The sequence below is a fragment of the Stegostoma tigrinum genome, chromosome 38 (assembly GCF_030684315.1).
Source record: "Stegostoma tigrinum isolate sSteTig4 chromosome 38, sSteTig4.hap1, whole genome shotgun sequence".
Lineage (NCBI taxonomy): Eukaryota > Metazoa > Chordata > Chondrichthyes > Orectolobiformes > Stegostomatidae > Stegostoma > Stegostoma tigrinum.
Genome location: NC_081391.1, coordinates 18,113,557 through 18,185,251, shown reverse-complemented (window position 1 = coordinate 18,185,251; position 71,695 = coordinate 18,113,557). Strand labels below are relative to the sequence as shown.

At 45.0% G+C, this 71,695-nt stretch overlaps 1 protein-coding gene across 6 annotated transcripts; it reads left to right on the top strand.

Annotated features, from left to right (window-relative positions):
• Positions 1–26,625: 26,625 nt before the first annotated feature.
• LOC125447133 (uncharacterized) lies at positions 26,626–65,331 on the top strand. 6 transcript variants are annotated; one of them, XM_048521272.2, is made up of 11 exons: positions 26,626–26,795; positions 27,613–27,720; positions 30,278–30,565; positions 36,263–36,379; positions 39,270–39,374; positions 43,064–43,123; positions 50,931–51,074; positions 53,529–53,670; positions 54,221–54,675; positions 58,941–59,037; positions 63,336–65,331. In XM_048521272.2, the coding sequence occupies exons 4-10, from the start codon at positions 36,311–36,313 to the stop codon at positions 59,004–59,006; spliced, it is 1,041 nt and encodes a 346-aa protein (XP_048377229.1). In that variant the 5' UTR covers positions 26,626–26,795; positions 27,613–27,720; positions 30,278–30,565; positions 36,263–36,310; the 3' UTR covers positions 59,007–59,037; positions 63,336–65,331. The 6 variants fall into 6 exon arrangements, with proteins under 6 accessions (XP_048377229.1, XP_048377228.1, XP_048377227.1 ...); XM_048521271.2 differs by having other exon boundaries at positions 27,613–27,758; XM_048521270.2 differs by lacking the exon at positions 30,278–30,565.
• The last annotated feature ends 6,364 nt before the right edge of the window (positions 65,332–71,695 follow it).

Here is a 71,695-nt window from a genome sequence, read left to right as displayed (position 1 = left end):
TGTGCACTCAAGTACAAGCGACTAGAGGCGACAGTATTGTAATGGATTCGGAACATATCACATTTCTATCGGATGTGTTGTAACTGCTGGAACATTAAGATGTTTCACAGTAGCAAAGTAGTTTTGTAGTGTACCATGTAGACAGGGCAGCAGATTCTTACACAGCAAGGTCCCACAAGTAACAATAACGGCGCCATCTTAGATACAAGGTGCCAGATATAAAAACTCAGGTACATGGTAGTAAAAGAAACAAAGCTTAAGCATTATAGACCTTCAAGGAATTGGTAGAAACATAATTAAGGTAATCATTGACATTAAAGCCCTTCTTTGTACAAACCAGAAAAATAAAAGAATAAAATATTTGGTTGAACTAACAAATTTTGCTGGGAAGTTGGTCCAAGAGGGATTTGACTGAATTTCTTATTCTTTTCTGGGATCTGGGCAGCAATGGCAAGACCAGCATTTATTGCCTGTCCTAACTGTCCTTGAACCGAGCAACTTTCTACAGCCACTTCAGAGGGCCGTTAAGGTTCAACAACATCGCTGTGGGTCTGGAGTGACATGTAGGCCAGACTGAGTAAGGATGGCAGATTTCCCTCCCTAAAGGACATTAGTGAAGCCAATGGCTGCTCAATGGAGATTTAGTAGGGATTTGAGGAAAAGATTTTTTATCCAGAGGGTGGTAGGGACCTGGAATGCCTGCATGGTAGGCTTGTTGAGGCAGGTAACGTCGCAACCTTTAAAATGTTATTTGGATGAACACTTGAAATGTTATAACAGGCCATGGGCCTAGCACTGGAAGGTGGTACTAGTATAGATCTAGTGTAGTTTTAGTGATACAGACTCAATGGGCTGAAGTGCTCTTCTGTACTGTATGATTCCATGATATAAAAGAGTTGACAACGCAAGAGGCTGATTTCAAAATGAGAATGAAGAGATTTGGAATAATGTAAGGGTGTTTGGAAGAAGAATCATATTAGAGTCAAAACATTAACTCCGTGTCTGTCTCCACAGATGTTGCCAGACTTGCTGAGTTTCTCCACCTTCCCTTTGCATTTTGGAAAAAGAAATCAAGGTAAAATAAAATAAACGGAACTGTACTGTGCTGTAATGTTCTATGTTCTATGTTCTATTCACAGGTAACTCACATTTAAAGATTTTGAAATATGTGGCAAATTACAGTCCCATTCATGCCAATGGAACTCCTTCACGATAATCAAACTGAGATTTCCCTTCTCTATCACACAAACAGTCTGACTTAATTCGAGACAGTGAGAACAGCTGATGCTGCAGTCAGAGATAACACAGTGTGGAGCTGGAGGACTCCAGCAGGCCAGGCAGCATCAGAGGAGAAGGAAAGCTGACGTTTTGGGCCGGGGCCCTCCTTCAGAAAATCTTAGTTGAGACCTCAATTCCCCAGTCCTGAGAATCTGATCGCCTGCTCCTTGAGCCTTCGTACAAGCAAGCTCAGACATTTTCCACTTCACATAACACATTTAAATTTTAACAAACACTTCTGGCCTGGAACCTTAAAACTAAACTTTGTACGGAGAAGTTATATGTTTGTTAACCGTTCTAAACTGCCTCCCTTTCTCAGGAGCAAGTGGTTTATACATTCAGCTTCAGCCAAGGTTTCTTCGAATCCAAACAGAAACCCAAAAGGTTTTTTTTTCTAGGTGCTTCCCCTAAGCAAAATTCCAGAACCTTCTATAGCCTAATGTGATACATTGTTTACTTTGTTCAAACATACTTGCAGCGTTAACAAAATCTCGTTGCCAATCAGGAACTCTTTCTTTTATATTGTTTCTAAAATACCTTACCATGGCTACAGAAATACTTACAAATTAATCATTAGACCTGTTCAGATACTGTCCAAAACACTCATACCACAAGCTCAAATCCAAACTCTAAACTAAATGACACCAAAATATATGTAAATTGTACATCTCACATCACAGTAATGAGACTAGAAAGAGGAAATTGTTCTAAAAAAAATGAAAGGAAGTTTTCCATTGATGTACCACATGATATCCAAAGGGCATGTGCTGTCATTTGATGTACACTTCTGAAGTGTAAGGTAGAGCCACCACAGTCCTAGAGAGCCACTCTGCCATGAGAAAGAGTGGTGAGTTTAACGGGAAGGTCGCTGTGTCTTAGGCAAGGGATGAGGGAGAGTGACAACTCAGCCACTCACACAGTTAGTGAAGGGGGGAGGCAGGCGCCCAGTGAGATACAAACAGTCAAGGGCCCTCAGCCTCAACTTAGCCAGTCAGTGCATCCGAGATGAAGATTCCTCTTTGCGGTTAAAAACATTACGTTAAGTCGCAAGCAAAAACAAATCTCACAGCTCAATCTTGACAAGTTTGTTCAAGTTTAAAAACTTAAACTTCAAGCACTTTGCCTTAACAAAATACAAACAAAGTATCAATTTACCAATGCGCACGGTGGCTCAGTGGCTAGCACTGCTGCCTCACAGCGCCAGGGATCCAGGTTCAATTCCAGCCCCTGGCAACTGTCTGTGCGGAGTTTGCACATTCTCTCTGTCAGTGTGAGTTTCCTCCGGGTGCTCCAGTTTCCTCCCACAATCTAAAGATGTGCAGGTTAGGTGGTTGGCCATGGGAGATACAGGGATAGGGTAGGGGGGAGGATGCTGTTCAGAGATTTGGTGTGGATTTGATTAGCTAAATACACAGTAGGGATTCTATAACCCTACAGGGTGTTGAATAAGCAGATAGATCCAGTTCATTCACACCAATTGATATCATAATTTGTGCCAGCAGATCTGAGTTGGTGGGAAATTGTCTTGCCCCTCAGTTGGGGAAAAGTACAAGCACAATTATGAGGTGCTTGGTTTGCTCCTTGGTGCTGAGAAGCCTGCAGTTACATACAGTTTCCTGATGTGACAAAGCTCTTTACAGTCAAGGAAGTACATTTGAGGTCTGGACACTGTTGGGTTTCAGGATCGATGTGGTGTGTGAAATATGCTCAAACTGCCTGGGGATGTCACTAGACCCAAATCGCTCCACACTGTACTTCTAGTTGTCAAGGGCTTTCCCATACAAGCAGGAGATGGACCCTTCTGTCCTCAGAAGCTCAGAATTATCTCATGTTTCAACCCAACATGCTCGAGCTTCACTGAGTGTATTTCTTTTCGCTCTCCATGGGAACAATTGATTGATATATCAAGAGATAGATAATGGGATCTGGAGTTGGCCATTCGGTCCTTAGATCCTGCTGTGCCATTCAAGATGACTATAGCTGATTTAACTCAGTTCCCTTTTCCACCTCCCACTCCCCGCAATACCCTTTGGCTCTAAGAACTGTATCTAACTCCTTCTTGGAAACACTCAATGTTTTGACCTCAACTGCTTTCTGTAGCAGAGAATTCCACAAGCTCCCCACTCTCTGGGTGAAGACATTTCTCCTCATCTCAATCTATCCCATACCTTTAGTCTGTGAGCTGTAGCTGTGTACTCCCTGGTCATTGGGAACATCCCTCTTGCATTTACCTTGACTAGCCCTGATTGAATTTTATCGATTTCTGGCACTTCTGTTCCACCCCTTTCCCTAATTTGTCTAAACTCCATTGAATATAGCCCTCACCGATCCAGTCTCTCATCATACATCCCTTCGCTATCTCAGCAATCAGTCTCGTGACTGCTTGTTGTTGTCCGGCCTCTGAGAGTACTTAATGTGACAGCCAGATATACTTTCATGCTACAATTAGTTCCTTGCTCTTTATGAACAATATGTAGCAGACCTATTAGCCGAAACCAGTGTTCTCCAAACCTTTTCCCACTGTGACCCCCATTCCAAGGCCTGGAGATTGACACCTGTCTCAGCTCTTAATCCCACTTCAGGACCTGCCCCCACTTTGGGAAGACCTGCACTGTGCACACTGTTGCCCCAATGTTGGAGTCACACTGTTCTCCATGTCCCCGGTCACCTGGGATGTAAATTGTCCGGCTTGGGCTTTCCTTATTTGGCCGTGGGACTGTGGGAGAGAGATAAGTAGCAAACATTAGAGAGTGGAACATGAGCCACGAGGAGCAGAACCCTGAGATTGGCACCTTCATTCTGGATTCCCCCCCCCCCCATTTCTTTCCACATATGGGTGGTATGGTGGCTCCGTGGTTAACATTGCTGCCTCACAGCACCAGGGGCCTGGTTTGATTCCACCCTCGGGCAACTGTCTGTGTAGAGTTTGCACATTCTCCCCGTGTCTGCGTGGGTTTCCTCTGGGTGCTCCAGTTTCCTTTCACAGTCCAAACATGTGCAGGTTAAGGTGGATTGACCACTGGTGCAGTGAGCCAACATGCTTTTGTGCTGTAGGGTGTGGTTCTAGGGTGCCACACTCCCTCCCTTGTTCGGATGGGCTGGAACCTATTCCACTTCAAGGAGATCCCTTTCAGGGTTCTTCACAACAGGAAGGTTACTAACATCAGAAGCAAGGAAAGCTAACCCTTAGGGATTACATAAGCCTCTGAATTAGAACTAGGTCAATGGGTAGAGGAAAAGGTGAACCAAGCAATGACAGAATCAGTAATTATACACTCACATTTACAAACTTGTAAAGCTGTTAGCGTACACAAAGTGTTCACTTGTTCATTGTTCTTTTCATTTAAGCATTCTACTGATTACACTACTTCGGGCTGGAGCAACAAATTCCCGTGATGGTTAATGAATGAGTCTTCAAACATTTTTTACAACATAAGTTTCAGCTGGAGCCTCATACGATAGTTCCCTCCTTCTGCTGTTTGCAGTGTCTCCCTCCCTCCCTCTCTCTCACACTTTCTGCAGCATCGGCCCAGGTTTTTATGTTTACAGCCCCGGAGTGGGCCACACATTCTGCACTTGGGCAGGAGACTCTGACCAGCTAACTTCTACAAATCAAAGGAATCTTGAGTGAGAGTACAGAAAGAAACTCCAAGAACCCAAGATGAGAGGACATTCTGTGGTCAGTAATGAATTGTAAGTGGCTTTAGATTTTAAATAGAGATCTCTGATGACCTTTATGAGTTGGCTTCAGATGAAAAAGGAAGAATGGAAAGCCTTGCTTACTTTTGTCGATGAAGGACATTCTTCCATGCTGGTTCACATTTGGTCTTGTGCATCCAGCAAAAGGAGAGAAAATGTTACAATTGAAAATGCAATATCATCATCCAGGTTGATCAGAAAAATAACTGCTCACACAACAGTACGGTTTGATACTCATCCCTAACTCCACATTTCTAGCAAGCTGCATTTGATATATTGCCCCAACAATGCTTGATAGGCGGCACGGTGGCTCAGTGGTTAGTACTGCTGTCTCACAGTGTCAGGGACCTGAGTTCAATTCCACCCTTGGGCTGCTATATATGTGGTGTTTGCATGTTCTCCTTGTGTGTGCCTGTCCAGCTTCCAGGTATCCTGTGTCCTCCCATGGTCCAAAGGTGTGTAGGTTAGGTGGATTACCCACGCTAAATTGTCTGTAGTGTTGAGAGATGTGCATGCTAAATGGATTAGCCATGGGAAATGTAGGTTTATTGGGATGGGGTGGGTCTGGATGGGCTGCACTTTAGAGGGTTGATGTGCTCCTACAGCACAGGGATTCTATAATTCTTTTTACAAAATAGCCCATTTTGTGCTTTGAGATGGTATGAACTGCCGATGCTGAAGTCTGAGATAACAAGGTGTAGAGCTGGATGATCACGGCAGGCCAAGCAGCATCAGAGGAGCAGGAAAGCTAACGTTTTGGGTCTGGACCCTTCTTCAGAAATGGGGGAGGGGAAGGGGGCTCTGAAATAAGTAGAGAAAGGGGGGGAAGTGATGGAAGGTGGTTAGAGGAGCAGATAGCTGGCGGGAAGACGGACAGGTCAAGGAGGCGGGGATGAAGCCCGTACAGGTGAGTATAGGTAGGGAATTGCGTTGGGGATTGGTCAATGAGGAGGGAGGGTCGGGTAGGTGGGAGTGAAGATGGACAGGTCAAGGAGGCAGGGATGAGGCTAGTAGGTAAGAAGTGGGGGTGGGGTTGGTCAGTGAGGTGAGAGGAGCAGATAGGTGGACCATGTCAAGGAGACAGCGACTAGTCTTGGGATGAGGTTGGGGGTGGGGGAGCTTGTGAAGTCCACATTGGGCTGCAGGGCTCCCAGGCGGAATATGAGGAGCTGTTCTTCCAGCCTTCGGGTGGCATCATTGTGGCAATGGAGGAGGCCCAGGATAGACATATCGTCCTAGGAGTGGGAGGGGGAGTTGAAGTGGTTTGCAACTGGGAGGTGCAGTCATTTGTCACAAACCAAGGGTAGGTGCTCCACCAATGTGGTATATTGTATCCACTGTTCCCAGTGTGGCCTCCTCAGGGAGACCAAGCGGAGGCTCGGAGATAGCATTGTGGAGCACCTAGGCTCGGTTTGCAGGGCACCACTGGAGTTACTTCTCCAATACTTTGAGGTGCCTGCTGAAGGTTTTCCAAGTCCGTGAAACAGATCGGAGTCAGGAAATCATTGTGCTGGGTAGTCCATGGTCTAATTTACCTGTGGCACTACGGCTAACAGCAGCGCTGCCTATAATGAAGCATGTTTCTCTTTCGTTGACTCAATACACTCTTCTTATCCTGTTGTTTGTTACATTTGAACTGCTCTTCAGTGACATTCAAACTGCTCTGAATGACTTATTCAAAATCTTATAACAAGTTATTTGGGGCGGCACGGTGGCTCAATGGTTAGCACTGCAGTCTCACAGACCCAGGGACCCAGGTTTGATTCCAGCCTCGGGCGACTGTCTGTGCGGAGTTTGCACATTCTCCCCCTGTCTGCGTGGGTTTCCTCCAGGTGCTCCGGTTTCCTCCCACAGTCCAAAGATGTGCAGGCTAGGTGGATCGGCCATGTTAAATTGCCCGTAGTGTTCAGGGGTGTGTGGGTTATAGGGGAATGGGTCTGGGTGGGATGCTCCAAGGGCAGTGTGGACTTGTTGGGCCGAAGGGCTGTTTCCACACTGTAGGGAATCTAATATGAAGTTCAGAAAAGATTCACCAGGATGTTGCCAGGGTTAGGGAGAGAGGTTGAATAGGCTGGGGCAATTTTTCCCAGACCATCGGAGGCTGAGGGGTGACCTTACAGAGGTTTATAAAATCATGAAGACCAATCGATTGGGTGAATAGCCAAGGTCCTTTCCCCAGGGTGGGGGAGTCCAGAAGTAAAGGGGCACAGGTTTAAGGTGAAAGGGGAAAGATATAAAAGAGATCCAAGGGACAACTTTTTCACACAGAGGGATTGTGTGTGTATGGAATGAGCTGCCAGAAAGTGGTGGAGGCTGGTACAATTACAACATTTAAAAAGCATCTGGATGGGTATATGAAAAGAAAGGGTTTAGAGGGATATGGGCCAAATGGTGGCGAATTGGACTAGATTCATTTAGGATATCTGGTTGGCACGGACAAGTTGGACCGGAGGGTCCGTTTCTGCGCTGACTCTCTCTATGACTCGATGATTGTAAGTCCTGCCCTATTGCTAAGCAGAGTAAATGTAGCTAATATTTTGGAACAGTCACCCTTGAAACTGCCTGGTCCCCTGAATGTTACAATTTTTTACCCAGTGCTACCTCCTGTGGCAAAATTAAGCTAACAGAAAAGGACTTAATCATAAATTAATTAACAACAAAAATGCATCCTTGAACTCAATTGTACCAGGCTGAGGTTGGATTTTCCCCAAATTAAACTGTTTGTTTTTCTTCAGGGTAGTTTTTAATGACCTTCTGAATGCAGTTTTTCAATTCAGTTGTTCTGCGCAATGAACTCCCAGGGGATTTCTAAGGCTCCTTCAATGTCCTTCCCCAGGTTGCTTCCACAAATTGCATCGTCATATCGTTTATCTATTTATTATCTGCTGGTCATTCGTGACAATGTATACGCAGACACAAAAAAAACTACACGCTCTCCTCATGTGACATAGGGCCAATCCTGAAGTTTTACTTTGGGTTAATCACACACAGGAAGCTGACGTGATTCATCAGCTTGGTTGTCAGGGAGATACAAGGCAAATCAAAATAGAAATTAACAGAAGATTTATTTTTACGCAGAGGGTCGGAAGTGCCAGGAACGCCCAGCCAGGGGAGGTGCTGGAGGCCGATACAATGGCAATGTTTAAGAGGCATTTTGACAGCTCCATGAACAGCCGGGGAAGCAAGGGATACAGGTCATGTGCAGGCGGATGGGATTAGTTTAGAATGGCATCATGGTCAGCACAGACGTGGTGGGCCAAACAGCCTGTTCCTGTGCTGGACTCTTATACGTTCTATAGAACATTTGTAGAACATTACAGCACAGTACAGGCCCTTCGGGCCTCGATGTTGTGCTGACCTGTCATACCGATCTGAGGCCCGTCTAACCTACACTATTCCATGTACGTCCATATGCTTGTCCAATGACGACTTAAATGTACTTAAAGTTGGCGAATCTACTACCGTTGCAGGCAAAGCATTCCATTCCCTTACTACTCTCTGAGTAAAGAAACTACCTCTGACATCTGTCCTGTATCTTTCACCCCTCAATTTAAAGCTATGCCCCCTTGTGCTCGCCGTCACCAACACATTCTTTGTTCTAACAAACTTTCATGACTACAGTCAGTAGAGTCAGTAGCAACCTAGGTTCTGAGTCCAAAGATGGTCCATTCCTTAAAGAAACATCAGTGAACCAGGGTCTGAAGAAGGGTCTAGACCCGAAACATCAGCTTTCTTGCCCCTCTGATGCTCTGTTCATCCAGCGCTATGCCTTGTTATCTCGGATTCTCCAGTATCTGCAAATCCTACTATCTCAGTGAACCAGATGGAGTCTTCTTCACCAGTATAGAGAAATTTTACATTCCACATTTATAAATTGAATTTAAATTGTACCAGCTGCCCATGGAGGTATTTTAAGCACTATCTTTGGAGCATCACCCTCTGATTGTTAGTCCAGCAACATTGTCACCATACCAGAATCTCTGCTGCAGTAGATTATAAAGAACAGTGTATAACATATCTAATCTTACTTCCTGTGGTTCCTTTATGACAGTGTAATGGAATAAAAAGCTTCATTAATCCTGCGGGGCTCTCATAGCCATAGAGTCATACAGCATGGAAACAAACCCTTCAGTCCAACCAGTCCATGCCATCCATAATCCCAAACTAAACTAATCCCACCTGCCCACTGCTGGCCCATATCCCTCCAAACCTTCCCTTTTCATGACCTTATCTAAATATTGTAACTGTACCTGCATCCCTCACTTCCTCTGGCAGTTCATTCCACATACAAACTACTCTCTGTGTTAAAAAAAAGTTGCCTCATGTCTTTTTTTAAATCTTTCTCCTCTCACCTTAAAAATATGCCCCTTAGTTTTGAACTCTCCCCACCCTTGGGAAAGATCCTTGTCATTTACTTTATTAATCTCAATAAGGTTCCCCCCAACACCCTGCAATCTCGTGAAAATGTCCCAGCCTGTCCAATCAATCTTTATAATTCAAACCCTCCACTCCCAGCAACATCCTGGCAAATCTTTTCTGAGCCCTCTCCAGTTATAATATTCTTCCACTCACAGTCTTTGTAATTTTAAATCTGTAAGCTCTGGTATATCATTCTAGTAAATCTGGAATGTGCGAGGCTTAAAAAACTGGAGTTAGGTACATAACAGTCACCCTCTCGTAGAAACATCTTGAAGATCTCATTCTTGAATGCTTTACTGAAAGTGTGGTAACTGGCATGGCAAAATGTGAAAGAAAAGGAAAACTTGCATTTACATAATTTCTTTAATTTTTATTTCTTTATTCATTCACGGGTTGAGGGTGTCACTGGCTGGGCCAGCAGTTATTGAACATTCCTAATTGCCCAGAGGGCAGTTGAGAGTCAACCACATTGCTATGGGTCTGGAGTCACATGTAGGCCAGGCCAGGTAGGCAGTTTCCTTCCCTAAAGGACATCAGTATTTATGTATTTGTAATATCGCGCTTCCCAAAGTCCTTCACCTTCAGCAGAGTGCTTTAGAGATGTCCTTACTGAACTGCAATTGTATGCTCACAATTTGCCCACTATTAAGTCAGAAGTCACAAGCTTTTGGAGCATTCCTCCTTCGTCAGCTGAAGACTTGACTTCTGATTTTGTCCACCCCTATCCAAAAGGGGCATCCCCACGTCATGGCTGACACAATTAAAGCACAGCACAATCTCACATGCAGCAATGAGATAAAATAATCACACATTAATGATGTCCTTGTACTCTGATACTCTCTGTACTTTGATATCTCCTACTCCACCACAAACTTCCCTGCACTGACACAAAAAAATTCCACAAATCTTTAATGCTCATTTATAAGGGGAGTTGTCTACTTTTAAAGTGAAAGGCAGGAGGTTTGGAGGAGTCTTGAGGAAAGTCCTTTTCACCCAGAGGCTGGTGAGCGTCGGGAATGTACTGCTTGGGAGGGTAGTTAAGACAGGAATCCTCAATAACCTTCAAAAAAGACTTGGATAAGCACTTGCAGTGTCGTAACATTCAATAATAGTGCAGGTAGTGGGGCAAATGTAGGTAGTAATATATCCTTGACAGTACAGAATTGATGGGCGAAAGGGCCTCCTCTATACTGTTTGATTCTATGATGGGGCCACATATTATACCAGTACTAGTCGCTTGGTGGATCAGACACTGTTTAATCTCCTTGTTGAGCACTGCATGACAGAAGAATCTCTCTTGCCATGCTGTCAACCGTCCTTATCCTCCCTACTCCTGAAGGTGCCAGACCTCACTTAGTAACTAGGTACCTCAGCTGAGCATTGGGTCGTCATTTGGGAAGCTGGATGGAGAGGGCTGGGGCAATTGTGTCATAGAGTCATTGAATCCTTGCAGTGTGGAAGCAGGCCATTCGGCCTGTCAAGTCCAGACTGACCCTCTGAAAAGCATTTCACCCTCCCCCCTACCCTGTTGCTGTTAACCCTGCTCTTTGCCTGGCTAATCCACCTAGCCTGCACCCCCCTAGACACTACGGGGCAATTTAGCCTGGCCAAGGTCCCCCAACCCGCGCGTCTTTGAACTGTGAGAGGAAACCAGAGGCCCCGGAAGAAACCCATGCAGACACAGAGAGAATGTGCAAACTCCACACACACAGTCGCCCGAGGCTGGATTCGAACTTTCGGTCCCTGTCGCAGTGCTAACCACTCCTATTGAAACCCAGCATTGCATACTCCAAGTAGGGAATGTCAAAGACCCAAGCCAACATGACCTTGGTTCAACAATTTAGCACAACAAGGAGGGAATTTTCCACATAACAAGTTAACTTGTGCTGTTCAGGACAACAGTAGATCAACTTCTTTTGAAATAAACTATAGATTAAAATTGGCTCTGGAAAAAATAACAGCAGCATGTTTTGACATAGATGAATATGCAAATCAGTGGCATTGTTGTTGTTCTTGAGCCATAATGATTGACTCTGGGGAAACACTACATTCTTTACACTGTTTTGAGCACACCCATGTATTAATGTCCTATTCCAGCCACACCTCTATAAAGTACATTGGGTGAGACGGAGAGAACAGGTGATATTGAGTAGGCAGCCCATTGGCCACTTGTCTGATTCGGTTTGTTTGTTATGGCCATACTTCTAGTCTTCATAATATCTTCTCTCTATATACACTCTATGAAACAATTGATTAACGAGAATCCTAAGGACATTTTTAAATTCACTCACAGGATGAGCGCATTGCTTGCTAAGACAGCATTTATACCCCATCCCAGAGGGAAGTTAAGGGTCAACCATAATGCTCTGTGTCTGGAGTCACTTATAGGTTAGACCAGGTAATGATGGCAACTTCCTTCCCTAACGGACCTTAGTGAACTAGATGGGCTTTTCCTGACATGGTCATCATTAGACTTCTATTGAATTCAAATTTCACCATCTGCCATAATGGGATTCGAACTCAGGTCCCCAGGAAAATTACCTGGGTCTCTGAATTAACAGTCCAGTGATAATACCAGTAGGCCTTCAATCCCAGCTTCTACCACCCTTTTCTTGAACAAACAGCTTGAGCTTTCAATGTTTCCTGCTCTATAGGGTAAATCATCTTTTGTGCTTATCAGTAAACCTTATTGCCGGTCGCAGTTGAGAGAGCTAAAAAAGTGATATAATCCCACTCTTTTGTTTGAGAGAGACAGGTTTAACCTGAGGATCGTCGTGACCCAGATAAGGGGCAAGTTTCAAAAAGGCAGGACTTTCATGGTGACCTCAGCCAGAGTGGGAGCTGTTGGTATCACAAACCATCCAGGCCACTGAGCCAACTGACTCTATTGTATTGGGAGGACCGCCTGGTGTTCAATCCTCCAAACTCTTGGCAGGATTTGGCTTTGATTTTCTCAAAACAGGTTTTAAATAGCTGTTTCTACATTCAGCCAGTGGCAAACTGAAAAACCTGAGAACAAGAGGTGGTTACATCTGGGATGTGACTGGGTCAATCGTTAATATGCTTTCGAAAAGGAAATATTGACATCAGATTTTCCTGTTGACTAATGACTCATCCTTAATGCTTTCATGGTCATTTTCAAAATAGTTGACATGCATTTCCTCTGTATTTTATCCAAAAGCAAAAGTTTTGAACATTTTATTGCTTTGTATGATTCTTTTGAAAAGTTTAAACATTAATGGTGTTTAAATAACCTTCAAGCTTTAAGCCAAATGTATAATCTCACCAGATACTCCCAAGAAAGCCATCATTCCATCTATTGTATTTGTGCAGATGCTAACTCCACATGAAACAGATCTATTTTAATTCCATTTTCCCTGCTCTTGATAACCTTTCTCATGTTAGTTGTCAAATTCCTTCTTCTGCATGTTTGACTTTGCTTTAATAGCCAGTTGTCATGAAATAATATATATCTTAATGTGCTTGTACCTGAATGAATGCTTCTTAACTTATGGCTTTCTGCTCCATGTACTTTGGATCCTTTGTTACAGATTCAACAGATAGTGAAAATAAGCGCTCACTATTCATGTCCGAAAAACAATGTCACCATTTAGTAATAATATAGTGATGCAACTTTCTCCTTTTTCTATCTTTAGAAATGAGATTGGAATTGATAAAGCATCTGCTGTAGAGGAGAGGAGACCAAATATGCATAACCAGTCCAGGCATGTGGATTTATATGTTGTGTTGAATTTGCAATATATCAAAACAGTGGGATGATGGGAAGATTGAGAATCAAATTTTATCAGCTTCATCTCATTCTGCAACGTTACTGTCGACAACACACTCAAGAGACAGCTGTTCTGTTCTAAATAAAGAGTGGTAGCATTACTGATCACAGTTATGACAAGACACACAGCAATCAATGGTTATATCTTCCGCTGAGATTATAACAAGTGATATCTAACTCTCTCCTACTGTAACCAATACTGTCATTTTTATCATTACTGCCCGCTTGACTGGCTAAGTACCTCAGTTATTGCTCGGCCAATTTCCCAATCAGAAGATGATGGAATCAGAATGTAAATGGAAGCCAAACCAATACATTCAAGGTCCTTTTGGGTTGGGAGGTGTGGAATTTTCTTGAATAAGAGCAAAGGTGAGTTTTCCCTGGTGTTCCAGCCAAAATTAATCCCTCATTAACCAACATCACTGAAGCAGAAGATCTGGACAGTAACAGATTGCTGCTTGTGGGAGATTGCTGTGTGCAAATTGGCAGCCATGTTTCCTAAATTGCAACAACCAATGTTCTTCGGGGAAGGAGATCTGCTCTCTTTACCTGGGCTGATCTACATGGGACTCCAGACCCTTAGCAGTGTGTTTGACTCTTAATTGCCCTCTGAAATGGGCCACTTAAGGGCAGTTAGGGATGCCAGCAACACCTGCAACCAGCAGAAGAATATTTTAAAAATTTGACTACGCTTGATTTGTATTTCATTGGGTCATGACTGCCGTTTCCTCTTTAAGCATTGTCAAATTACAATCGTGATACTACAAATACAAGAAGAATTCATTGTTGGAGTTATTTTTAAGAGCTTTGATAAATTGATATTTAACATACTCTGTTTTGGGCACTGAATCTGGGGATCAACAAACTAAAAATTGGTTCACAACGTTCAAAATCTCCCCTCCCACTACCGTATCCCAAACCAGCCCAGCTCGTTCCTGCCTCCCTAATCTGGCCTTCCTCCCACCTATCCTCTCCTCCAACCTCAAGCCTCACACACACCTCCTACCTACTAACCTCATCCTGCACCCTAGATGTGTCCGTCCTCTCTGGACTGACTATCTCCTCCCTCCCTCCCCACCTACTCTCACCTTTACTGGCTCCATCCCCGCCTCTTTGACCGGTCTGTCTCCTCTCCACCTATCTTCTCCTCTATCCATCTTCTATCCGCCTCCCCCTCTCTCCCTATTTATTTCAGATCCCCCTTCCCTTCCCCCATTTCTGAAGAAGGGTCTAGGCCCGAAACGTCAGCTTTCCTGCTCCTATGATGCTGCTTGGCCTGCTGTGTTCATCCAGCTCTACACCTTGTTATCTCAGACTAAAAATCGGAATGGACATGGCACAGTTTCACCATTATTGATACCTGAACTTAAAGGGTTAAATTGTGAGACTAGATTGAGTAAACCCGGCTGGGATTTGGTGTGAGAGATAGTAGGAACTGCTGATACTGGAGAATCTGAGATAACAAGGTGTAGAGCTGGATGAACACAGCAGGCCAAGCAGCATCAGAGGAGCAGGAAGGCTGATGTGTGGTTCCTCTAGCACAGTGACTACCTGATGTGGCTATGAGCAAAGGACAATACAGCACAGAAGAGGCCCTTCGGTCCTCTAAGCCTGCACCAACATATGATGCTTTTATAAACTAAAAGCTTTTCACCTCTATGTGATCCATATCTCTCTATTTCCTGCCTGTTTATATATCTGTCAACGTGCCTTTTGAATGTTGCTATTCTATCAGCTTTCAACACATCTTCTCGCAGTGCATTCCGGACACTTACCAGCCTCTATATAAAAAAACCTGTCACTCACATCTCATTTAAGTGTAAGATAACAAGCTTTTCTGATGAAGGGTCTGGGCCCGAAACGTCAGCTTTTGTGCTCCTTAGATGCTGCTTGGCCTGCTGTGTTCGTCCAGCTTCACACTTTGTTATCTTGGATTCTCCAGCATCTGCAGATGCCAATATCTCATTTAAATGTAGCTCCTTTTACCCTAAACCTATCAATTGGCATTTCTACCCTGGGAAAAAGGTTCTCATAGTTTGTAAACTTTACTCGCCCTTCATCCTTTGAAGTGAAAACAAACCCGATTTGCCCAAGAGACAGTAGGAACTGCTGATGCTGGAGTCAGAGATAACACAGTGTGGAGCTGGAGGAACACAGCAGGCCAGGCAACATAAGAGGAGCAGGAAAACTGATTTTTCAGGTCAGGACTCTTCTCCAGAAATGAGGGAGTGGAACGGGCCTCTGAAATTAATAGTGGGGGAGGGCTAGTGATAGCAGATAGATAGTGGAGTGGATGGGTGGAAGAGAAGAAGGACAAGTCAAGGAGGCGGGGATGAAGCTAGTAAAGGTGAGTGTAGCTAGGTGGTCGTGGGGGTTGGCCAGTGAGGTGGGAGGAGCAGATAGGTGGGAGAGAAGATGGACAGGTCAATGAGGCTGGGATGAGAGAGGGAGCTGGTCTTGGGATGAGGTTGGGGCGTGGGGAGATTTTGAAACTAGTGAAGTCCACATTAAGACCATTGGGTTGTCGGCTCCCAAGGCAGAATATGAGGTGTTGTTCTTCTAGTTTCCGGCTGGCATCGTTTTGACACTGGAGGAGGCCCAGGATGGACATATCGCCCGGGGAGTGGGAGGGGGAGTTGAAGTGGTTCGCAACTGGGAGGTGTTATCGTTTGTCACGAACCTAGCGTAGGTGTTCTACAAAGCGGTCTCTGAGTCTCCGAGATACCTACCAACCTGCCCTCAACAAGCATCTTTGTCACTTCCACAAAAAACTCAACCAAGTTTGTGAGACTTGACCTCCCCTGCACAAAGCCATGCTGCCTATCACTAATAAGTTGATATTTTTCCAAATGTGAGTAATTCCTATCCCTAAGGATCTTCTCCAATAATTTCCCTCCCACTAACATAAGGCTCACCGTCCTGATATTTCTCAGGTTGTTCCTGTTGCCCTTCTTAAACAAAGGAACAATGTTGGCTATTCTCCAATTGTCTGGGACCTCTCCTGTGACTAAAATGAACACAAAGATTTTGTTCTAGGCCTCAACAATTTCCTCATCTGCCTCCCTCAGCATTCTGGGATAGATCCCATCAGCTCCTAGGGATTTGTCCAACTCAATACTTTTCAAAATATGCAACACCTCCTCCTTTTTCATATTCACATGTCCCAGATTTTGAACACACCCCTGTCGAGACTCACCATTTATCATGTCATCCTCCTTTGTGAATACTGTTGCAAAGTTTTCGTTAAAGACCTCATCCGCTTCCTCTGGCTCCAAGAATAAATATCCCTCCATTATCCTGAATGGACCTACCCTTTCCCAGTTTACCCTCTTGGTCCTTATATATGTATAAAACACATGGGATTTTCCTTAATCTTGTTTGCCAAAAATGTTTCATGGCCATTTTGGCCCATCTAATTCCTTGTCTGAGTTCTTGCCTGCTATCTTTCTATTCTTTGGGGGCTTTGTCTTCAGTTTCCTGAACCTTACATATGCCTCCTTTCTCCTTCTGGCTAAGTTCTTAATTCCTCATGTCATCCAAGGTTCTCGAATCTTATCATCCTTATTCTTCATTTTCACAAGAACATGCTGATCCTGAATTCTAATCAGATGGTCTTTAAAAGATTTCCACATGCCAGATGTGGGGTTTACCCTCAAGCTGCTGCACCCCCCATCTACATTCCTCAGTTTCTGCCTAATATTGTGGTAGCTAGTATTTCCCCAGTTTAGTACTTCCACCCAAGGACTGCTCTTGTTCTTATCCATTAGAAACTTAAAACTTACAGAATTATGGTCACTGTTCCCGAAATGCTCCCCCACTGAAACTCCAATCACCTGGCCGTGTTTATTCCAAAGCCAGGTCTGGTATGGTCCAATCCCTAGCTGGACTATTTACATATTATTTCAAAAAACTGTCTTGAATACACCTGACAAATTCTCCCTCATTCAAGCTCCTGTTACTAAGTGAGCCCCAGTCAATATCAAGGAAGTTAAAGTCACCAGCTATATTGTTTTTAAATTTTTGCATCATCTGCCCATATTATCACCCACTGGTCATTGGGTGGCCTGTAGTACAACCCAATCAAAATGCTTGCACCCTTCCTATTCCTTAACTCTACCCATATGGCGTTGCTGGATGAGCCCTCCAATGTGTCCTCCCACAATGTAGCTGTGACTTTTCCCCTAATCAGTAATGTAACTCTCCCTCCCCTTTTACATCCCTTTCTATTGTGCCTGAAACATCTACATCCCAGAAAGTTAAGCCACTAGTCTTGTTCTTCTCTCAACCCAAGTCTTGGTAATTGCTACAACATTAGAGTTAGATGTAATAAATCAATCTATAAGTTCATCTGCTTTATAATAAAGTGTGAAGCTGGATGAACACAGCAGGCCAAGAAGCATCTCAGGAGCATAAAAGCTGACGTTTCGGGCCTAGACCCTTCATCAGAGAGGGGGATGGGGTGTGGGTTCTGGAATAAATAGGGAGAGAGGGGGAGGTGGACCGAAGATGGAGAGAAAAGAAGATAGGTGGAGAGGAGAGTATAGGTGGGGAGGTAGGGAGGGGATAGGTCAGTCCAGGGAAGACGGACAGGTCAAGGAGGCGGGATGAGGTTAGTAGGTAGGAAATGGAGGTGCGGCTTGGGGTGGGAGGAATGGATGGATGAAAGGAAGAACAGGTTAGGGAGGCACAGACAGGCTGGGCCAGTTTTGGGATGCAGTGGGGGAAGGGAAGAGCTGGGCTGGTTGTGTGATGCATTGGGGGGAGGGGACGAACTGGGCTGGTTTTGGGATGCAGTGGGGGAAGGGGAGATTTTGAAGCTGGTGAAGTCCACATTGATACCATTGGACTGCAGGGTTCCCAAGCGGAATATGAGTTGCTGTTCCTGCAACCTTCGGGTGGCATCATTGTGGCACTGCAGGAGGCCCATGATGGACATGTCATCTAAAGAATGGGAGGGGGAGTTGAAATGGTTCGCGACTGGGAGGTGCAGTTGTTTGCTGCGAACTGAGCGGAGGTGTTCTGCAAAGCGGTCCCCAAGCCTCCGCTTGGTTTCCCCAATGTAGAGGAAGCCACACCGGGTACAATGGATACAGTATACCACATTGGCAGATGTGCAGGTGAACCTCTGCTTAATGTGGAAAATCATCTTGGGCCTGGGATAGGGGTGAGGGAGGAGGTGTGGGGGCAAGGGTAGCACTTCCTGCGGTTGCAGGGGAAGGTGCCGGGTGTGGTGGGGTTGGAGGGCAGTGTGGAGCGAACAAGGGAGTCACAGAGAGAGTGGTCTCTCCGGAAAGCAGACAGGGGAGGGGATGGAAAAATGTCTTGGGTGGTGGGGTCGGATTGTAGATGGCAGAAGTGTTGGAGGATGATGTGTTGTATCCGGAGGTTGGTGGGGTAGTGTGTGAGAACGAGGGGGATCCTCTTTGGGCGGTTATTGTGGGGGCGGGTTGTGAGGGAGGTGTTGCAGGAAATGCGGGAGACGCGGTCAAGGGCGTTCTTGACCACTGTGGGGGGAAAGTTGCGGTCCTTGAAGAACTTGGACATCTCCACTCCCGCACATCCCGACTTCTGTGATGTCTTATGACACTGCCTGTGAAGCCTGGTTTAGATTCAACAGACCTTGAAATCCCAGGTCAAGTCCAATCTAGGTTTTGAAAAAATGCAGTGGTCTCAGTGGTAGCACAACTGAGATGGGGAGAGAATCTCGGGGTAAAAGGAAATGTCAAAGTTACCAACAGCCGGGGTTTGCTGGTTGTGGGGCGAGTATGGGTCCAGCATAGGACCTGACATTGGTATGAGCATTGGCATCAGCGAGGTGGGCCCAGCAGTGAAGAGTGGCAACATTTTTGGTGGTGGGTCGAGCACAGGACCTGACATTGCCATAAGCATTGGCATGAGCAGTGAAGAGATGGTCCCTGAAGAGTGGCAACTCCTATGGTGGTGGGTCCAGCACGGGCAACGGTGATGCGGTGGAGGATGGGTGGAGGTGCGGTTCTCGTTCGTGAACCAACGCAGGGCTCATGGTGAAGGCAGCAGAATGAAGATGGGCTCTCTTTCAGCTACACCTTTTTATTCTTAAACTAGGTTGCATTTGGGAAAACATGGCCTAATTAGGGACAGTCAGCATGGCTTTATGCAGGGCAGGTCAGATCTTAGTGACTTATTGAATTTCTCGAGGACAACACGAAGGTGATGGATGAGGTTAGAGCAGTGGATGTTGTTTGCATGGATTTTAGTAGCAAGGTCCCTCATGGTAGGCTCATCCAGAAGATTAAGATGCTTGGGTTCCATGGTGACATGGCTACATGGATTCAGAATTGGCTTGCCCAAAGAAGACACAGGGTAGTGATGGAAGGTTGTTTTTCAGGCTGGAGGCCCATGGCTAGTGGTGTTCTGCAGGGATCCCTCCTGGGACCTCTGCTGTTTGTAATATATATCAATGACATGGATGAAAATGTAGATGGGTTGGTTAGTTTGCAGTGGAGTTCCGGATAGTGTAAAAGGTTGTCAAAGGATGCAGCAGGATAGGATCAGTTGCAGATGTGGGCGGAGAAATGGCAGGTGGATTTAATCCGTGTAAGTGTGAGGTGCTGCATTTGGGAGATTAAATATTAAGGAAAAGTATATGGTTAATGGCAGGGCCTGAACAGCATTGATACACAGAGGGATCTTGGATTTCAAGTAAACAGCTCCCTGAAAGTGGTCATGCAAGAGGATAGGGTGGTAAAGAAGGCATTTGGCATGTTTACCTTTATTGGTCAAGAAACTGAGTACAAGAGTCAGGGTATCATGTTGCAGCTTTATTGGGCCACTCTTAGATTATTGCGTTCAATTCTGGTCACCACATTACAGGAAGGATGTGGATGCTTTAAAGAAGGTGCAGAAAAGGTTTATCAGAATACTAGAGGGTACGAGCTGTAAGGAGAGGCTAGAAAAACTTTGCTTGTTTTCTCTGGAGTGGCAGAGGCTGATGGGAGACTAGATAGAAGTCTATAAAACGATGAGATGCATAGATCAGGTTTACAGTCAGAATCTTTTTCCCAGAGATAAAATGTCTAAGACTAGGGCGTATGCATTTAAGGTGAGAGGGGGAAAATTCAAAGGAGATGTGAGGGGCAAGTATTTTACACAGAGAGTGGTAGGAGTCTGGAATGCACTGCTAGGTTTGATGGTGGAGGCAGATACAATAGGGGCGTTTAAGGGACTTTTAGATGAGTACATGAACATGCAAGGGACGGAGGGATATGGACCAAGGGCAGGCAGAAGCGATTAGTTTAATTTGGCATCATGTTGGGTACAACATCGCGGGGTGAAGGGCCCATTCCTGTTCTGTACAGTTCTATAAAAACCAAAAGAAATGCTGTTAATCATGAACAAAAGCAAAGTTGCTGGAAAAGCTCAGCAGGCCTGGCAGCATCTGTGAAGGAGAAGACAAAGTTAACATTTCGGGTCTGGTGACCCTTCCTCAGAACTCAGTGATTAGCACTGCTGCCTCACAGCACCAGGGACCTGAGCTCAATTCCAGCCTCGGGTAACTGTATGTCTGGTGTTTGCATGTTCTCCGCATGTCTGCGTGGGTTTCCTCCAGGTGCTCCGGTTTCCTCCCAGAGCCCAAAGATGTGCATGGATGGATTGGTCATGCTAAATTGCCCACAGTGTCCAGGGATATGCAGGCTAGCTGCGTTAGCCATAGGAGATGCAAGGTCACAGGAATGCAGTGGGTCTGGGTGGGATGCTCTCCTGAGGGTCAGTGCTGACTTGATCGGCCGAGTGGCCTGCTCCCACACTGTAGGGATTCTATGAAGTAGACAATTCCAGAGATTCAGAATTTGCATGGGAAAAAAAATCTTATCTAAATTTTAAATGATCAGTCTCTTAAAGCTGTTTTCCCAGGTTCTAGTTTCCAGTTAGCTTATTGTCTCATTTGTCAAGCCTGTTTAGAGTCTTGTCTGTTTTAATGAGAGGTGGTTTAGTGGGCAGTGAAGAAGGTTATCTTAGAGTACAATGAGACATTGATCAGATGGGCTAATGGGCCAAGGAATGGTAGATGAAGTTTAATTTAGATAAATGTGAGATGTTGCATTTTGGTAAGACAAATTGAGACAGTTAATGGTACGGCCCTGGGGAGTGTTGCTGAACAAAGGGACCTAGGGATGCAGGTGCATAGTTCCCTGAAAGTGGAATCGTAGGGAGACAGGCTGGTGGAGAAAACATTTGGCAGTTTACTTTCATTGGTCAGTGCATGGAGTTGGGATGTCATGTTGCAGCTGTACAAAACATTGGTGAGGCCACTTTTAGAATACTGTATTCAATTCTGGTCTCCCTACAAAGGAAAGATGTTGTGAAATTTGAAAGGGTTCAGAAAAGATTTACAAGGATGTTGCTGGGACTGGAGAATTTGAGCTACAGGGAGAGGCTGAATAGGCTGGGGCTATTTTCCCAGAGCGTCGGAGGCTGAGGAGATTATAAAATCATGAGGGGCATAATTGGGTGAATAGCCAAGGTCTTTTTCTCCCCATAGTAGGGGAATCCAAAACTAGAGAGCATAGATTTAAGGTGAGAGGGGAAAGATATAAAAGTGACCTGAGGGGCACATTTTTCATGCAGAGGGTGGTGCGTGAATGGAACGAGCTGCCAGCTGCTGGAGTTGGGTATAACATTTGAAAGGTATCTGGATGGGTATATGAATAGGAAAGGTTTGGAGGGATATGGGCCAAATGCTGGAAAATGGGACTAGGTCAGATTGTGATGTCTGGTCAGCATGGACAAGCTGGACCGAACGGTCTGTTTCTGAGCTGTATGACTCTAACTTACCCATTACTCACTATAGTCAGGTTTCTCACTCCTACTATCTATTCCAGCAGGCCACAACTACAAAATGTAAGGTTTTTTTTGAAAAATATATATTATTCATTTAAAAAGAACCTTTATCTACGTACACCGATTCTAAAGCAGTCTTTATTTATCAAGAAAAACAAACATTGGATTTTGACATTCCCGGCAGTTGCAAAACCAGAGGTATTTCTTATTTCTTATTTCTACATATATTAGGCATTGAGAGGATCCGATAACTGTGCAGACCCTCATTATATTTCAGCAAAAAGATCTCAGACGGTGGTCTTTTCCCACTGCACGTTGGCATTGGCTGCCCCAAGCTTTAGTGCCTCCCTCAACACATCGTCTTGGGCCTTGGAATGTGTCAGTCTGCAATACTTGGTCGAGGTCACTCCTTGGTCTGGAAGTGCAACAAGTTTCAGGCAGACTAAAGACCATGTCCATTGAGTTAATGGTCCTCCAGATGCAGTTAATATTTGTCTCAGTGTGTGTCCTGGGGAACAGACCGTAGAGCACAGAGTCCTGCATGGAGTTGCGCGGGATGAACCTCAACAAAAGCCATTGCATCTTCACTTACCCCTGAGGGGCACTCATAGTTACAGAATCAGACAGCACGGAGACAGACCCTTCGGTCCAACCAGTCCGTGCCGACCATACTCCCAAACTAAACCCGTCCCACCTGCGTGCACTTGGCCCATATCCCTCCAAACACTTCTTAATCATGAACTAATCTAAATCTTTTAAACATTGTGAATGTCCACCACTTCCTTTGGAAGGTTATTCCACTCACAAGCCATTTCTGTGTAAAAAATAATTACCCTCATGTCTTTTTTAAAACTTTCTCCTCTCACCTTAAGAGTGTGCTGCTGAGTCTTGAAATCCCTCACCCTAGGGAAAAGACACCTTATCTGGGGGCGTTACAGTGGCTCAGCGGTTAGCACTGCAGCCTCACAGCACTAGAGACCTGGGTTTAATCCCAGCCTTGGGCAACTGTCTGTGCAGAGTTTGCATATTCTCCCCATGCCTGCATGGGTTTGCTCCGGTTTCCTCCCACAGTCCAAAGATGTGCAGGCTAGATGCATCGGCCAGGCTAAATTGCCCAGAGTGTGTGGGTTACAGCGGGATGGGTCTGGGTGGGATGCTTCAAGGGGCTGTGTGGGCTTGTTGGGCCAAAGGGCCTGTTTCCACACTGTAGGGAATCTAATCCATACCCCTCATGATTTTATAAAGTGGAGTGAGATGGAGTTTGACATCTCTAGATGTTTATACATTTAAGTCACATTTTATGACAGCATAACTCTTAAAGGACTATTTTGATACAGACCATGAGACGTAAAACATGAGTAATACCTGAATTCTGAGGAAGAGTCACCCTGGACTTGCAACATTAACTCTGTTTCTCTTCCCACAGAAGCTGCCAGACCTGCTGGGTCTCTCCAGCTCTAACTGTTTTTATTTCAGTAATCCCTTGAATTAAGAAGTGAGTCAGTAAATGTAACGGAATCCAAATGATAAAACAGTTCCTAAAGGGAATACAGAGAACTGATTTCAAAATCCAGAACTAGGCGTCATTAGGACTGAAATCAGGATGCACCCTTTCAATATAAACAATATCTGAAAAGATCTCCCTTTCTGAAGAAGGGTCTAGGCCCGAAACGTCAGCCTTCGCACTCCTCTGATGCTGCTGTGCTCATCCAGCTCTACACCTTGCTATCTCAGATTCTCCAGCATCTGCAGTTCCTGCTATCTCTCTCCCCCTAACGGTCAATAGGTGGTGGTGCATCGAGACTGAGATTAATAGAATTTTATCACAACGGGATATTGAGTGATACGGAGCTAAGGAAATAAATAGAGGGGCAAACATAGCTCCGCCAAGATTTAAATAAATGGTAGAACTGGCCCAGAGGGGCTGAATAGTCTCCTTCTGTTTCTATGGTCCCAAAGACATATATTTCAGCATGTTAAAGAAAATTACAAGCTAAATGGATTTGATCTTTTCTGTTCAGATTTTGCTTAGCTTTTTTTTGATACGTCCATGTTGACTGTGAGAATAGGATTTATTTCATGTCGTGTCTCCATCTTGTTTTATTGGCTTACATGTCAACATTGTTGATTAGCAAGGTCAAGGGACTACTTGTTGCAATGTCGTTGACCAGCTGATAATAATTTGCAACATTGTCACCCTTTCTGACATGTCTAGGGACTGCTGCAGTGCGAGAGGTCATAGAGTCTTAGACCTTCGGTCCAACTAGTCCATGCCGACCGTGCTCCCAAACTAAACTAGCCCCACCTGCCTGCATTTGGTCCATATCGCTCCAAGCTTTTCCTATTCATGTATTTATCCAAATTTCTTTTAAATAATGTTCCTGTAACCGCATCTGCCACTTCCTCTGGAAGTTAATTCTGTACATTCTCCATATAAAAAAAGTTGCCCCTCGTGTCATTTCTAAATCTTTTTTCTCTCACTTTAAAAACAAGCCCCTACTCTTAAAACTCCCTTCCCTCTTGCTGTCTCTCAGAAGAGATTTTAGACTCAAGGTCTCATCTTCACTCAAAAGTGGAAATAAAAGCTCCCAAGAATTTATTTTGAAGATAATTAACTGTATACGTGAAGACAAAGTTTGGTAGGTTTTTAAACATTGAAGACTTGAAAAAATAGGGGCATAATGCTAGAAATGGCATTGAGAAGATCAGCCATGATTGAGGTGAATTGTGAAGCTGCAATGTCCCTGTATTTATCCCTAAATCATAAAAACAAAATTGCTGGAAAACTCAGCGGGTCTGGCAGCATTTATGTAGAGAAAATAGAGTCAACATTTTAGATCCAGTGATCCTTCCTTGGGACTGATTACTCCAAGTGTCCATCCACTCACAGGCTGAGAGGTGGGTGTGTCAAAAGATTGAAGAAGACAGATTTTCTGGTCAGTCTTGCTTTGATGTTTGTGAACAAAGTCAGAAATCACACGACACCAAGTTACAGTCCAACAGGTTTATTTGAAAACAAGCTTTTGGAGCCTTAGTCCTTGTTCAGGTGTTTGTGAGATCTTGCTGTTTTCAAATTGGCTGCTGTGTTTTCTACAGTAAAAGTGGTCTACCAGGCAAGAGGCTTGTTCTTTCACTAGGAAGGGAGATGACTGATGATGGTTTAACCTGAGGGTCACCAACCTCAGATATGGGGACAGGTTGAGAAGGAAGGTTCTTTGTGTTAATCTCAGATGAGGCAGGAATTGAACCCATGTTGTTGGCATCACTCTGCATTGCAAACCAACCATCCAGCCAACTGAGCTAACCCACCACCCTTCCTGCAACAGTCACAACCCTTCAAGGGTATTTCATCAGTTGCAAAGCCCCACCGGCTGTGAGGGGCGCTACACAAATGCAAGTATTTCCTTCGAAAGGCTTGATAGAAGTTGATTAAATTATGAGTGGCACAGATAGGTTGAACAGCCTGAATCTATTCCCCAGGGTGGAAATGTCTAATCCTGGGGGGGTGGGGCATAGGTTTAAGGTGAAAGGGGGGAAAGCTTAAAGATGTGTGAGGCATTTTTTTTCACATAAGTGTGTAGTATGTGACTGGAGTGTGCTGCCAGACAACGTGGCAGAAGCAAATACGATAGCCATGTTTAAGAAGCATTTAAGACATGGTTAAAAATACATGAACAGGCAGGGAATAGAGGGGCATGGGCTACGTGCAGGGAGATGGGATGATTTTAGAATGGCATCATAGCACAGATATGGTGGGCTGTTTTTTTCTTTATTCATTCATTCAGAGGATGAGGGCGTCACTGGCCAGGCAGTTATTTATTGCCTATCCCTAATCGACCAGAGGGCAGTTAAGAGTCAACTACATTTGCTGTGGGTCTAGAGTCAAATGTAGCCTGGACCAGTTTGAGGATGGCAATTTTCTTCCCTGGAGGACATTAGTGAACGAGATGGGCTAAGGGCCTGCCAAAGGACCTGTTCCGGTGCTGTAACGTTCTGAGTAATCTTCCCAATCCCAGGGCACTAAACTTATTGCAGGAATTCATTCCTGTCTCAGGTTCATGTGTGGCATGAACTGCCAGAGGAAGTGTTGGATGCAGTTTCAGTTACAACACTTCGAAGACATTCGGGTAAATTCATGAGTACGAAAGGTTTGGAGGGATATGGGCCAAACACAGGCAAGTTTAGTTTGGGAACGTGGTCGGTATAGACTAGTTGGACCGAAGGGTCTATTTCCTAGCTGTATGACTGCAATTATGCACTTGGTTCCGTCCCAGTTGAAGTCAGTTCGATGCAAATGAAGAGACAAAATTCGGATTAACTGTGAGCAAGCACAGACTTGGCCACCAGTTCCATTTCTTCTCCGGGCTTCAGGTTTCCACACACACACACACACACACACACACACACACACACACACTTACCCCCCTACTCTCAACCAGATTTATGACTAAACCTCGTGTTCTATAGAAAATAGCGCACCTCCCACCTCCTTTTCCGAAGGCACCCGGATTGTGAACCGCACGAATTTTTTTCCAACCCACCCACCCATCTCTCAGCCTCTGAGTGGACGGACCCTGGATTAATCAGACGACACTCAATGGGTACTCCGCCCATAGAAACACACCACACTAACCGCTTCCCCTCCCCACCCCCCTCAGCCTCTCCTCCAGCACACGCAAGTTTTTAAAAAGATGATGGGTCTGTCAGCTCCTTGTCACTTGTGACACAGTCAGAGGACAGTGCTAGTCAGCACTAGAACAATTGGTAACTTTTCTCAAGTTGGCTTCAGGTAAGAGAAAACTTTCGTCAGACATTTTCAAACTGCACTTTTCTTTTTTAAAAAAGTTTTTGCAAAGTGCTTGCGGTGAAAACACCTCTGGATTGGTTTCAGCACCTGATTGAAATTGACATGGCCAATTTCTCTCCTAAGTTTCTGCATCGGATTGAAATTGAAACGAGCAATTTCTGTTGAGCGAGTCTCAACGTTTTAACTTTTTTTTCATGGAGTTCAGAAGAAAAATTGGGAGAGTCACTAATCTCCGAGGGATAGTCGCCTCCAACGCGTTGTGTGCGACAGGTTACAACTTTATTTCACCCCCTTGAAATGGGAATAATCTGTATTGATTCCTATGAATGACCGGGGTAGGGTGAGGGGGCAGTGAAACGGTGGTGTTAGGGATTTACGATAATCAAATTGAATTTTTATCTTCTCGTATCCTAACGTGTGCTACTCCCAGCAACTCCGGATAAAGCGCCCGCTCCACTCCGCTTCTTACCTGTCCCCATATTCCAGCATCTGCGGGAATTCGCGGCCGTACGTTTGTCAATTCTGAGGATTTTTTTTGTGAACTCAAATTCCTGGCCCACTGCCTGAGCTCGTTTCCGTATTTCGAACAAGGCGAGAGGCTTTGATTTATGAAGCAGCAACTTTCACTGAGAGAGACTTAGTTGTTTTGAAGTGAGTCTTGTTTTGAAGTGAGTCATGTTTATACAAGGTATATAGTCTGGACACACCTGTAGTATCTATTTCCACTTGATTTAATGGGGTGTGGACATTATTAGGTAGGCCTGCCTGCTTTTCATTGTCCATTTATTTTGTTTTAAAGGACTCGCCACTGCTGCCCATGTGGTGTCGATTCGACTCTCTTTGATAGAGAGTGTGTTCCAGGATTTTGAGCGGGTGACGAAGGAACAGAGTCTGATCCACACATATGGTGTGTGCCTTTAAAGTGGCTTTTTTCTAAATTACAAGGTACATTTTATCGACGATGTGACGAGTTGTTTCTCTCAACGTGCCGTTCTTTTTTTTCTTCCAAACCCCTCCTTTGACTCAAGTTTTCATTTGCCTGAACTAATATTCTTAAAGGTGCTTTGCCATCCAGCATGGTGAGTGGTAACCCTGATAACAAAGTGTCGAGCTGGATGAACACAGCAGGTCAAGCAGCATCTCAGGAGCACAAAAGCTGATGTTTCGGGCCTAGACCCTTCATCAAAAAAGGGGGATGGGGAGAGGGTTCCGAAATAAATAGGGAGAGAGGGGGAGGCGGACCGAAGACGGATAGAGGAGAAGATAGGTGGAGAGGAGAGTATAGGTGGGGAGGGGATAGATCGGTCCAGGGTGCAGTGGGAGCGAGCTCCCCTGAGGTTGGTCCGGAGGGAGGAGGGCAACTTCTTCAGGTTAGGCATCCTGGAAGAGGCTCTTCAGTGAGGTTAAAATTTTGATCAGAGATAATGGGAACTGCAAACCTATCCCCTCCCTACCTCTCCACCTATCTTCTCCGTTATCTGTCTTCAATCCGCCCTCCCCCTCTGTCCCTATTTATTTCAGAATCCACTCCCCATCCCACTTTTCTGATGAAGGGTCTAGGCCTGAAACGTCAGCTTTTGTGCTCCTGAGATGCTGCTTGGCCCGCTGTGTTCATCCAGCCTCCACACCTTGTTACCTCGGATTCTCCAGCATCTGCAGTTCCCATTATCACTGACTGGCAACCCTTCTGTGTTCGATGTGCAGTAGAAATGAACAGAAATTGCTGGAAATGCTCAGCAGGTCTGGCAACATCTGTGGCGAGAAATCAGTTAATGTTTCAAGTCCAGCGACCCTTCCTCAGAACTGTTTTGTTTGCAGTGTGTCCCTATCTCGTGTTGCCCCCCTGCCCCTTTACACAGATGTCAGTAAGGGGCAGGCCCACAGCTGATTTATTTCTTGACCCTTTTGCTTTTATTTAGCAAGGGGAACATAACGGCCAAGAATTCTTGTTTCACAGTGTCATTCATTGTCCTCTCGTGTTTGGTTTTATTTGGAGAGGGTGGGCATGTGGGAGTGTTGGGTAACTTGGGGATGGCTGGACTGTGGTACAAAACTGTGCTGGTGTCGCAGGTTTAATTCCAGTTACTGGCCGCGATGGTTCAGGGAGACTTGTAGACTTGTACAGACCCATCTGACCAAATCTAGTCCTGTTTGTCAGCATTTGGCCTGCAACCCTCCAAACTTTTCCTATTCATGTATCCATCCTTTTAAGTGCTGTAATTGTACCAGTCTCCTCCCCTTCATCTTGCAGCTCATTCCATACACTCACCACTCACTGCATGAAAAAATTGCCCCTTCAGTCCCTTTTATACCTTCCCCTCTCACTTTAAGCCTAAACTCCCTCTAGTTTTGGACTTCCCTACCCAGGGGGTAGGGAGGGGTGTGTGGGTGGGGGAACCTTGGCTACTCAACCTGTCCGTGTCCCTCATCATTTTATAAATCACTGAAGGTCATCCCGCAGCCTCCGATGCTCCAGTGAAAATAGCCCCAGCCTATTCGGCCTCTCCTGTAGCTCAAACCCTCCAACCCCCAGCAGCATCCTTGTAAAGTTTTTTTCCCGAACGCTTTCAAGTTTAACAACACCCTGCCTTTGGCAGGGAGATCAGAAAGGTGTTCCTCGTGTTATATGTTCCGTTGGCTCTCCCTGATGGAGACGGGAAGTTTTTCATCCTTTGTAGACTGTAACTATTTACCAGGTGTATTGCTATTTACCTCTTGGTATATTTTTCATAGTTTTTCCTCCTGGTCCAGCAACTTGCACAGCAGGTGCCGACAAGTGATGTGTGACACAACAAGACCCAAAAATCAATCCAGTCACTGCTCACCAAAGAGCCCTATCAGACTCGACATTAACTAATTCTCTGTCTCTGCACAGATGTTGCCTGATCTGTTGAGTGTCTCCAGCAATTCCTGTGTTTATTTCAAATCCCCAGTGTCTGTGGTATTTTGCTTTGATATATGTAACTGTATGCCCTATTGCTGGCACTTCCTGGTGTGTTCGGTGCTATTGTTGAGTTGACTATCTCCTGCTAAGCTCTGCTGGTTTAATTTCCACCTTGTAGAGTTTTCCCTAGGATTTGGGGGGTGGAGTGGGGGGAGAGATTTCATGACTCGGGACATACTTTTAAAGGTGAGAGGAGAGAGATTTTAAAAAAAAAAACACAAGGGGCAATTTTTTTTTCTACACAAAGCGTGGTTTGCGTGTGGAATGAACTTCCTGAGAAAGTGGTGGATGTGGGTACAATTACATCATTTAAAAGACATTTGGATAAGTATGTGAGCAGAAAAGGTTTGGAGGCATGTGGGTCAGGACCAGGCAGGTGAGACCAGTTTAGTTTTGGGGTTATATTCGCCATGGGCTGATTGGACCGAAGGGTCTGTTTCCGTGCTGTATGACTGACTGTGAGGGTATCAGGGTGAAGGCTGCTGTGTTGCGATCATAACCTTTTGTGTCTGTGTTACAGAATGGGCTGAATCCACTCCAGTCTCTGCTCCTGGTCCCTCTGTACATCCTGCTAGATGTGTGTGGACCTTGAATGAATTCATGACTGGCGCTGACTACCTCTGTGCTAGAGTAGGCTGTTAAGGGACGTATGGTAGCCTAGTGGTTACAAGTACTGGGCTAGCAATCCAGAGACCTGAATTTCTGCTCTAAAGAGGCAGGTTCAAAACTCATCAGCTTCGGAGAGAATTTGAGATGAAATAAATCTGAAATCAAAAATCTCGTCAGTCAGTCATCTTGAAACTACCAGGTTTGTTAACATCCTTTTGAGGAAAGAAATGTGCTATCCTTACCCGTTCAAGCATCTGTGTGACTCCAGATTGATGGCAATGTCCTCTGAAATAAACGTGCCCCTTCATATTCAAGATGTTAGCTCACCACTAATCCCTTGAGGGTATTTGGGGATGGGCGAAGAATACTGGCTTTGCCGGTGATGCCAAGAATCTGCAAAAGATGCTTGCTGTTGTTGTGTGTACCTGTTTGGATGTGTTATGACACACCTCTGGAGCAGGTGGGACCTGAGCCCAGGCCATATGGCACAGAGGTGGGATCACTACCGCAACTCCTTGAGAGCCATAGGATCGCTGTGTAGACTTGCCTGCTGCCTCCTTGGCGCTACAGCCATTGCTTCTTGTGCCCATATTGTAGAGCAAGAGGAAGAAGTGGCAGCATTGAAAGCACAATGTGTCAGCAATTGAAGTGTAGCTTAGGGATGTGTAGAGACAAGTACAGTGGTGACTGAATTATTTTTGCAATTCATTGGCAGAAGATGTTGATATCTGAGCTGCTGGCACACAACCTGATACTCCTATCGTTGGCATAAGGATGTCCCACCCTAGAGACACTGAATAACTACTTTTTAATAAAAAAACAAGTTTGGCACTCCTCCTGCAGCCCTCAGGAAATCCTGGCAATATTGTATCTTTCAGATGAGGCATTAATCTCAGGACTCCACTTGAATATAAATTTAAATCCCATGAAATAATCATGCATGGTAGTTCTCCCTGTTGTTCTGGCTAATGTTTATCCCTCCACTAATATCACTATCATGCTGAGTAGGCCACTCAGCCCCTCCAGTCTGCTGTGCCTTATGACTAATCATTTCCAATACTGTTCCATATTCCTTGATGTCTTTACTACAGCTTGTTTTGAAATTGTTTTCTCTGAGGGAGTTCAAGACAAATGACCACCCTGTGAAAGTTATCCCATTGCTGTTTTTGGGATTGTGTATGCAAATTCGATGCTCTGTTCAAGCCTTCAGATACATTGGGGTAGCACGGTGGCTCAGTGGTTAGCACTGCAGCCTCACAGCGCCAGGGACACTGGCTCGATTCCAGCCTCAGGCAACTGTCTGTGTGGAGTTTGCACATTCCCCTTGTCTGCGTGGGTTTCCTCCAGGTGCTCCGGTTTCCTCCCACAGTCCAAAGATGTGCAGGCTAGGTGGATTGGCCGTGCTAAATTGCCCGTAGTGTTCAGGGGTGTGTGGGTTATAGGGGAATGGGTCTGGTTGGGATGCTTCAAGGGGCGGTGCGGACTTGTTGGGCTGAGGGACCTGTTTTCACACTGTAGGGAATCTAATCATCAGTCCACAGGAATGGACGAGGTAAATAACTAGCTATTAGTCACCAAGAGGTGAGGCATAATTATGGTGTTCGCTGACAATCTTGTGCGGTTGTTGTAGCCTGTGTGAATTATTTTGTTTTGAAAGACCGCAACATTGCACACAAAGTAATATTGTGCCAACAGTGTAAAGCAGGTCTTTAACAGTGTTGCTGAACAAAGAGACCTTGGAGTGCAGGTTCATAGTTCCTTGACAGTGGAGTTGCAGGGAGACAGGATAGTGAGGAGGGGTTTGGTACATGGTACAGGGGTTTTGGTCAGTGCGTTGCGAATAGGAGCTGGAGTGTCAAATTGTGGGGTAGGAGAGTCCAAAACCAGAGTTAAGGTGAGAAGGGAAAGGTTTAAAAAGGACCCAAGGGGCAAATTTTTCATAAAGTCTGGTGCATGGAATGAGCTGCCAGAAGAACTGGTGGAAGCTGGTACAATTACAACATGTAAAAGGCATCAGTCTGGGTGTGTGAATAGGCAGGGTTTAGAGGCTAGATTAATATGGGACTGGATTAATTCAGGATATCTGGTTGGCATGGACGAGTTGGACCTAGGGGTCTGTTTCCATGCTGTACCACTGTTTTGTACTGTACAAGCCATGTTTTAGGGGTAGCTCTCATGTTTGAGATGGGAAATTGTGTTCAAATCTCACTCCATGGACTCGAGTCACAGCCCGGATGCTGTGCTTCAGAACTGAAGGAGTGTTGCCCTGTGTGTGCTGCCATTTGTTTGGATGAGATTCTTAAAGTCGAGGCCCCATTCACCATCTTGGAGAGGTGACCTTTCTTCCTTTTTGCTTTAAAAGGAGCAGCAAATCTGAAGAGGAGGTTGTGGGGTGGGGGGGGAACCTCAAAAATCTGATCTAGAAATGGGAGCTCGTTGTGTACAGATTTGCTGCTGCATTTCCTAAATTATGTAGGGACTAGGCTTGAAATAGTCCATTGTTGGCGCAGTGCTTTGAACCATTCCAGAGATTGTAAAGAGTTCGGTAGAAATGCAAGTCCATTTCTAAAGAAAGCGATCTTGAGTACATAGAATCATAAAATCCCTGCAGCGTGGGAGCAGGCCATTTGGCCCATCATGTCCACACCGACCCTCAGAAGAGCAAGCCACCCAGACTTACACCACTACTCAATCCCTGTAACCCTGCATTTCCTCCAGCTAACCCTCTTAGCCTGTACGCTATGGGCAATTTCCCATGGCCAGTCCGTGTAACCGGCGCAGCGTTGGACTGTGGGAGGATACTCACTCGGTCATGGGGAGAATGTGCAAACTCCACAGACGGTCGCCCAAAGCTGGAATCGAACCAGGGTCCCTGGTGCTGTGAAGCAGCAGTGCTAACCACTGAGCCACCGTGCTGCATTTACTTACCTGGATGGCTGGAAATAAGAGCAGGAGTAAGCCACTCAGACCCTCATGTCTGCTGTGCCTTGTGAGTAGATCATTTGTTGTTCATGTACCTCCATTATTTCCCACACTCTTCCATATTCCTTAATGTCTTTAGCACAGGTTGTTTTGAAATTTTTTTGAGGCTGTTGAAGACAAATGGACACATTCTAAGCCTGGCCAATTTTAAGAAGGTGGGGTAGGGAGGCTTTTTTCACTTGTTTGGCAATGAACCCACCTCCCAAGAGAGTCTGGATGCTGGTGGCATGTTCACAAATGGTGATGGTGTCTGGGGCTATATTTTGCCTCTGTTATGGGAAACCCTGGAAAAGGCATGAAATTTTCCCCAGTAAATGACCTAAAGATCTCGAATGAGGCTTCACCGAGTGTGATTGTTAAATATTCTTTTGATTATGGGCATGGTTGGCAATGCCAACATTTATTACCAGTCTGGAGTTGCCCTTGAACAATGTGACTTGCTGGTCCTTTTGTAAAGGACAGTTACGAGTCAACCACGTCGCTGTGGGTCTGGAGTTACGCGTAGCCCGACCATGTAAGGATGGCAGATTTCCTTCCTCCAAAGGCACTAAGTGAATGTATTTGTTTGGTTAGCTCAGTTGGTTGGATGCAAGGTGAAGCCAACAGTACAGGTTCAATTGCTGCTACTGACATGAAGGTTCTGCCTTGTCCACCTCAACCCTTGCCTGAGGTGTTGTGACAAACCATCTGACTTGCTCCCTTTGGTGCCCGTTCTCGAACGAGAGAGCAGCTCTATAAGCCCTCTGGGACTATGGTAACTTTACCCAAGCGAATCCAATGGGCTTCTGAGTTTTCTCTTAAAGCTTCTTTGAGATTTTTACTGAGCTCAGTTTCCACGAGCAGCCGTGGTGGGATTTGACCATGCCGTTAGAGCATTTCATAGCCACAGGTCTCGCCCAGTCTGTGTGACCAAAAAGGTGGATTTACTTTGTGGGGAAAGTGATCTCGTAAGATCAAGGGATGCGCTTGTCGGATCTGCCCAGCCTGAGATCCATCCTGCTGTTTACTGGATGGTGTGTCTCTCGTTTTAGCCAGTGAAGCCACGAGAGATTGGAGATTTGCACTGAAATAAATGTAATTGGCTGCTGGAAGAAGCCTAGTTCTTAAAATGTCAGAATAAACATTACAGGGTCCACCCTGAGAGGCAGTCCTTTACATCCCCTGAAAATCCTTGGCGGGGGGTGGGTAATAAAAGCCCTTTTGATTAGATTGTTTCCTCAAAAACCAAAATCCATATTACATTGCATCTTTCAGAACACTCCAGGCTATGAAATGTATGGGCGATGCAGTCACTGTTATAATATGGACGGTGAAATCTATGATTCATTTCCTTCTGTCAAATGTGCCAAAGTATTTTTTTGTTTTCTGCCTGAACTAAGGGGCTTTAATTATTCGTCATTCTACCTGGAGAGAGTGAGAGACTGAGCTGTAAATATTTGCAAACAACTTGGTTTCAATTGCAAGGCAGCATTCAACAGCAGCTGGTGAACTAACTTGTGCAATATGCTTCCTTTCTTTCCTGGTAGAAAGTCCCCAGTATTGGTTAAAAGGAAGAAATCTTGGGTTAGGCGTGGAATGTTGTTTGGTGGCCAAATACTTGCTATTTAGCGTTGAAAGTGCCCTCCCCTTTGAGAGTTCTTTTCTTAAAGATAAACTGTGCACTTGAAAAACCATTGCCTGCAAGGCTGTGCAGAAAAATGGGATTGGAATAGTGCATAGACATGATGGGCCAAAGGTCCCCTCTCCACGTGGTAAAAGCTCCGTAACTCTAAAGCAATATGTTGGGACTTAGATAATTTTAAACAGTTTTTTCTTCAATTCTTTCAGGGGATGAGGGTGTTGCTAGTTAAGCCTAGCATTTATTGCTCATCCCTAATTGCCCAGAGGGCAGTTAAGAGTCAACCACATTGCTGTGGGTCTGGAGTCACATGTCGGGCAGACCTGGTAAGGATGGCAGTTTCCTTCCCTAAAAGGACATTAGTGAATCAGATTGGCCTTTCTGACAGTTGGCAATGGATCCATGGTCATCATTAGGCTTTTGAATTCAAATTCCACCATCTGCCTTGGTGGGATTTGAACACAAGTCCCCAGAACAGTACCTGGATTTACAGTCCAGTGCTAATACCACTAGGTCACACCACCTCTGCTGCTTGATTTTTATCCCTTTCCTGTGTTCCCAAGATGTTGAAAGGAAAGTTAACGGATGATGTAGATCCAGTGACCTGATACACAGATGTGGATTCTGAAGTAGCGACAAATGACTGACTGTGTTCACAGAGCAGCCATTGTTGAACATGTTCGGCTTCCAGCAGCTTCAAAATGGCAGCTGTTTTTGGGTTGGAAAATCCTTCCACCCCCACCCACTTGTTCCCCTCACGTTAGTTCCTTCATTGTCACTAATTTGGCAGACTTCCAATAAAGATTCAAGCTTCTAATTCAGAAAAATGAGAAATCTGGGACTTGCTCGTTACCAAATTGCTGAGCACTTTTGACTTTCCAAGGTTTAAATCTAACTGGATTGATGGATTATTTCAAAGCTTTGTCACCTATTTTTTTTTTGAAAAGGGATCTGGTTTTAATTGTATTCCCTGCTGTAAAAAGAGTTGAATGAAAACGGATCATGTCTAATTACAAAAGCTCTTTCTCCGACATGTCTTTTCACTATCCTTGGCGTGGTGCAGTCTAGAGCATTTTTCTGTTAAATGTTTTTGGATTTCTTTCTCTTTTGTGCTTCTCTCAACAAACTGAGTGAGTGGTCATTGTGAGACCCAATTAAGCAACTGGGCAGGATTGAACATACAAACAGATGGCACCAGTGTCGGTTTAGTGATGCCAGTAGATTGGCACACTGTCTTCAACCTGTCGCTGCAGGGCAACAGAGTGTCTAACCTGGTGTTCTGTTGTAATTTTTAAGGAGCTGAAAAGTCTTTAATGGTGGAATGCAAAGTGTGGAGATGTTGAGATGAAATTTTATCATGTATGTCCGAAGAACTCATTAAAGGAGCAACAAGGGGCAGTACAAGATCTGATTGTGAGTACCTATTCTATCCTTTTAGATTTTTGTCACTTTGAGGTGATAAGACCCTCCTCCGTATCAGAGAATGAGAGACAGTAGTTGTGGTGGCGGGGATTGGTTTGGTTTCTAATCACTAAATAATAATGCTTTCCTTTTCTGGATTTTGTAGAATCTGAGGAGGTAGCCCATCGAGCCGGTGCAAGCTCTGAGGGAAAATCTTAAACCACAGCTGTGATCCTTTTTTTAAACTTTGATCCAATTTCCATCTGCAATCAGAAGAGATTTACAAGGATGTTGCCGGGGTTGGAGGGTTTGTGCTGGAGGGAGAGGCTGAGTAGGCTGGAATAATCTTCCCTGGATTGTCAGAGTCTGAGGGGTGACCTTTATAGAAATTAATAAGAATCATGAGGAGCATGGATAGAGTGAATAGTCAAGGTCTTTTTCTGAGAGTAGGGGAAAGTCAAGGGTGTAGGATTAAAGTGAGGGGAAAGATGTACAAAGGGACCTTAAGATTAAACTACCCTGCATAACTACATTTCTCTATCAAAGAGTAGGATAGTATGTCAACACAACATCATGGGCTGAAGGGCCTGTACTGTTCTATGTTCCATGGACCTGAGAGGAAATATTCCTTCAGAGGGTGGTGCATGATGGAATGTGCTGCCAGAGGAAGTGGTGGAGCCTGGTACAATTACAGCATTTAAAAGGCACCTGGATGGGTATGTGAATAGGAAAGTTTGAGAGGGATATGGGCCAAATGCTGGCAAATGGGACGAGATTAATTTAGGATATCTGGTTGGTGTGGATGATTTGAACCGAAGTGTCTGTTACTGTGCTGTACATTTCTATGATGAAGACGGACTGGGTTTGAGAGATACTAGAATGCTCCCTGCCTGTTGTAGTTGGTTACACAACTGGCTTTCACAGTGGAGTGACTCCAACAGCACGGACTCAATTCTCATACTGGCTGAGGTCACAGTGAAGGCTCCCACTTTGTTAACCTCTCCCTTTGCCTGAGGGTGCGCTGACCCTCTGGTTAAGCCACCACCAGCTGCCCTATGGTTCTGAGTCTCGTCACTTTATCTGTACCTTGGAGTGATGGATAATCACAGTTGAGGCTCTAATCTTGAGGAATTGCAGAGATCCCTTGATTTCCAGGGAGAAGGCAGGAGAATAGAATTGAGAAACACATCAGCCATGATTGAATGGCGGAGCAGAGTTGATGGGCCAAATGGCTGAATTCTGCTGCGATGTTCTAGGTTCCGTTTTTGAATCCTTCCTGCTCTTGCTGCCTGCTGTCGGTGTGCTGGAAGGATTTACAAGTTAATAATTAGGCATACACGTTGGCTGCCTCACTTCCTTCGTTACGATTTCACATGGCAAAGCTCACAAATGATACTAAAACAGATGGGAAAGCAAGCAATCATGAGGCGATTGAGTTTACTGTTGGATATTGATAGGCTCAGAGAATGGGCCAGATTCGGGGAGATGGATTTTAACATGGATCAGTGCGAGGTGATCCATTTTATCAGAGAAACAAAGGGGTGAATTATTATGTAAATAGGAAGCATATTCGAGGTGAGTCAGTGTGGAGGAATTTGAACATCTTTGTGTATGAATTGCAAGAAGTGGATATGCAGCATATAATCAGAGGCAAATGGAATCCTGGCACTTATTGCAGAAGATTATAAAAGTAAGGAAGTGTTGTTACAATTATATAAGGTGTTGGTGAGACCACAACTGAATATTGTGTCCAGTTTTAGACTTTCTTTAAGAAGGGATTTGAGGCATTGGAAGCAGTTCAGAGGAGGTTAAACAGGTTGATTCCAGGGATGAAAGGGCTGTCGTACAAGGAGAGCTTTGACTAGCTTGGGCTTGTATTTGCTGGAGTTCAGAAGATTGGGTGGGGGTGGGAGGTCTGATTTGAGGTATATAACATGCTAAAGTAGATAAGGTGGATGTTGAACAGATGTTCCCTCTTGTGAGAGAGTCTCGAACTAGAGGTCATGGATATGGAGCGAGAGGATGGAGGTTCAAAACTGAGATGAGGAGAAACTGTTTCGCTCAGTGGGTTGTGAATGTGTGGAACTCACTGGCCCAGAGTGCAGTAGGGGTAGAATCAATTAATAGATTCAAGAAAGAAATATGCTTGTTTCTGATGAAAATCAGGATAAAGGGGCTATGGGGGAAACGGGCAAGAAAGTGGAGTTGAGACCAGGATGAGATCAGCCAGGATCATAAATGGCAGAGTGGGCTTGAAGGGCTGAATGGCCTACTTTTACTCCTAATTCTTACGTGCATTATAACAAAGGCTACATTTCGAAGATACTTCGCTGAAAATCAGCGTGAGAATTCTGGTGGCTGTGAAAAATGCTGCAGAAATGCATTTGTCTACAAACTGGCTTTGTTTCTCTGTATTTGAGAAAGTTGAGCAAGGCTCCCATGAGTTGATTCATCTTTTTTTCTACTGCCAGTTGGTGGTACAGGAGTTTGGTGAAGGATTGAGTGAAGTTTGATATTATTTTTGAGAGGGGAGAGGAGTGGGCTTTCATTAAGGGTTTCACATTTCCATGAAGAATTGTTTACGTAAAGTATAGGATAGGGAGAAGGTAGTGAAACTGCTAGAAAGATCACCCTGGACAAATCACTGACTGTGAGGAGATCTGTTTGGACAGCATGCTTCTGGGGAAGGGGTAGAATTGGGGATGTTGGAGTTTAGCAATAGTACCCATTTCAGCTTCTCCTCTCCCCCACCTCTCAAGCAATGTAATGGGAGAGTAGGACAAAGATGGAAACGAGTGTTTATTCTTCAAAAGGAACAGAAACGAGGAATTCCTTGATGCCCTTGGTTTTTTAAAATTTCTGTTTAAATAATAAATCTGTTGTAAAAATTGTTATTTCTCAGGTGGCTTTCTTCCTGGCTATATTTTTATCAACAAGCTCTCTCGCTTGTCAGTTTGAAGGATTCCAACCGCACACTACGACCTATGGTTCAGCAATCGAGACCCTGGTGAGTTGAAGAGGGTGGAAACGCGTGCACACAAACACTGGTTTGGCTTGGGAAGGGGTTTAGTTTTTACTTGTTCGTCAAATTATTCAACCCTCCAAGAGGCCATTGAACCCTTTGGGCCTGTGATAGCTCTTCACAACAGCCATGCATTTATGCCTGCTTCTCTCTCTACTAGATTAATACCTGGAACGAGCAAATTGCCTCATGAGGTAAAAATGAGGCTAGTCCTGTATCCCGTGGTGTATAGAAGAGTCAGAAGCATGTTAGATCCTGAGGGGACTTGACTGGGTGGGTGTTGAAAGGATGTTTCCTCTTTGGGGGGGGAGCAGGTAGAATCTGGAACTAGGAGTTGTAGTGTTAAAAATAAGGGGGCACCCATTTAACAGATGAGGAAGCATTTTTCTTGAGGCTTGAGTGTCTTGGAATTCCTTACCTCAAAAGGCAGTGGTTGGAGATTCTTTAAATATTTTTAAGGCCGAGGTCGGTAGATTATTGATGACTGAGGATGAAACAGTATCAGAGAGCAGCCGTGATCTTATTGAATGGGGGAGCAGGCTGGAAGGGCTGAGTCGCCTACCTTTGTTCTCTCCCAGGTCCCCTGCAAATCCGTCCTTTTTTTGAAATGTTTATCCAGTTCCCTTGCTGGACGATCACAATTGAATCAGTTTCTGCTTGCTGTTTTGAACGAATTTAAAAGTACAGCACAAGAACAGACCCTTTGGCCCTCCAAGTCAGCGCTGACCATCATGCCCTAATTAATCAAAAAAACAAACCTGCCATTTTATAATCTTCGTTCCCTCCACTGTCTGCATGCATCTTAAAAATCTTCGATGTACTTGCATCCACCACCTCTTCTGGCAGTACATAGGCTGTTAGCACACTGTGAAAAATGTCCCTCGCACATCTCCCTTAAACTTCCCCGTCTCTCACCTTGAACCTGTGCCACCTTGTATTTGAAACTTCAACCCTAGGGCAAAAGAGCCTCTGACTAACCACCATATCTGTGCCTCATAATTTTGTAGACTTGCATCAGGTTCCCCCTGCGCGCACCCCACCACCCCCCCCCCCCCCGGGCCTCAGCTGCCGTCTTTCCAGTGAAAACAATCCTAGTCCTTTTAACCTTTTCTCCAAGCCGATGCCCTGGAGACCAGGCAACATCCTGGTGAACCTTCTCTGCACTCTTTCCAAAGCTTCCACATCCTTCTAGTGGTGTGGTGACCAAAACTGCATGCAGTGCTCCAAATGTGGCCTAACAAGGGTTTGTATAGCTGCAACATGTTTTGCCAATTCTTGTACTCCATGCCCAGGGCGATGTAGGCAAGCATGCTATATGCCGCCTTAATCAATTACCTACCTGTGTTGCCACTTTCAGGGGACTGTAGACCTGTACATCCAGATCCATCTGAATGTTAGTGTCCTTAAGGGTGCTGCCATTAACAGCATAATTTGATCCACAAATGCATTGCCTTGCATCTGTCTGGATTAAATTCCATCTGCCATTTCTGTGCCCAGGTCGCCAATTTATCTGTCCTTGGACAATGATCACAAGAATTTTCGAAATTCTTCTTTTGCTCCTCACTCCAAAGAATGCTGGCGTTCTGAAGAAGAGTCTTATTGAACCGTTTTTGTCTGTCCACAGCTGCGACCAGACCTGCTGAGTTCCTCCAGCAATTTGTTTTTATTTTTTGATTTCCGCGTTCGTTCTCTTACTGAAGAAAATCCTCAGCAGGTCTGGCAACATCTGTAAAGACAGAAATTGAATTGGTGTGCTGTCAGATCTGGCAGAGGTCGGCAATGTAATAGTTTCTTTTTAATGCAGAACCATACCTTTGTCTCTCCTTTGTTCTTTTTGCTAATTGTCTTAAAATCTGTATCCAGTGGTTACACATTCTCCTGGCAGTGAAAACAGTTTCTCCTTGTTCAGTTAATCAAAATCTCTTCTTAAATCAAGAATAATTCCATTAAATCTCCCTGATTCACTTTCTTTATTCATGGAAAATAGTCCCAATATTCCTAGGCCATGGAATCACAGCCCTTGGTAAATCTCAGGGGCCTTCTCCTAAACTGAGCATTTTTTTTGTGAAATTCACCATCAGTATTGGATGTGCTGTCTGTCCTTCTCTTGAAATGGATTGGAGAGATCCTGGCTGGAGTCTTTTTTTTTTTTCTGTCCTCTGAAAGGTGATGCCTCCCATGGTCGCAATGACTGCCAGCCAGGGAGGTGACAACTCAGCTTTGCCATGCCACTGGACGGACCATGTCATGTTTCCTCTTAAGCTGGGAGTCTCCATTCCAGCTCCAAGGAGGAGAGTAAAAGTTTCCAGCTTATGTCGGTGCCTGCTTAATGGCAGGTTCACAATGAAGCCACGGCCTTCACTGAGCTTAGGGGTCCGACAGCATAAGGTGTTGGAGAGTGTAGAGCGCGAGACCGTAGACTCGGAAGAAGTTTTCAGCTGCTTAAGAGGCAAAAGTTCCTTCGAGCGGGCGGTAAATCTTTGGAACGGCCTATTGGTGTATTTGGGACAAATCAGTAATCTGGTTCTTTAAGTACTTGGGTGATGGTGCAGGGATGTGATGTTGATAGAAATCAGCCGTATTGAATGATGGAACCAGCTAAAAGGGCCACCTCCCGTGTACTTTGTATGAAAACTGAAATTGCTGGAGAAACTCGGCAGCTCTGGCAGCATCTGTGGGTAAAACATGAGTCAGAATTGTACTTCAGTCCAACTTGTCCATGTCAACTAAGTATCCTAAATTAATCTAGTCCCATTCCCTCTTAACTCTCCTCTTACCATTCCAATATTGTAATTGTACCAGTCAGTATCACTTCCTCTGGCAGCTCACTTCATACACCCACCACCCTCTTCATTGAAAAAGTTGCCCCTCAGGTCCCTTTTAAATCTTTCCTTTCTCACCTTAAACCTATGCCCTCTAGTCTTAGGACTCCCTGTGCCCTGGGGAACAGACATTGGCTATGGGCTCTAAACATTGCCTCTGTTTCTCTCTCCACAGATGGTGCCAGACCTTCTGAGTTTGTCCAGCACTTTCTATGTTTTTTTTAGATCTCTGGCAATTGTAATCCTTTGTTTTCTTCTTGTGTTCTCATGTGGGCTGGTGATAGGACGTTGTGGTTGGCTTGGAGGCAGGAATAAGTTCTGTTCTCGACTAAAAATAAGTCGAAAGAGGTCAGTGTGCATACATTGCCCAATAATGGGCAGTCTCACTGGAGTGAAATCAGGAAATAATTTTTTTAAACTAAAGAATGAAAAGTCTCTTCTGCTAGATGCCCCTTATCCCATCGAACGTCACCTTGGTCAGGGGTAGAGCTTAGAAATAGGAGAATAAAATTGGGATGCGGGTCTGCTGTGATCTACTTAAATGGCAGACCAGGATTGAAAGGCTGAACAGCTTCCTCCAGGTAACTTTTTTTTTTGACTTAAAATGCAACTGTTCCCCATCGTTTTTGGTCAGTTGAAAACCTGGTGCCCAATGAAGTTGGTGGCTCTTTTGTTAAAGAAATGAAACACTGAAATGTCAGCATGCAATCGATGATTGCCTTTTCTCTTTCCTGCTGTGGTCAAAATTTTGCTTTTCATTTATTTCAATTGAAGCGCGACTCGTCAAAATTCATGAACATATTTGCGAGGAGAAATGGTCTTTGAATCTCATTTTGGTTTCTTTATTTACAGAGGACACATCTCCCGACAGACTACAACCTCACTGTTTTCCTGCAGGACGCCACCAAACTGGTAGGTTTTCCAGGATTATTGTCTGTTGCAGGGTGGTTGTTAATTTGTGGGGCGGGGAAGCTATTAGCCTTGACTGGTAAAAGAGATATTTCTCTCGCGCTCTTCCCACCCCCCCCCCCCCCCCCCCCGTGCCGTATGCCAACAGGGTCCCCTCATTTCCTATCCTTTCCCTGTCATTGCTGCTTTGTGGGAGCTTGCTGTGCACAACTGGTTACATATTGCGACAATGCTTAGTCTTGAAAATGTAATGTATTGGCCCTTAAGTGCTAGGGGACAATTTAGAATCATGAAATTCTCCCTGTAAAATGCAAGCAGTTTTTCCTGATGCTATTTGTGCAATGAAACTTCCTAATTATAATCTTTAAAAGACCTCTGGATAAGTACACAAATAAAAACATTTGGAGGGACACAGGCCAAGCGCAGGCAGATTAGTTTAGGATTATGGCCAGCATGGACTGGTTAGACTGAAGGGTCTGTTTTCTGCTCTGACTCTAAGACTCTTTTTATTCAATCATGGGATGCGTGCAACAATGGTTAGACCTGCATTTATTGCCCATCCCTAACTGCCCAGAGGGCATTACTGTGGGTCTGGAGTCCCATGTAGGCCAGACCAGGTAAAGATGGCAGTTTCCTTCCCTAAAGGGCATTAGTGAACCAGATGGGTTTTTCTGAAAATCAACAATGGATTCATTGTCATCATTTGACTCTTTTTTTTTAATACTAGATTTTTTTTAAAAAAGTCAAAATTCCACCATTTGCTGCGACTGGGTTCAAACCCAGATCTTCGTAGTATTAGCTGGCAGCATCTGTGGGTAAAACATGATAGTCAAGAGTTGCTTAGTAGTCCAGTGATAATACCACTGGGCCGTTCCTTCCCCAAAGCCTAGAACTCTGAGTGATATTTATGCTCTTACACCTTCAATCTGGCTTGAAACCAAAACACCATGCATGAAATACTGAGATACAGGCTACTAGACTAGGTGGGATTGAGGTTCACAAGGAAGAGGTATTAGAAATCCTACAGAGGATGAAGATAGATAAGTCCCCTGGGCCAGATGAGATTTATCCTAGGATCCTCTGGGAAGCCAGGGAGGAGATTGCTGAGCCTTTGGCATTGATCTTTACCTCGTCATTGTCTACAGGAATAGTGCCAGACGACTGGAGGATAGCAAATGTGGTTCCCCTGTTCAAGAACGGGAGTAGAGACAACCCTGGTAATTATAGACCAGTGAGCCTTGCCTCAGTTGTTGGTAAAGTGTTGGAAAAGGTTATAAGGGATCGGATTTATAATCATCTAGAAAAGAATAAATTGATTAGGGATAGTCAGCACGGTTTTGTGAAGGGAAGGTCGTACCTCACAAACCTTAGAGTTCTTTGAGAAGGTGACCAAACGGGCAGATGAGAGTAAACTGGTTGATGTGGTGTATATGGATTTCAGCAAGGCATTCGATAAGGTTCCCCACAGTAGGCTATTGTACAAAACGCGGAGGAATGGGATTGTGGGAGATATAGCAGTTTGGATCGGAAATTGGCTTGCTGAAAGAAGACAGAGGGTGGTAGTTGATGGGAAATGTTCATCCTGGAGACCAGTTACTAGTGGTGTACCGCAAGGGTCGGTGTTGGGTCCACTGCTGTTTGTCATTTTTATAAATGACCTGGATGAGGGCGTAAGAAGGATGGGTTAGTAAATTTGCAGATGACACTAAGGTCGGTGGAGTTGTGGATAGTGACGAAGGATGCTGTAGGTTGCAGAGAGACATAGATAAGCTGCAGAGCTGGGCTGAGAGGTGGCAAACGGAGTTTAATGCAGACAAGTGTGAAGTAATGCACTTTGATAGGAGTAACTGGAAGGCAAAGTACTGGGCTAATGGTAAGATTCTTGGTAGTGTAGATGAGCAGAGAGATCTGTGTCCATGTACACAGATACTTGAAAGTTGCCACCCAGGTTGACAGGGCTGTTAAGAAAGCATAGTGTTTTAGCTTCTATTAATAGAGGGATCGAGTTCCGGAACCAAGAGGTTATGCTGCAGCTGTACAAAACTCTGGTGCGGCCGCACTTGGAGTATTGTGTACAGTTCTGGTCACTGCATTATGAGAAGGATGTGGAAGCTTTGGAAAGGGTGCAGAGGAGATTTACTAGGATGTTGCCTGCTACGGAGGGAAGGCCTTACAAGGAAAGGCTGAGGGGCTTGAGGCTGTTTTTGTTAGAGAGAAGGAGGTTGAGAGGTGACTTAATTGAGACATATAAAATAATCAGAGGGTTAGATAGGGTGGATAGGGAGAGCCTTTTTCCTAGGATGGTGACGGCGAGCACGAGGGGGCATAGCTTTAAATTGGGTGAAAGATATAGGACAGATGTCAGAGGTAGTTTCTTTACTCAGAGTAGTAAGGGAATGGAACGCTTTGCCTGCAACGGTAGTAGATTCGCCAACTTTAGGTATGTTTAAGTCGTTATTGGATGAGCATATGGATGTACATGGAATAGTGTAGGTTAGATGGGCTTCAGATCGGTATGACAGGTCGGCACAGCATCGAGGGCTGAAGGGCCTGTACTGTGCTGTAATGTTCCATTAAAAAAAAATGAAATGATATAAAAACAGTGCTGGACATACTCCAGATTTGTTGGTTTCTGTGGATTCTCCCTCAGGAATTTCCCAAAGCTGATGCCTTCCCTACCCCAGCCTCTTCCACCCTCAATCTGCAGGGATGTTCAAAATCCAGATGGATTGCTTCTGATCACCTCTTATTTTTTTCCCAAATGTTGGCATGTCTCGCTGAGAAATCATGTCAACCAGCACACTGTAACACCACCAGTGGCATCTTTTTCAAAAGCTGCCTCATTGGGTGTGTTGACTATCTCCTGATCAATGGTGAAGAATGTGGGCCACAACATGCACTCTATTTTATTGGTACGTGGAATCTTTCAAGTAATTTTGCAAAGCAGGATTTTTTTTTGGTTTGCTTTCTCTCAGTTGCATATCTGGCTCTCTGCACCAGATTTACAGCACTAGCTTTTTTGAGGTTTAGAGGCTGGGAGAATGGAAACTTTGCTTTTGAAGCTACACACTCTTATGGTGGATAAAAGAGGAGCTCTGTCCCCTACTACATTTTGTCTTGTCTTCTGGCTGAGGTAAAGAAAAGTTTATGCTCTGTTTAAACCCGCCGTTCCTGCCTGGTGAGTGAGTTACAGACATGGTGCTCAGTTGGAGAACTGATGCTTTCAGTTGGAAAGGCTCAAATAAAGTTGGCTCAGTAATGGTTGCCTGGGGTTGAGAGTTCTTGCTTAGTGCAATATGTGACAGATTCCAGAAGGAGCTGTAATCCATATCTTGATGGTACAAACCTTGAATCTTGTTGAAAAGAAATGTGTTGAAGATTTTCCTCCTGCACTGAATCTGGACATGTGCAAGAATGTCAAACTTTAAATACTCGCAACGGTTAATACTACAGGAGGAAAGGGTGCTGATTGGTTGGTTGGTGAATCAACTCTGTCTGAGGCTATGCAGAAAGCAAAAGGACTCAAGTTCCTGGGAACAATGAAATCTGAATTTTAAGGGAGAAAGTAGGCATTGAGAAGTGTTTGTGGAATGGAGTTGATGTGTGTGTCTCTGTGTGTCTCTGTGTGTCTCTGTGTGTCTCTGTGTGTCTCTGTGTGTCTCTGTGTGTCTCTGTGTGTCTCTGTGTGTCTCTGTGTGTCTCTGTGTGTCTCTGTTGTCTACCCGCGCCTCTCTCTTTCTTCAGTAATATTGCCTTTATCTCTTAAACACACGCCACCCCGCTGACCTGCTGTGGGACTGTGAATGGTATTAGTCAAGTTGTACTCTGTATTGTGCATGTGCGGTTTCAGATTTAGAGACTGCAGTAAACATGTAGGTGAGGTTCCCAGTTTGATCCCAAGAAGGATGCCCAATGTGGGGACAGGAGCATCTCAGTTTCTGAACATCCCATAACTGCGGACCTTAACGTTGGGTGTGGGGTGGTGGAGAAGGTGCTGGGGCCTATGAAAGGGGTAGTCAAAAAGAGCAAATCTGGCTCACATGGAGGAAAAATGTGGTATGTTCCAACTTTGAACAAATATTTCTTTTGATATTCAAATGCTTTCCCCATTTCCAGTAAGGTGATTATTTCTGGCACAGAAATACAACTTTCTTCCAATTTAAGTAGGTGTGGTAGGACCTGAACTTGTAGTGTGGGTGTTGAGAGGATCAAAGTGGTGGATTTATATCAATGAGGTGTACTTAATTCTAAAGATATGCTAATTATTCTACCTCTCCCTGCACCTGAGTATGTTTTACTGTGACAGAAATACTTCTTTCAGAAGGTCGGGCTGTGGTTATTTAATTGGAGCGCTTGTTTTTACTTTTTTTTTCCTCCTCCCATCTGACGCAGTTCCTGTCCTCCTGAAGTTGTTGCTGACTGTGCCATTTTGAAACCCTCAAATTAGACATGAATCTGCAATTGGACAGCACTTGCTGGCTAATCTAAACATGTGATAAATTTTGCTAACAACCATTTTAGGATTGTTTCGTGAGTGTGCTGGAAGCAACTTACTTTAATACTCTGGACTCTGGTCTGTCTGTCTCAACAGAACACATATACATGTGCTGCGCCTTGTTCAACCCCATCCGAATAGTTGACATCCATTCACTGCTTCATTCTCAGTGCAATGCCCTGGTAGGCATAAGCCTGCCGAGTTTAAAATTTAACAAAGCCTGGCTGTTAACTGCTGATCATCATTAATGGATACATCATTCATGGCAACTCCTTCTCCAATCAGAGTCCATTTATTAACCAATCAGCATTTTTATCTTGGGCAGGATAGATGTTAGTTTACTACTTGAATTGGTATCCTTGTGAATGGTCCTGATGAGTGCAGCCATAAGGCTTTGACAAAATGTCATTTTTTGTTTTGGTAATACTTACTATCAAACAGTTATTCTAACCAGTTTATTGGAGTTCTTTGAAGCAGTAACATGCGTTTTGATAAAGGAGAGCTTGTAGGTATACTATATTTAATCATTGAGCTGTATAACATGGAAACAGACACTTTGATCCAGTCTGTCCGTGCTGACCAGATATCCTAAATGAATCCTGCCCCATTTGGCTCATGTCCCATGTAACCATCCAATGCCTTTTAAAGGTTAGAAAATAAAGGCTGCGTTGAGAGAGAAACCTGTTTGCATGGCTAGAGACTGTCTGATAGAAAACACACGAGTGGGTTCTGACTTGATTGACAGGATCCAATGAGTGAGATCCTGCAAGGGTTCTGTAATAGGGTTTCAATCCTTTTACAATTTACATCAACGACTTAGCTGAGTGGAATGAAGGCACGGCAGCTAAATTTGCAATTGACACTAGGGTAGGTAAAGTCTGTGATCAATGACTATGCAGATGGCCCTTGAGTCGTGTGACAGTGTAAACATGAGTGTAATGTGGAAAAAATGAATTTCCCAAATTGGCAGGCATTATAAAAAGCAGAGGATGGCTGAACTGGAGAGCCGGTGTAGAATTTGACAGTGCAAAAGGGATTTGGGTGTTTTGGTGCACAAAAAGTTAGCTTGCAGATACTGCAGGCTGTCAAAAAGGCTCATGAGATGCTATCCTTTTTATTGTGAAAGGATTGAACAAATCTTTAGAATAACATCCTTACTTTCATGGAGAGTCTGCATCACGAATGCTGTGTGCAGTTTTGGTGATCTTGTTCAGGGGTCTTCAGAAGAGGTTTACAAGATTTGCTACCTGAAACGATTGGGTTGACTTCTGAGGAAAATCCTATTGGCTGTGCTCCTAGAGGTCACTTACAGACACAGCACAGAAACAGACCTTTTGTTCCCACCAGTCCATGCTGAACATAATCCCAAACTAAATAGTTCTGCCTGCCTGCTCCTGGCCTACGTCCCTCCAAAACTTTCCTGATCGTGTACTTCTCCGAATGTCTTTTTACACACTGCAGCTACACCCACATCCAACACTTCCTCAGGAAGCTCATTCCACACAAAAGGCCCTGTGGTGGAGCTGGATGGCATTCTTGCTTTTGAGCCCGAATCTCTGAGCTTGAATCCCACCTTAGGCGTTGACTACATCCATGACAGGTGGAATGTCAACCTGCAAACCCTCCCAACAGTGGTCAGCATGGACAATTTGAACTGAAGGGACAGTTTCCATGCCATTACAACTCTCTAACACTATGCCATGCTACATGCCAGTGGTCTACAGTGTAATGGACAGCATGTTGGCAGTTTGCCACCGTCGTCTGTACCTTTTGGATGACCCATTTCCCAAACAAAGCAGACCACCCCTTGTGAGGACTGTAACACATGGCCATCATTTGACCCAACAGGTTCGGGAGGCTCCTTCCTTTTCTTTTTTTCATCCTGTTGGTGTATCCTCCTCCATTGTTCCCTCGTGTCTATCCAGGTTCCCCTCCTTTCCCTAAACTGTCTCCTTTAACCAATACATAAATGTTGTTTTACTTCAGTGATGAGGCTGCTTGTATTAATGTGCTCTCACATTAATTATTCAATATCTGTAGTCCCCTATTTTCTACCCACCTAGAAGTTGAAACATTTCTACCTGTTGACTCCTAATAAAAGAATGATTTGATTGGCATTTATACAATGCCTTTTCACAGAATCCTGACAGTGCGGACAGAGTTAATTTGGTCCATTGAGTCTGCACTGAACCTCCTGAAGAGCATCCCACCTAGACCCTATGCTGTCCCTCTAACCCTGCATTTCCCAAGGTTAACTCACCTACCCTACACATCCCTGGACACAATGGGGCAATTTAGCATGCCTAATCCACATAGTCTGCACTTCTTGGCAATTTTCCATGGCTGATCCACCCAACCTGCACATCTTTGGACTGTAGGAGGAAACTGGAGCACTTGGAGGAAACCCACGCAGACACGGGGAGAATGTGCAAACTCCACAGACAGTCACCTGAGGGTGGAATCAAACCCGGGTCCCTGGTGCTGAGACTGCAGTGTTAACTACTGAGACACCCATGCTGCCCTTCTGTACAGGTCCCAATAAGTGTTACAGCCAATGAAGCCTAGTCTCTGGTGTAGGAAATGTCACAGCTGGTTATGTGCACAACACACTCCCACAAACTGCAGTGCGCAAATGAGCGGGATTACCGGCCGTTGCACTCTTCCAAACCACCCTGTGCTCTTCTGAAATTGTCACCCCGTCCCTCTGAGCATGCAGGCAGACTGATGTCTGTTGAACAGCTTCTGAGAGCTAGCGCACCCAGCAGAGAGCAGATCTCCCTCTCGGCCCGTCCTGACAGACGTCCAGCATGGGCCTCAAACCCACAACCTGGCCAAGTGGCATTGCTGCTAATCAATTAATCCAGAGCCACAGGCCACCTTCTGGAGACCCAGGGCCAAATCCTGCTAGATGGTAAAATTTGAATTCAGTAAAGAATGTGGAATTAAGGCTCTAATGATGACCATGAATCTGCTGCCAGTTGTCATCTGGTTCACTCGTCCTTCAGGGAAGGAAACTGACGTCCTTACTTGGGTTAGCCTCCATGTGACTCCAGACCCACGGCGATGTGGCTGACTCTTAGTTGCCCTCTGGGTAGGCCATAAATCCCAGCCTAGCCGGAGATGCCCACAAACGAATGAATGACTGAGATATGAGTAAGTGCTTGACGCTGAGCCGTAGCTAATGGAAGCCATTGGGTTGTCGCTCGGCGTCTAAGCACCTCATCCTATTAGTCTTTCCTGGAATTTCTGCTGGCAGGGATAGTCACTGTTTCGTTAGCCTATGTGAACTATCAGCCTTTCTTGTTGCTCCCATAGGACAGCTGTTGTGTTGATCTGCAGGCGATGTTATCCCTGAATCGCTCGATTGGACATCTTTACCATCACTCGATGGACAGGCTCCAAAATTTGACATTCAATGTGCTCCGGGAGCTGAGGTTTCTGGAGGATTGTCCGATTCGTGTAAGTCTCCTATGTGCCTTTTGGGGGTGAGGGGGGTGGGCTGGAGGAGGGACAGAGTTCGGAATTCACACTACTCTTAACTGATCCCACCTTTCTCCCCTCTGAGTCCCAGTCCAACCTTTGACCCTCTGCAATAGCACCAATATTCCTGGGGCCATTAGAGGAGTTAAAGACTTCAAAATATATGTGTAATTCCCCAGTCTCTTTTGTATTCTAGACCCAGGTTAACAAAAAAAAGTTAAAACCAAAAGAACTGCAGATACTGTAAATCGGAATCAAAAGCAGGAGTTGCTGGCAAAGCTCTGCAGGTCTGGCAGCAGCTGTGGAGAGACATCAGCGTTAGCACTTCCTTAGAACTCCTCTGCGGCAGTAGGAGGTTTTCAGATGAGATTTTATGTAAGAGGGAAAACAAGGCCTTAGTTTGTGGATAATAGAGATGCAGGATTCAGAGAGGAGGAGGTCCCAACCAATAGTGATCCCCCTGATACACACCATCCTAACAGACCAGAGATAGTAAGAACTGCAGATGTTGGAGTCAGTGATAATGCAATGTGGAACTGGAGGAATGCAGTAGGCCAGGCAGCATCAAAGGAGCTGGAAAGCTGACCTTTCAGGTCGGGACCCTTCTTCAGAAAATCTTAACCTTTTGAAGAAGGATCCTGACCTGAAACGTCAGCTTTCCTGCTCCTCTGCTGCCTGGCCTGCTGTGTTCCTCCAGTTCCACTCTGCGTTATCCCAACAGACCAGATTTCTGGACTAAACAAAAACTACTATTAATTACAAACAAAGATATATGACATAATTATTTGTGAATCATAAGCCTATAACTCACTAATTAAAATTCGAATGTCCTTTATAAGCCCCCTTATGCAGACAAACAGAGAGACATAGATGGGTTCTGTGGTGGAACTTTGGGTGTTCTGGACAGAAGGAAAACCAGGAAAAGAGTTGCATGAAGTCAATGTTTATGGGATGTGTTGAAATGCTTCTTGCACTGGTCAGATACTTCCACTGGTTTGCAAGAGGCACAGAGTGGCTGGTTCACGTTCTTCAGAGAACTAAGTTCTTGAGTGGGCTTCTCTACACCTTGTTCATAGGCCCAAGCTGTTTGGCTACCTGAGAGCCGATCGCCTAATTTGTTGGCAAGCAGAAAACCCCTGCCTTGGTAACTGGGCACTAGTCCATGAGCCAAACCAGAATTTGTTGCTACCCGAAACCATCATTTGTACACAACCCCTTAGGCCCAGTTCAGATTCAAATACTGCTGTGACGCACAGCTGTACAGTGTTCACAATGGAGATCAAGTTACTGGCTTCCAAAGCATGAAATTATCCTTTTTTTTTTACTCATTTCACTTCACAATTTTTAAAAATGCACAAATAAAAATACACATCGTTTGTACAGATTGTAATGGCCTACTGGTATCATGTTAGTCCAGAGGCCCAAGTAATGTTCTGAGGATCCAGGTTTGAATTGTACCATGGCAGATGGTAGAACTTGAATTCAGCAAAAATCTGGAATTAAGAACCTAAAGATGACTGTGAACCCATTGTCAATTTTTTTTGGAAAAACCCATCTGGTTCCCTAACGTCCTTTAGGGAAGGAAACTGCCATCCTTACCTGGTCTGGCCAGCATGTGATTCCAGACCCACAGCAATGTGACTCTTAACTGCCCTCTGAGCAATTAGGGGTGGATAATGAAGCCGCCCTCCTGAGAATGAATAAAGAAAAAAGGCTTTATAATTCAGTCGGCTAATGGGGTCGCCTTGAGTACACTGGAAGTTGCCCTGGGGGCAGGATTTTTTATTTTATCAGTGAGTATAAAAAAAGTTTCAAAGATAGTTATGAACATACTGGGCCTCCATTTTGAAGTATGTATGAGGAGCCAAATCGATCTGTCCTTCTGTTTAGTTCACTCGTGGGATGTGGGTATTGCGGGTTGAGTCAGCAATATTGACCCTTGTTACTCTGGAGAAGGTGTTGGTGAGCTGCCTACTTGAGCTACTTCAGTTTATCTAGGGTAGGTAGACCCACAGTGCCATTAGGGGGCCATTCCAGGATTTTGACCTGGCAACACTGAAGGAATAATTGTATTTTTCCAAGTCTGGATGGTGTGTGCCTTTGAGGGGTCAGTATTGGCCAGGAACTCTTCCTCTTTGCATCTGCATTGTCCACAAAGTAAGGCCTTGTTTTCCTCTTTTAGATAAAATCTCTTCTGAACACCTCTCCCTGCCGCAGCCCTGTGCTCCCACGGGATCACATTGGGGATTTTTACCCAACCTGTGCCCTTGAGCCTTTGAAGGGGGTAACTTTGAGACTCGGTATGTGGTGCTACGAACTGAGCTGTGACTAGCACCACATTGGACTGTTTTATCCTTTGAGGGTATTGCTCTCTTTTTTTTAACAAAGGTTATGTCTCCCTGCTCGTGGTGACGCGTTTATTCCCCATTCTAGGAATCCTTTCACTGTGAAATGGTGCAATGGAATTCTTCGCATCTTCTCCTGAACTTGATGGAACATTTCAGACTTTTCGATGCCAAGTTCAATCAGAAGAAATGTGACTTTGGACGATGCACTTTACACACCTGCCTGGCAGGTAAGAACTTCCCTGCTTCTGCAGCTTCACTCGTCATCGTGTTGTGGGGTGGTGGGGTTAGTGTGGTCTTTGTTCTTGGTAGGGTTTGAGGGTCAGCAGAAACGTGGCAGTGCGAGGGATGTAACACCTCCCATTACTTGAGAGTGAAGATGAGCAGGGCCCTGCAACAAGCAGCAAACTGTGCCAACCTCATGGGATTGGACAACAGGGATAGAGGCCATGTGGCTGTTGCACGTGTCAGCTTTGTCTAGTATAACTATCCAATTAATCCTGCTCCTCTTCCACCGCATCAAGGACAGCATTTTTTGTCCATCTCAATTTGCAACTTGGTGTAGAGTAGTGTTAAGAGATAACAAGGTGCAGAGCTGGATGAACACTGCAGGCCAAGCAGCATCAGAGGAGCAGGAGACCTGGTGTTTTGGGCCTAGACCCCCTCACCTTGCTCAGAGTAAGTCTCAATCCCTCCTCGTCCTGCATGCCTGTCTATTGGTCGTCGTACTACCAAGTCTGAACATAAACGTGAAGTTTAATTTCTGACCCCTCCTTTTAGGAGATGTTGCAACGACAATGTTGCCAGCAGCAAATGCCACAGCAATTTCAGTGGAGCCAGGAATGTTTGCCAATGGAACGGAGAACGTGCCCACCCGTCCAATGATTGGCAATGCAACCAATCCCACTCCAGCTATGACCCATCGCAACCTGACCAGCTTAACCAACGGAAGCAATCCATCTCCAGCCTTGACCAGTTGGAACCTCACACGTTTAACCAACAGAACCAGCACCGTTCTGGCTTTGAATGACAGCGTAGCTGCTACAGCAAACCAAACCAGTGTCAACCCAACACCTCCAAGCAATGGAAACGACAGGCCACTGGCAGCAACATTCTGCAGCACTGAGCCCCGTACGACCATCTCTTCAATAGCAACACAAACAGTTGTACTCATAGTCAGCGTGCTTTTAAATATGGCCCTCTTCTTCTGCTTGATGGATAGGAGAAGGCGGATGGTAAGTGATTTTTTTTGTTTTCCTTTTTTATTTTGAAGAGATAAGAGACAATACCTTCACAGTACAGTACCTTCCTCAAAGCAGAATTATTCTAATTTGGTGTTTGTTAAATCCTTATTTACACCTTGCAGCAAGTTTGGATCACATTTATATTGCTGCTAGCTGCAGTGGAGCGATTTTAATGTCCTGGAAGTCAGATGCCAGAAGTGGAGGAGTGTGGATCTCTCCACTGTAGGCTGGATGAGGTTGTGGAAGTGGGAAAGAGTTCCAAAAGTCATGAGGACTTCTTAATTAGCAAGACATTGCTGCCTAAGGTGCCAGTTGAGATCAGCACGCTCTGAGGTCAGTGAGGGACCTGTGACGTTGTGTGAATTTAGGATAAGAGCTGCAGCGCACAGGACCCAGAGGACATTGGTTTGTGGTTGCATTTTGTTCAGGAGTGAATGTGTTTTTTGGGAGATGTGAAGGCTGTTGTTTTGTGCCAACTTGTAAAAGCATTGTCAATAGTTCTCAAGTTCACAATTCAGGCTGGCTCATCTGTCCTGTGCTGTCAGAGAGAGCATCTTTCTGGTTCAATGTCAAACCACTGCCCTGCCCCATCTGCTTGACAGATGCATAGTGAAAAATGCTGTGATCCTTTTGAAGATGGATTCTCCCCAGTACTGTGGAGAATATTTTCCCCGTCCCACAATCAATTCCCATACAAAAACGCAATGAGATTTGTTGAATTTGTAGCCATTCCTGTAATCCTGCTGTGAACAATTGTTAACTGCTGTTTCCTACAACAGTGACAAACTTAAATGCTTTGTTATCGAAAGATAGCCAGGGCATTCTGAGCTCATGAAAAAAATGCTGTGAGAATCCAAGATGTCTTAAATCCATTTGATTGTTGTGATTTTTTTTGAGGAATCTTGAAGGATCATTCATGTTTGCATTAGCCAGCCTCGAAGTATTCACCAAGTTGGATTTTGTGGCAACTAATTGTGTTTTGGATGTACATTTTCAAGTGTGCTACGTTTTGTTTGGGGATCATACGGTTTGACCTCTCTCAAACTTGGATCCCAGGCTGAGATGAGGCTGATGATTTCACAGTGAGGTTACTTCAATGTGTTTTGTGCCCTTAGACTGTGGGTTCCTGCTGGTTGATCCCTGGGCAGAAATGGCCAACTAGAAGGTGCTACCCAGTGATTTTTAACCAGAGGCTAAGGCGTCACTTATCAAAAAAATGATGCCCTCAAAATAAGAGCTCGGGGTGTGTGGGATAACTTCAGCATTGATGGAAAGTTGGGTAGCCGTTAGGAAGCAGAGTGAATATAGTGGGTCTTCTACAGGTTGGCAGGACATAGCAAGTGGTTTGCTGCAGGGGTCAATCTTGGGGCAATTTTTAATAACCTATAAATGGCTCTTGGAGTTTTGGGGGGGTGGGGTTCATTCGTGGCTGCTAAACCTGCTGATGGTACTTTGCTATATATCTTTGTAAGTTATGAACAGGACAAAAGGAGGCTATGAAGGGACTTGGAGATAGTGGGAACTGCTAATGCTGGAGAATCTGAGATAACGAGGTGTAGAGCTGGATGAACACAGGAAAGCTGGCATTTCGGATCTAGACCCTTCAGAAAACTGATTTCTGAATCTTTCTTCATCTCTATAAAGGGACCTAGATCCCTTAGTAGAGCAAGTAAAAATCTGATAGTGTGTATGTGAACTAGCCCATTTTGGAAGGGAAGAAATGAAGGATAGAAATGGCATTTTATGTAAATGGAGAGAGAATGCATTGCAGAATTTGCCATACCAATGGATCTGGGTATCCTGGTACACTAATCTCTCAGCATGCAGGTACAGCAAGCAATTAAGGTAAACAGAATGTTGTTTATCACAAAGTAATGGAATGTAAAAGTAAGGATGTTTTTCTCCAGTTTTTTAACAGAACATTGCAGAGTAAGATGAGCACAATTTTATCTCATTATTTTTAGGAAATGATCTAAATTCTTTAGAAGCAGTTCAGAGAGAATTCACTCCACTGATAGCTGGATTGCACAATGGTGGTGTTCTGCCAACAGGAAGGATTGACAGATTAGGCTCATGTCCTTTGAAAATCTAAGGAAAGTTATACTGCCATTGGAGGCAGTCCAGATCTTAGAGTGAGAGGAAACCGAAGGATTCTTAAAGTTTGATGGGGTAGGCATGGAAAGGTGGCTCCCCCTGTAGAAGAGCCTAGGACCAGAGGGCATCATCTCATTTGAAACAGATGAGTAGTTCCTTCTCTGAGGGGAGTGAATTTGAATTCTTTCTTGTAGAGGGCCTTAGAGACTGGGTCATTAAGTATTGTCAAGGCTGTGAAGATTTTTAGCTAGTAAAGGGTAGGGGTGGGGGGGGGAGGGGGAAAGAGGGTAGGACAGTGGAGTTGAGCATTGAGATCACCCATGGATGGAGTGGGCCGAATGGCCTACTCTTATACCTACATCTTATGAAATCAGTAGGATCCTGAGGGGACTTGACCGGGTGAATGTGGAAAGGGTGCACCCCTTCTGGAAAAGATTCAACCTAGACAATCTAGATATAACATTTCAAATGAGGTTTCTCCCCTGAGGATTGGGAGTTTTTGGACCACCGTCTCTTTCCCTAGACTCCAGTGAAAATAGGAGCCATTAAATATTTTTTAAGGCTGCTGTTGATAGCCTTCAACTCCCTGATTAGTCAAGAAACTATTGGCATTGGGTGAGATTACTTGAAATTTGAAGTCAAAATATTGATCGGTCATGATCTTAATGAGTGTTGGAACAGGTTGATGGACCGAGTGGCCTGTACTTGCTGATGGAACATGTGCGCACTGTCATGCTGATTTTTGAGGGTGGTCTTCCCTGTTTGTGATGCCTTGCAAGATTCACTTTTTTTCCTCTCACGCTGTATGCAGTTGGGAGATTTTCTTTTGCTTAAGAGGATGGTTGGTACCTGTGAAGCTTCGAGAAACGGGTGGTTCCCTCAGGAGAGGAAGGATAAGAAATCCGGCAGGATTACAAGATAAAACTGCACTAGTCCAAATGGATGGGTTGTCGAACTGAGAATTGAGCAAGAATGGTTGCAACTCTGCTTTTCAACATGGAACTGCAAAGAGACAGAGGCTTTTTGCTGTTTGGGCATCAATATTACCAAATTTCAAACAATTATCTAGGTTTATTCCGCAGGAGGGCTGTTTGACAAGTTGCTTCTGGTTGAGGCATTGCCATGGGCTTGGGGAATGTGCTCCCTCAGCTCTTGGGTAATTTGGGAAAAAAACTCTAAGTCTGAATCCTCCTGTTTAGAGAGCTAATTCCTGCCTCAATGCATGTCACTTCTAGTGATTGTAAACATTCCAGTTATCTCCTCTGGCTCTGCATTCAAAACCCCAAACTAAATCTTTGCTATTAGATATGATTCAATGATTAGGCGACCCTTGCTTATCCAGCCAAAATGTGTCAATAACTATGCTAATAACCACCTTATGACTGCCACGATCACTATATATCAAGCTCATGTGTCTCTCTCCTTAGTCATATTCCATGCTTTCTCTTTGGAGTTCAGTAGTTCTGGCTAATTTTCAACAGAATGTCAAAGTTCCACTTCAGTTCTATGGATATCTCCCACTAGGCCTGAGGAAATTGACATCCTCCCCCCTCCTCTCAAAAACAAAAGCTTTTCAGTGAAATTAAATTGTTTAGCATTTCTTTCAGTCTCATTTGCTCGGTTAAAAAGCATTGTGATGATCTGAGTGAGGTCGTAGAGAAGTGGCTGTGAGAGAAGAAAGTGCTTCAGTGATATCTCAGGCAGTGGAGACTGAGCTTAGATTTGTTGGGGCAGAGCAGAAAGTGATTTTTCTTGTGGTCCACCTGAGCATTCCTCTCTTTTTTTCCTCAAAGAAAAATATTCTTCCAGGATTCGATTGGGGTGGGTGGAGAGGGACTGAACAAAGGGGACAGAATCTTAAACTTAGAGCCAGACTGTTCAGGGGTGATGTCGGGAAGCACTCCTTTTTATATAAAAGTGTGTGTGTGTGTCCCTGTCCATTGAAAATGCCAGGAGCTGAGACTTGTGTGAGGATTACAGAAACAAGGTGATTTTAGATGGAGGGAAGATAAGTCAGCTACGATCTCTGGAATGATGGGATCAAGGGGTGAGATGGCCTCCTCAGCCTGTTTGCTGGCACTGATGACCTGCATGCCTCTGTGTGTTAGGGACTTGTGCCTCTGTTAGTTCAGTTGTTGAAGGGCTGTCTTTCTGTCACTTAGGCCCCTCCACACATGACTGAAATGGAGCCATTGTCATTCCCCAGAGAGGAGGTTCTCGAGGCATAGGAGAGGGACAGCTTTGGAAAGGAACCGGGAGGTGAGTTTTGTTTTCCTTGAAAGCATGATGACCTAAATCCAGGAGCGGGTTGTGATTTATTTCATCATGATCAATTCTTCATTTGTTTTCATTCATTAATGCCACATACCCCTAGGTACAGTGAAAAGTGGTTTTTGTTTTGCCAGCAGTACAGCCAGTTCATGCCAAAGTGCTTTAGGGTGATAGAACAGAGCAAGGAATGCAATGTTATGGCTGCGGAGAAGGTGCACAAAGGGTGAGATCAACATTAAATTTAAATTTTGAGCTCCATTCAGAAGCCAAATAACAACTGGGAAAGAAATTGTTCTTGAATCTGTTGGCACATGTATTTAAGCTTTTGTATCTTCTGCCCAATGGAAGAGATCATATTCTTGGGACATGGACCCTGTGCTGCAGTCCAGTATTTTATTACCTGTCCTTTGACTGTGTTCTTGGGAAGGAAATGTTTTACCCATTTCTGATGTGGGGCATCACTGGCAACAGCATTGTTGCTCATCCATAACCGTCCTTGAGAGTAGCACAGAACAGATTGAGGGTTCGTGAGGCCATTTTGAAGGGCTGTTGAAAGTCAACCATTCAGGCTAGACTGGGTAAGAATGACCGACAGATTTCCTTCTCTAAAGATCATTGGAAAATATAGGGTTTTTAGGTAATGCTCCAGTAGTTTTGAGGCGATGTTAATTGAATCCCAATTCCTCAATCGCTGTGAGATGGTAAGAACTGCTGATGCTGGAGTCTAAGTGTGGAGCTGGAGGAACACAGCAGACCAGGCAGCATCAGAGGAGCAGGAAAGCTGACATTTTGGGTCGGGACCCTTCTGAAAGTTTTTGTGGTCCCGACCCGACAGGTAAGCTTTCCTGCTCCTCTGCTGCCTGGCTTGCTGCGTTCCTCCAGCTGCACACTGCATTGTCTCAGTTGCTGTGGTGGGATTTGAAATTGTGGCTGTAAATCATTAGCTGGAGCTCTGTATAACTCATCTATAAGTGCAGCCAATTTGCTATTGTGACCTGTTAAAGTGAGCAGGATTCACTGATAGAGCTTCATCTTGTTACTTTACAAATTCATATGCAGTCGCCCTTAGTAACGTGGCTGTCCTGTCCCATGGCAACCACAGCAATAGGACTGAGTCATGGGATCCAGTACTGTGAATGTGTTCTCTCAACCGGGCTCTGAAAGTTTGCTGAATGGTTCAAAGTTGCAAAGTCCTACAAAGAAAGTAAGGAGTAATGCCAGCCCTTGTAGCTGTGGGCAAGCTGCCAGTTCTGTTTTCAGCAATGGGGCTGTAAAAGTGCCACTTCTGAGCTCAGCGAAACCTGATTTAACAGCACCAGTCTGTGTAAACTTAGCTGGGTGCTACACTTCCCCTTATTCTTCAAAGTTGCTGACTGTCAAGGGATTGGGAGTTGAGGAGGTGGGGTGCTGAATCGTGACTTCTCTTCCTTCCTGCCCACCCCTCATACGTACACACACACACACAAAATAAGTGTGTGTGTGTGTGTGTGTGTGTGTGAGAGTGAAAGTTCCTCTGGTGTGGTCTGAATTAACAGGCAGCCCAATCTTTGGCCAGCCCAGAATTGTGCCACATTTATCCTTGCAGGAGAAAAAAGGAAAGAATGTTGCTCGCCCTTGGGATCCATTGTGGAACTCCTTGGCAAGTTTCAGTTTCCTTCTGGGTCTCGGGGTTTTTTTTGGCTTCCCATCGCTTGCATCAATGACACCTGTGCCTAGCGTATTGATGGGGCTGGTACAGTGCATCAAGCCTTAGCAGCATCACTAGACTGGGTCAACCCTCCCGATTGTGGGAAGATGTATGTCAGCTCTGGAATGATGAGATCCAGGGGTGAGATGGCCTCCTCAGCCTGTTTGCTGGCACCGATGACCTGCATGCCTCTGTGTGTTAGGGACTTGTGCCTCTGTTAGTTCATTTGTGTTAAAGGGCTGCCTTTCTGTCACATATGACTGAAATGAAGCCAGCGATCCCTTTCATCGCATCGCTGCTGTTTGCCTATGACTCAATGCAAGTGGCTCCTGCCTGCTGGTTCATACAGTGACTGCAGGGATGAGTCGGTGTCCAGATGGAATCAAAACTCTGCACTCACTACAAGTCTGGAATCAAACAAGGATGCCGGGAATTCTGTTTTTGTGTGATTCAGCACAGAAACAGACCCTTTGGTCTAACATAATGTTGAACATAATCCCAAACTAAACCAGCTCCCCCTGCCTGCTCCTGGTCCATATCCCTCCAAACCTTTCCTATTCATATACTTATCCAAATGCCTTTTAAATGTTGTAATTGTACCCACATTCAGTTCATTCCACATGAGTCACTCGCTGTGTAAAAACAGGACTTGCTCCCTCATGTCTTTTTTTTTAAATCTCCCTCCTCTCACCTTACTATTGTGCATCCTGGTCTTGAAATCCCCATCCTCAAAGATAATCTGTCTCTCCCTCTCTGTGCCTGTCTGTCTGTCTGTGTTGGAGCACTTCTGAGATGTAACAGCTGAGGAAATGAAGGAGGAGCCAAAAGGGAAGGGCTAATGACAGTGAAAGTCACAGGGAGATTAAATGACGAAAGGGAAGGAGGTTCGAGGTGAACAGATGAAATGAGCCTGCTGAAGACAGTGTTTTACACCCAATGAAGTACTTTGAGTATTTGCTACTCTAGTCAGTGTCCCTTTCCACACATACAAGTAGTGTTATTGCTTAAAGTCTGGTTTGACCCTGCTCCAGAACTGCAAGTATGAAAAATAATTCTTTTTGAAATCATCCTCAATTCTGAGAAGTGTCAAACTGTATTTGAGATATTAACACTGTTTCTGTCTCCAGGATGCTGCCAAACCAGCTGCGTCTTTCCAGCATTTTGTATTTATTTCAGATTTCCAGCACTTGCAGCATTTTTTTGCTTTTATTTTCTAATTGACCCATCCAGGGAGGTTATGGCGCACATCTGGAGCAGATTGGGACTTGAATCCAAGTCTCCTGGCTGAGAGGTAGGGGCACTGTCGCAGCACTAAATTGCACTTTTTACAGGCCTGTTTCTTGGCTTGATTAACTTCCAAGTCATGGAAAGATTATTTTTTAAAAAATCTGCCACAGATTTTACTTTCAAGAGTTTTAAAACAGCTCCACAGTTGCAATGTCTGAACTCCTGTTGCAGCTGGGTTACACAGGGATCTGTTCACTTTACACAAAGTTGCTGGAAAATCTCAGGTCTTGCAGCATCTGTGAAGAAAATATCAGTTAATGTTTCAGGTCCGGTGACCCTTCCTCAAACTTTCGTTTTGCCGTCAGTCTGCACCCAGGCATAACCGATCGGGCTCAGTGACCGTAGATCAGACTGCCATAATCAAATAGCGAATAAAAGAATGCTGCAGGGGCTAGTGAGCATAAATAAAGAATGTTACAGAGGTTTGAATAGCCACCAAAAAAAGCCTGAGTCCTTGTTGAACTCTGAGGCTGAAGGCTGTGCTAGTGATGGGAATGAGGTTGCAAAGTCCAATGTAAAGTCTGCATTAGTGTAATAAATGTCTTCGAATCCCTATGGTGTTGAGGCTGGCCATTCAGCCCATTGAATCCACACTGGCCCTCAAAGTAGCATCCTATGCTATGCCCGTAACTCTGCATTTCTATGGCCAACCCACATGTCCTGCATATCCATGGACACCATGGGGAAGTTCGGCATGGTCAATCCACCCTAAGTTGCATGCCTTTGGACTCTAGGGGGGAAACCAGAGCCCCTGGAGGAAACCCGCACAATCGCTCAAGGCTGGAATTGAACCCAGGTCCCTAGTGCTGTGAGGCAGCAGTGCTAACCAGAGTCATACAGCACGAGAGGCCGTTCAGCCCATCAAATGTGCCACCCTATCTGTACTAACCCACTTTCCAGCACTTGGCCCATAACCCTGAACGTTTGTGTATTTCAGGCGTTCATCCAAGTGCGTTTAAAAGGTTGAGCGGTTTCCTGTGTGTCTGCCTGCCTGTGTCTGTGTCACAGAACCCCATCACCCTCTGGATGGCAAAAAAATTTTCCTCAAATCCCCTCCAAGCCTCCTACCCATCAGATTAAAATCATATCCCCATCAGTTAAGGGGAACAGCTGTTTCCAATCCACCCTATCCATGCCCCTTATACACCTCCATCGCGCCCACTCCTTCCATCTCACCCCTGCAACTTCTTCTCTGATGAAGTGTGTGTGTGGTCTCTAGCCCTAGATGCAGAGCTTTTTTTTAAATTTGCCTTTATCTGTTCAGGTATTCTTTAGTTTGTTGTAACTGGTGATGATTTATTATCTGTTACAGAGAAAGTGAAGGCTGCAAAGATTTTCCAAGGCCAGCTATTGTGGGGGGGAGAAAAAGATCCTGCTTCACACCATGCTCATCTCCGTATGCATTGCCTGGTCTGTACGCTGCCTGTCGTGTTGCTGTTGTACCTCGACTGTATTTTCTGAAGGCCCTTTCCAACTTCCGTTTTCCCCCCCATTGCTGTCCAACCACCACAATTTGCAGAATGGTCTCTTATGTCAGGGCATGTCAAGTTTGGGGGTGAAAACAGCTATTTTTATTCGTGGATGGTCTGGACCACCAGCGAAGGAGGGGCATTGACTGACTTAACTGTGTGGCCTTTATCTTGGCTCAAACCATTATTGCTCCAGCACCTACAGATGGACAGTGGCCGCATTTTGCAGATGCTGAAGGATGTGGTTCTCTGTCTTGGTTCCCCCCTGCCCACCCAACATCTTGGGATTCCCTCTCCAGAAGAGAGGAGGAAGACTGCACATCCGAGTTGAGAGACTAGCCACTCAACCCAATGCGATTAATAGTCATGAAGCGATGGAAGATGGGAAAGTGCCTCTTTGTATTCTCTGCACCTTAACCCTGTGAAGATCACTCCAATGAACTTGATTCAGTTGTGACCTGACAAGATGCACTGAAGATATTTTGACTCTTGACTTTCTTGCTGAATGTGATTGATTTGTGTTTTATATTTTGTTTGTATCATTGCAATGATGTTCCTTTTTGTCCCCAGCCAAGTGTGACTTTGGGCATTGACTCTTGCTCTGCCCCAGGAAGCGAGTCCGAGCTGGCACTGGTGGGTGGTGCTCTGCCATGAGTCTGGTGCTTCATGTTGTGGATGGAGCAGTGTTAGTGACCAACCAGGAATGAGGTAGTTGGGGGTTGGGGCTAGCTAGAAAGATGGAAAGGAGGGAAGGGAGCTAGCTGTGATGGAAGGTGAGATCCTAAACATAATAAGGAGGGATGCACTGTAGAGAGTGGAGGAAGAGAATGGGGCTTGGCAGTGACAAAAGTAAGCTTGTGGGAGCTGTGTGTCAGACCAATGAAGATCTAACTTGTTAGAGAAGGAGCATGTACCGTGTACTTATGAATCTGATTTCACAACGAGTGTGCTGCCACATTGAGAGAGAAACCATTCACTAGCTTTTATTTTCACTATAAATATCTTTCAGGCCTGGAAACTAACCCCGGAGGGTCTGGCGTGAATTCTGAGCCTGTGTTCTTTTTTCTCCCCCCAACAGAATGCTCCACTTACATTCCAAGTGTCCCTCTGTTATTTGAGATAATAGGAACTGCTGATGCTTGAGACTCCGAGATAACAAGGTGTGGAGCTGGATGAACACAGCAGGCCAAGCAGCATCGCAGGAGAAGGAAAGCTGATGTTTCGGGCCTACACTCGTCATCAGAAATGGGGGAGGGGGAAGAGGGTTCTGAAATAAATGGGGAGATGGATCGAAGATGGATAAAGGAGAAGATTGGTGGAAAGGATTCTATCCCCACCCCTTTAACTTGCTTGTCTCCTCTCCACTTATTTTCTCTATCCATCATCGATCTGCCCCCTCCCTTCCCTATTTATTTCAGAACCCTCTACCCCTTCCCCATTTCTGATGAAGGGCCCAGACCTGAAACGTCAGCTTTTGTGCTCCTAAGATGCTTTTTGACCTGCTGTGTTCATCCAGCTCCACACCTTGTTATCCCTCTATTTATAGGGACACCAAGTGCTAGAACAAACTGTACCAGATCTTTTTAAAAAATCTTTTGACTGACTAAATGGTGTCTTTTCTCACATGTTGAGTTCAGAACAAGGTGCTGTTGTGTATTGAGAAGTTCAGTCTGATGGGGGGAAATATGCAGCTTTCCCTTCCTGTGAACCCTCATTTGTGAACTAACATGATATCTTCTGGAGTGTATATTTTTAAAAAATATATATGTATTACGGCTGTGCTGTATTATGTCCAGAGAATGTGAGCTTAAAACATATTTATTACTCTTTTCCTTAAAATAAAAGCAAATCTTAATATGTTTGAATTTCTTTGATATTCTAAATAAAGGCTTTTTGATTTTGATTCACTTGGGAATGCTTTTACTCGGTTGCAGAATAAGATAGTGAAGTTTAATTATTTTTATTACATCAGGCCTAAACTTGGTTTCTTGCATTTTTAAATCAGATTGTCACCTCCCAGCTGCCTTTGTGATCTGAATACATTTCAGTAGCGTGGTTGGGTTTAAAATGTAGTCAATCCTGAAAGGAAAATTTGGCTGTTGGAAAGTGTTTTGATTCATCCAAAATGTGACAGCAGCAGCCCATCAGTCAGACATTAAGCTCTCCAATGTATTCAACTAATTGGCCATTGGTTGTGTAAGAGAAGAGGGGAATGCTGGAGAAGTTCAGCAGCCATGGGAGCATCTGAGGAGAAACAGAATTAACATTCTGGCTCTGATATGACCCTTAATCAATTAAGCCTTCTAAAGAAGAGTTGTCACGCACTCCATGTTAGCTGTTTTCTCTCTACAGTTGCTGGCAGACCCTACCTGAGTATCTCTAGCCTGCAAAGTATGCCCACAGTGTGGGTGCAGGCCATTCAGCCCATCAAATCCATGCTGACCCTTTTTTGAGAGCGTCCCACCCAGATCCACCCCAACCCTGTGACCTTGCATTTCCCATGGCTAGTCCACGTAGCCTACTCATCCTTGGACATTAGGGGCAATTTAGCATGCCCAATCCACCCTAACTGGTACATCTTTGGACTGTGGGAGGAAACCCACACCCCATCACCCGAGGGTGGAATGGAGCCTGGTTTGCTGATGCTGAGGCAGCAGCGCTAACCACTGTGCGCCCCCCCCCCCCCCCCTCTGTATTTACTCTGGATTTTGAAAGTCTGCAGGATTTCACTCAAGTTTTATATAAGACCATATTTCACCATGTCCTGCTGGTGACCACAAAAGTAGGACCGCCTTTCAATTCCAGTTTCGTTAAGCACTGTGGCTGGGCTAACAGTGGTCAAGTGGGATAGATGTCAGCTGTAAATGTTTCTAATTCACTGGATGGCAGGCAGAGAGAGAAAGGGTATTCCAGTCAGCTTTCCTGCAGGTTACATTGCCTTCTGCAGGATTATTGGCTGACTACGCCATAAATATGGACCCAGCCAATGAAAATCCAGGGATAGTAGGAAGAAGGGTCCTGACCCGCCACATCATCTTGCCTGCTCCTCTGATGCTGCTTGGCTGGCTGTTCCTCCAGCCCCACACTGTCATCTCTAATGAAAACCCAGTGTTCCTTCTGGCTCTGAAAGTGACCTCCTTTCTCGGTTTTGTCTATGATACAGAGCGACGCCAACAGCATGGGTTCAAACCCAGCTCTGCCTGAGGTTACCATGACAGCCCCACTTTCTCAAACTCTTCCTTCACCATTAAGTTTGGTAACCTCTGATTAAACCAACACTCCTTGTGGCATGTCTCTGTCCATCTCTGTCTTACCCACTAATCTCTCTCTCTTTTTTTCTCTCTCTCTCTCTCTCTCTCTCTCTCTCTCTCTCTCTCTCTCTATCTCTCTCTCTCTCTCTCTCTCTCTCTCTGCTTTGTTTGATTTTGTTTTTTATTTCACTCTCTCCCTCCTCTTTCTCCTTCCCCACCCCAGTCTGTTCCTGAATGTGTCTGAGAAGAGCACAGCATTATGGGCCTATGGCAGCTATAGCTTTTTGATTTTGGTAAAGCCAATATTTGAGATTTTGAACCCAAATCAAACCTGCGCACCTCCCACTCTCTGGAGACCATGCTACTCTGATATCACCCAGAGTGTTGTGAGCACATGGAATAGTTTGCCAGTGGTAGTCGTGGAAACAGTCATTAGTGATATTTAAGTCACTGCTGGACATGCACATGGACTGCAGTGAACTGAGGGGAATGTAGGTTAGCTTGGTTTAATTTTGAATTAGGATTATTCCACGGCACAACATCGTGGGCTGACGGGCCTGTACTTTTCTATGTTCTATATGCCATACAAAGCTCAATCTGCCTGTTTAGCACATGCCTGGTCATATTTTGGCACATGTGCCAACAATAAATCAATCTATCAACGAATCTTCAGCTAGCGTCCTCAATTAGCCAAAAACAACAATATTTTTATCTTGGCGGCAAGTCATGCTTTTTTTGGCAATTTGTCTCTTAATTCTCAATGTATTACTGGAAGTTGGCAGCAGCTTCCAATAGTCTGAGCTATTTCCAAATGGCATTGTTAAAGTGCCTGTAGGTTTTTTTAAAAATATATTTTGTTTGCTTCTCTTGATTAAATACGGTTTGACTCATGTTTGTATGTCGTGAGAAGTTAAAAAGAGCAAATCTCTGTTTGATCGCGGTGAGGTATCTTTGCAAATTTTGACACCTCTCTGCTTTCCAGCAAAAATAATTAAAGGTTGCAAGCTCAGCAACGGGAAGGAGGAATCGGAGTGAGCGACTTGTATGTGTGAAATTAAGGAGTAGGAACACTTCCAAACTCCGGGAGTAAAGTTGTTTGCCAGAGGAATGGTTTCATAAATCCAACGCAGATGAAGCAATCAAATGCGTTTACAGGAAATTGTGTATGGTCGGTGACAAATTGTAACAGCCTGTGGGGAAATTCCACAATGACAAAATAATGATCTAATTAGGATGATCAGCTAAATTTTGTTGCTTAAATTTTCTCCTTGATTCTATTCTCAGGTGATAGGGCCTTTTAAAAGAAATAATTTCTACCTCTTGATAGTTAGGTTTTGCAACCTATTGCCCATGCACATGAAGTGGCGAACTTGCACTATGATGTTGTGCCACAGCCGAGCACAATTCTAAACTTTATAGTTACAGCAACTTGCATTTATATACCTCTGGTGCATAAGCCATCCCGAGTTGCTTCACTAACCATGTTTTAAAGCAAACTCCTACCCAAGGCCCCTTATATTAGAGCAAATGGCCAAAGTCACAGCCAATAAGGTATGTTAAAGGCACAGAGAGGAAATTCCAGAGCTTAGGGGCCAGATGGACACTCTACAGTGTAGAGGAAGCTTTTCACAGTCCTGGGAGTGTGTGATGGGGCCAGTGCAGAGGGAGCTTTACTCTCTATATAACCCTGTGCTGACCCTATCCTGAGAGTGTCTGATGGGAACAGTGTAGAGAGAGTTTTATCCTGCATATGACCCCGTGTTGTCCCTGATCAGAGCATTTGATAGAGATAGTGTAGAGGGAACTGTACCCAGTATCTTACCTTGTGCCATCCCTCTCTTGGGAGTGTTTGATGTGGCTAGTGTAGAGAAAGATTTTCCCTGTATCTAAGCTTTGGCCATCCCTCTCCTTGGAGTGTTTGATGGGGCCATTGTAGAGGGAACTTTATCCTGAATCTAACCTTGTGCTATCCGTCTCCTGGCAGAGTTAACGTAGAGAGAGCTTTACTCTGTATCTAACCCTGTGCTGGGAGGTGTTTGATGGGGGCAGTGCAGAGGGAGCTTTACTCTGTATCTAATCTTGTACTGTTCCTGTCCTGGGAGAGTTCGATGGGGCCAGTGTGGAGGAAGCTTTACTTTCAGTGTAAAAGAGTAGAGTCCAGACAGCTGAAGGGATGATTGGAAGTGATAAAGGTTTTGAAGGTAGGGCTGTCCAAGAGATAAAATTGGGCCAAGCGCAGAAATGTGTGAAGTTTATAGGAATGGAGGCAGAATAAGGGAGGAAGAAAGGAGTTGAAAATTGGGATAAGAACTTTAAAATCACAATATCTGATGTCAGGGGTGGGTAATTTGGACAGAATTCTGGGGGACAGGATTTGTATGTGCTTGGGAAAGCGAGAACTGCTTATGGATAGTCAACAGTGCTTGGGAATTCATATCTTCGAACTGATTTGAGTTTTTTTGTAGAGGTGACAAACATTTATTGGATTATTGCCAGGAATAGAGAGTTGTAAGAAGAGGTCAGATACGCTGGGCCTTTTTTCATTGGAGCGTCGGAGATTGAGGGGTGACCTTCTAGAGGTTTATAAAATCATGAAATGTACAGATTAGGCAAATTACAGGTGTCTTCTCCCTCGGGTGGGGGATTTCAAGGCAAGGGGGTGTATTTTTAAGGTGAGAAGAGAATGGTTTAAAAAATGACACAAAAGACAATTTTTGTACACAGAGAGTGGTTCGCGTGTGGAATGAGCTTCCTGAGGAAGTGGTGGGTGTGACTACAGTTAGAATGTTTGAAAGATATTTGGATAAGTACATGAATAGGAAAGGGTTTGGAGAGATATGGGCCGGGGCAGCCAGGTGGGACTAGTTTAATTGGGGAATGTGGTTAGTGTGGACTGGTAGGACCAAGGGATCTGTTTCTGCGCCGTTATGATTCTACGATTCTATGTTGCTTGAATGGAATCCAATGTAGGTCAGTGGGCACAGGGGAATGGTGTGGTGTGAAGGGAACAGGCGTCTTGGTTCGAGTTAGGATGAGTTTTGGATAACCTTTTGTAGGGAAGGCAGTGGGAATGTGGATAGGATTGGCCTAGAACAGACCACGGTTTCGGCACTCAAATGAGCTAAAGGAGGGAGGGAGCTGGCTGGTGTTCATGTTTGTGAAGACGGGGCTACTGAGTAACATTACAACCTATTCCACTGCATTTGAGTTCCATTTTGTTCTTGTCTAACCATCACACAATTGCACTTTACTGAAGGAATTAGGATGACAGGAATCTGGAGAAGAGCTCTTGCTCTAAGGGTATCCCTTGGGGAAAAAAAATTGTATGCCCATTTTGCCCACTGGAAAGCTTCAGTAGATTTAAGGTATGTGGAAAAACATATATGACAAAGATGTTGCTGGAGAGTTCAGCCAGGATGTGTATGTAAGCCGGGGTCACAATCTCAGTAACACCAAATACAATTGTGGAGTGCATTATTATTCATTCACTGGATGTGCGCTTTACTAGTTAGGCTGGCATTTATTATCAATCCCCAATTACCCTGGAAGTGGTGATAATGGGAACTGCAGACGCTGGAGAATCCAAGATAATAAAGTGTGGAGCTGGATGAACACAGCAGGCCAAGCAGCATCTAGGAGCACAAAAGCTGATGTTTCAGGCCTAGACCCTTCATCAGAGAGGGGGATGCGGTGAGGGTTCTGGAATAAATAGGGAGAGAGGGGGAGGCGGACCGAAGATGGAGAGAAAAGAAGATAGGTGCAGAGGAGAGTATAGGTGGGGAGGTAGGGAGGGGGTAGGTCAGTCCAGGGAAGACGGACAGGTCAAGGAGCTGGGATGAGGTTAGTAGGTAGGAAATGGAGGTGCGGCTTAGGGTGGGAGGAAGGGATGGGTGAGAGGAAGAACAGGTTAGGGAGGCAGAGACAGGCTGGGCTGGTTTTGGGATGCAGTGGGTGGAGGGGACGAACTGGACTGGTTGTGCGGTGCAGTGGGGGGAGGGGATGAACTGGGCTGGTTTTGGGATGCGGTGGGGGAAGGGGAGATTTTGAAGCTGGTGAAGTCCACATTGATACCATTGGGCTGCAGGGTTCCCAAGCGGAATATGAGTTGCTGTTCCTGCAACCTTCGGGTGGCATCATTGTGGCACTGCAGGAGGCCCTTGATTGACATGTCGCCTAAAGAATGGGAGGGGGAGTTGAAATGGTTCACGACTGGGAGGTGCAGTTGTTTATTGCAAACCGAGCGGAGGTGTTCTGCAAAGTGGTCCCCAAGCCTCTGCTTGGTTTCCCCAATGTAGAGGAAGCCACACCGGGTACAATGGATACAGTACACCACATTGGCAGATTCCACCAGCTTCAAAATCTCCCCTTCCCCCACCGCATCCCAAAACCAGCCCAGTTTGTCTCCTCTCCCTACTGCACCACACAACCAGCCCAGCTCTTCCCATCCCCCCACTGCATCCCAAAACCAGCCCAGCCTGTCTCTGCCTCCCTAACCTGTTCTTCCTCTCACCCATCCCTTCCTCCCACCCCAAGCCGCACCTCCATCTCCTACCTACTAACCTCATCCCACCTCCTTGACCTGTCCGTCTTCCCTGGACTGACCTATCCCCTTTCTACCTCCCCACCTATACTCTCCTCTCCACCTATCTTCTTTTCTCTCCATCTTCGGTCCGCCTCCCCCTCTCTCCCTATTTACTCCAGGACCCTCTCCCCATCCCCCTCTCTGATGAAGGGTCTAGGCCCGAAATGTCAGCTTTTGTGCTCCTGAGATGCTGCTTGGCCTGCTGTGTTCTTCCAGCTTCACACTTTATTACCCTGGAAGTGGTGGTGAGCTGCCTCTCCAGCTCCTTGAGATGCTGCTCCAGCCATAGTGGCATTAAGGAGGGAGTTCCGGGGATTTTGACCTAGGGAATATGAAGGAATGCTGGTGCAGTTCCAAGTCAGGTTGGTGT

Excerpts from the sequence above, each read along its gene's own strand:
- LOC125447133 (XM_048521270.2), top strand. The coding sequence starts at position 36,311 with ATGAAATTTTATCATGTATGTCCGAAGAACTCATTAAAGGAGCAACAA. Across the intron at positions 43,124-50,930 it reads TGCAGGACGCCACCAAACTG|GACAGCTGTTGTGTTGATCT; the intron begins GTAGGTTTTCCA and ends TTGCTCCCATAG. Across the intron at positions 53,671-54,220 it reads TTTACACACCTGCCTGGCAG|GAGATGTTGCAACGACAATG; the intron begins GTAAGAACTTCC and ends CCCTCCTTTTAG.